At 30.5% G+C, this 60,948-nt stretch overlaps 7 protein-coding genes and 1 long non-coding RNA gene across 12 annotated transcripts in view; 5 read left to right on the top strand and 3 right to left on the bottom strand.

The window, feature by feature from the left end:
- The first annotated feature begins 1,709 nt into the window (after positions 1-1,709).
- Positions 1,710-3,952, top strand: LOC105771134 (12-oxophytodienoate reductase 2-like). The gene is made up of 5 exons (XM_012592537.2): positions 1,710-1,889; positions 2,140-2,280; positions 2,375-2,505; positions 2,866-3,042; positions 3,146-3,952. The coding sequence occupies exons 1-5, from the start codon at positions 1,822-1,824 to the stop codon at positions 3,742-3,744; spliced, it is 1,116 nt and encodes a 371-aa protein (XP_012447991.1). The 5' UTR covers positions 1,710-1,821; the 3' UTR covers positions 3,745-3,952.
- Positions 3,953-7,934: 3,982 nt separating this feature from the next.
- Positions 7,935-10,319, top strand: LOC105769044 (12-oxophytodienoate reductase 2-like). The gene is made up of 5 exons (XM_012589422.2): positions 7,935-8,258; positions 8,507-8,647; positions 8,742-8,872; positions 9,236-9,412; positions 9,513-10,319. The coding sequence occupies exons 1-5, from the start codon at positions 8,191-8,193 to the stop codon at positions 10,109-10,111; spliced, it is 1,116 nt and encodes a 371-aa protein (XP_012444876.1). The 5' UTR covers positions 7,935-8,190; the 3' UTR covers positions 10,112-10,319.
- A 3,618-nt stretch (positions 10,320-13,937) lies between these two features.
- Positions 13,938-16,275, top strand: LOC105769043 (putative 12-oxophytodienoate reductase 11). The gene is made up of 5 exons (XM_012589420.2): positions 13,938-14,234; positions 14,484-14,624; positions 14,731-14,861; positions 15,225-15,401; positions 15,504-16,275. Exons 1-5 carry the CDS (start codon positions 14,167-14,169, stop codon positions 16,100-16,102), a joined length of 1,116 nt encoding a protein of 371 aa, XP_012444874.1. The 5' UTR covers positions 13,938-14,166; the 3' UTR covers positions 16,103-16,275.
- Positions 16,276-17,067: 792 nt separating this feature from the next.
- Positions 17,068-18,270, bottom strand: LOC105769046 (chaperone protein dnaJ 8, chloroplastic). Its single transcript, XM_012589425.2, has 3 exons — positions 17,883-18,270; positions 17,700-17,768; positions 17,068-17,398 (listed from the first exon to the last, which is right to left on the bottom strand). The coding sequence occupies exons 1-3, from the start codon at positions 18,087-18,089 to the stop codon at positions 17,225-17,227; spliced, it is 450 nt and encodes a 149-aa protein (XP_012444879.1). The 5' UTR covers positions 18,090-18,270; the 3' UTR covers positions 17,068-17,224.
- Positions 18,271-35,551: 17,281 nt separating this feature from the next.
- Positions 35,552-37,080, bottom strand: LOC128041245 (uncharacterized). The gene is made up of 3 exons (XR_008195966.1): positions 37,019-37,080; positions 36,463-36,547; positions 35,552-35,752 (listed from the first exon to the last, which is right to left on the bottom strand). It is a non-coding gene; the product is annotated as an uncharacterized LOC128041245 (long non-coding RNA).
- A 1,539-nt stretch (positions 37,081-38,619) lies between these two features.
- Positions 38,620-39,397, top strand: LOC105769047 (uncharacterized). Its single transcript, XM_012589426.2, has 2 exons — positions 38,620-38,835; positions 38,952-39,397. The coding sequence occupies exons 1-2, from the start codon at positions 38,783-38,785 to the stop codon at positions 39,178-39,180; spliced, it is 282 nt and encodes a 93-aa protein (XP_012444880.1). The 5' UTR covers positions 38,620-38,782; the 3' UTR covers positions 39,181-39,397.
- A 1,004-nt stretch (positions 39,398-40,401) lies between these two features.
- On the bottom strand, positions 40,402-47,984 carry LOC105769731 (probable protein phosphatase 2C 21). Of its 4 annotated transcripts, XM_012590559.2 has the most exons (12): positions 47,836-47,908; positions 47,616-47,730; positions 47,016-47,135; positions 45,713-45,776; positions 44,155-44,263; positions 43,482-43,635; positions 42,345-42,470; positions 41,770-41,893; positions 41,617-41,693; positions 41,300-41,352; positions 40,834-40,888; positions 40,402-40,752 (listed from the first exon to the last, which is right to left on the bottom strand). In XM_012590559.2, exons 3-12 carry the CDS (start codon positions 47,130-47,132, stop codon positions 40,600-40,602), a joined length of 1,032 nt encoding a protein of 343 aa, XP_012446013.1. In that variant the 5' UTR covers positions 47,133-47,135; positions 47,616-47,730; positions 47,836-47,908; the 3' UTR covers positions 40,402-40,599. The 4 variants fall into 4 exon arrangements, 3 of the variants coding, with proteins under 3 accessions (XP_012446013.1, XP_012446012.1, XP_052487508.1); XM_012590558.2 differs by lacking the exon at positions 47,616-47,730 and having other exon boundaries at positions 47,836-47,984; XR_008196222.1 differs by lacking the exon at positions 47,616-47,730 and having other exon boundaries at positions 40,659-40,752; positions 41,207-41,352; positions 47,836-47,984.
- A 10,473-nt stretch (positions 47,985-58,457) lies between these two features.
- The window catches only part of LOC105769369 (shikimate O-hydroxycinnamoyltransferase), a 4,525-nt gene continuing 2,034 nt past the window's right edge, over positions 58,458-60,948 (top strand). Inside the window, exons 1-2 of one of the 2 annotated variants that reach the window (XM_012589963.2) lie at positions 58,458-58,611; positions 59,289-59,750. In XM_012589963.2, coding sequence (XP_012445417.1) covers positions 58,462-58,611; positions 59,289-59,750 — 612 coding nt within the window. In that variant the 5' untranslated portion in view covers positions 58,458-58,461. Of the gene's footprint in view, positions 58,612-58,635; positions 58,813-59,288; positions 59,751-60,948 lie in introns of those variants that run through there. The other variant, XM_012589965.2, reaches the window with a different exon arrangement.

Raw genomic sequence — 60,948 nt, 5'->3', positions numbered from 1 at the left:
CCTTGATTTTTTTCATGCTTTGCCACCTCAACCATTCATATGGGTCTATTTTCCCTTTTAGTCCTCCTTTATTTACTATTTAGACTATTTAATCACTTTAACTAATTTTGCACCTTTTTCAATTTAGTTCTTTTTAATTAATTGACTACCAAAACGTTAAAATTTCCTAAAGAAAATTTAATACTACCTTATTGACACTCTGTAAATATTTATAAAAATATTTACAGCTCGATTCATAACACTGAGGTCTCGATACCTCTTTTTCTAAATTAATTAATCTAATAAATCCTTATAACCACAAACTTAGTAATTCAAAAATATTTTAAAAACCTCATTTGGCGGTCTTGAACCACTGTTTCCGACATCATTGAAAATCAGGCTATTACACTAACAGTTATCTCAAGTCTTGTTGGTATCGATCTCCACCGATCAAGGTGCCTCCATTTCATGAACCATATATGGCTCTCCTTGAAGGGCGAGGACAAAACCCTGACACAAGGATAATACGTTCAATTGTTGATGGTTTGAGTCAACTAGCCCAAAGACGACACTTTGAAGACATGACTTATCCTAGAGAAATCGGTTACTCCATCAACACAAAAAATTCATAATAATCAAAATTAAAAAAGAAAACCCTTAAACCTACAAATACAAACTAATATGAACCCAAAGTATTTTTTTAGAAAAAAAATCATATAAACTTAAACTTTAAAATCAATTCAGTGCTACTTCAACTGATTCCATCATCAATTTAGTTTAAAAAATATTACAATTTAAATTTAAGTCGGAATTTAACCATATTTATATTAGTTTGGTAATGAAGTTGAATTGTATGTGATCATAAAAGCAAAGGTGGTCATTGGTGGCTAAGGGATAGGCGGACCACCTCATCAATTGCGTTAGGCTTGCCTATCATAGAATACATACAAAGGATTATTATCATGACGTAAAATTATTTAGTTTAACATTTCTTATGAGCCTCAAGTTATCTCAATTAGTCGACTGTTCATCTTTTCTATTGGATTATATTTTGTTGGTAAAATTATCACAAAACGCTTATATCATATATTTTAAATTACATTTTAGCCCTTGTACTAAAAACGGTGCAAATTAACTTACGGATGTAGCAAAACAACCCTCCATTAAAACTTAGTGTTTATATATAAGGTATAATAATAAATTTAACCATTGACCTTTACAAAGTTATTCAATTTGACCCTTACTCTTTTGTTGGAAGTAAATTAGAAACTTTTTAAACTAATAAGACCAATAGGTCAAAACGGCCTTAGTAACAAATTATAAAAGAATCAATTAAGCCCTTTTAAAATTTAAAATTATTCACAAAATTATAAAATTATAAATAAAATTTACAAAAATTTATAGATTTTTATTAAAAATAATAATACCGATCCAATAAATACGTAGGGGTCAAATTTTTTAAATCTACTATTTAATTTTTTAATTTTTAATTTTTATGATTTTTCAATCAGTTTTAAATTTTAAAAGGGCTTAACTAAATTTTTAAAATTTTGGTAGGGCTTTTTGACCCTTTAGCCTTATTAGTTTATTTTTTTTTAATTTACTTCCAATAATAGAGTCAGAATTAAATTGAATAAATATGTAAAGATTGAAGGTTAAATTTATTAGGTAACTTATATATAAACCCCTCCACCCTTTAGCCTTTCTTCCTGCTTTATTATATATACCCCTCCACCCATTATCCCATTCCATAACTCGGCAAATTTGCATAACCAAAACAAGTGTTTTAACTCCTCCTTACAAGCAGAATCAATTTATACCCATTTATTCAATTTAATTGAAATGGAAGATACCACCATTCAACCTCTTCTCACCCCCTACAAACTTGGCAAATTCAATCTTTCTCATAGGTAATTACCGCAACAAACCCATTTTTCTGATTTCTCAGTAACAGGAGTTTTGCATTCTTCCTAGCTTTTTGGTTCCCATTATATTGTTTGTATAATTTCTGATGCAAAATCTCAACCCTCATTTCCTATTGAATCAGCATATTTTTGTTTAGTTGAAAATCCCAATTCGCGTTACTTTTTTTTTCTGTAAAATATTAATGGCAATCGACCGACTAGCTTCATAATTTTACCTCTCTTTGTCTTGTTTCAGAATTGTATTGGCTCCATTGACTAGACAAAGATCTTACAATAACGTTCCTCAACCACATGCCATTCTATACTATTCCCAGAGAGCTTCCAAAGGAGGTCTTTTGCTGGCTGAGGCTACTGGAGTTTCTGATACAGCTCAAGGGTAATCAATCTCAAAAGGTTGAAATTTTGCTCTCTCTTTTTTCTAAACCTCAAATATCAATTTAATGACACACCCCTTCCCCAAATTAATGAAGGTATCCAGATGTACCTGGTATATGGACGAAAGAGCAAGTTGAGGCCTGGAAACCCATTGTTGATGCTGTTCATGCGAAAGGTGGAATTTTCTTTTGTCAGATTTGGCATGTTGGAAGGGTTTCAAATACAGGTTTCTTCTTCTCTTACAACACCTCCATTTAGTCTTCTCTGTCTGTGACCAAATTCAGTGACATTTACATGAAAATTCAAAAGTGAATGGATGATTAAAAAGTCAATGCACTAATGTCTGAATTCTTATCTCCGATACTTTATTGCTGCATGCTATGATGTAAGGGTTCTAGCCAAATTATATAAAAGGAAAACGTAGGTTTTGAATCCAGATAAATACTACTTTTTGATACCCAAAGTTTGTTTTGTAACTTTATTTCCAGATAGCATGGCCCCACGTGATTCTTTTCTGGTGAATTTTGATATTCATGTGATGGCATTGGGCACCATGTAATGGTTTATTATTTACAAATATTTACAGGTTTTCAGCCAAATGGACAACCTCCAATCTCCTGTACTGATAAGGCGTTGACACCACAACTGCGAGCTAGTGGAGTAGATGTTGCGGACTTCTCACCTCCGAGGCGATTACGGACTGATGAAATTCCCCAGATTGTCAATGATTTCAGAATTGCAGCAAGGAATGCTATTGAAGCTGGTATGTTCTTTTTCCTAGATTCTGAATAAAAAAACTTAAGAGGATGTCTCGGATTCGTTAAAATTATATAAAATGGGTGCTAATTTTGGTGGCTGATTTATAGGTTTTGATGGAGTTGAGATTCATGGAGCTCATGGCTTCCTCATAGAACAGTTTTTGAAAGATCAAGTGAATGATCGGACAGATCAATATGGGGGGTCAATAGAAAACAGAAGCCGGTTTGCCTTAGAGATAGTTGAAGCTGTTGCCAGTGAAATAGGAGCAGATAAAGTCGGAATAAGGCTATCTCCCTATACAGAATACATGGAGTCAGTGGACTCTGATCCACAAGCATTAGGCCTCTACATGGTTGAGGCCTTGAACAAATACGGAATTCTCTACTGCCATATGGTGGAGCCAAGTATTAAAATAGGGATGGAAGTGTGTGAATGTCCTCAAAGTCTTGTGCCAATGAGAAAGGCATTTAATGGCAGTTTCATCGCTGCTGGGGGCTATGGTAGAGATGATGGAAACGATGCTGTGGCTGAGAACCGAGCTGATCTTGTTGCTTACGGTCGATTGTTTTTGGCCAATCCGGATTTGCCAAGGAGATTTGAGCTTGGTGCCCCTCTTAATAAGTATGACAGGAGTAGTTTCTATACATCTGATCCAGTCATTGGTTACACTGATTACCCATTTCTTGAAGATAATGGCAATGCTTAAGTGAAGTTTGGATCTTCTCATTAAAATGTGAAAGCCCAAATAGAAATTACTTAAATCTATTTTCTTCAATTTGGACCGTAGCTGTTGACGACTAAGATGCTTCTGCATCGCATCTTGTACATGGTGAAGCACTGTAGCTTTTCTTCTCTCTAAATAAAACATTGTGGACCGTTATTATTCAATATTAAAATCTAATTTTGTTAGTAAACCTGTGTCAAGATTCCAAATTTGACCATATTTTCTCATTTTTTTCTTAAATAAAGGATAGTTTAGTGAACAAACTGATTAAATAGTCTTAACATCTAATTTAATGATTAACATTTTTTAAGAACGAACAACTTCTTTATTTTGTAGTTAAACTAAAGTTTTGGTAATTTTTTTATTCCACAATATTTTACGATACTTTTATAAGTTATTTTTTAATATTTTGCAGTGTTAGTATATAAAATATTTTTCCTTTCTAATTATGTCATAACATTTTTCTTCCATAATAACCTTATCTTACTAATTAAGATTACAGAGTTTAAAATTTTGATAACTCATCCACATTATTTCACAAGATTTCAACTCGTGGGAGGAACATTCTTGTTTAGACCTCCAGCACCATGAACCAAGGGAGGGAGCTTGGAGGGGAGCGGGACGGGTGGGTAATTTGGGTTAATATTTTTTAAATTATTATATGAGATGGAAATGATGTGTATTAAAAATGAATGTTACAAAAATAAGTCATTAACATAACGGTTAAAGTATTTAACAATTTTGGATTTAATTTTTTTAAATAAATTAAATGATTATTTTGTAACTTTTTGAAGTCGAATGATCTATACAAATGTTTTTAATAATCGAGTGAAAATTAATATGATTTACCTTTAATTTTATTGCTATTCCAAATTAATTAACATTGAGGTCTCGATACTTCTTTTTCAAATTAATTAATCTAATAAATCCTTATGACCACAAACTTTCTAATTCAAAAATCTTTTAAAAACCTCATTTTACTCGTAAATTTTAAATAATAAAATTTATGAGCTCATTTTTCGGATTTGGTGGTCTCGAACCACTGTTTCCTACATCACTGAAAATCGGGCTATTACACTAACAGTTATCTCAAGTCTTGTTGGTATCTATCTCCACCGATCAAGGCGCCTCCATTTCATGAACCATATATGGCTCTCATTGGAGGGTGAGGACAAAACCCTGACATACATTCAATTGTTGATGGTTTGAGTTAGAGGTGATCATGGCCGGGCGGCCCGGCTCAGCCCAACTGCCCGCCCGAAATATGGGAGGATTTGGGTAAAAATGTAGGCCCAAAATATGGGTTTGGGCAAAAAATAGGCTGGGCCTCAGGCAAAAATTTTTTGGCCCGAGACTAGCCTGGCCCAGCCTGAATATAATAAATATATATATTTTAAAAAAATTCTCATTTCCCCTCCCCACTTCCCATTTCCCTAAGCCCTTCCCTCTTTTTTATTTTTATTTTAAAATTTTTAATTTTTATATTTCAAATTTTAAAATTTAATTTTAATTATTAGTATTGTTAAATTTGTTGATATGATATTTTTTGGGCAAGGGTTCTACTCTAAAATAAAAATAAAAATTCTTTTTTTAACTCTTTATAATTTATAAAATTTTAAAATAGTAATGCTAAAATTACACTTTGCCCCTCAAATGATAAAAAAATTAATTTAATCTTTTAAAAATTATAAAAATATAGGCTATTAAAATAATAAAATCATTTTTTTCTATCATAAAAAAAAGGTTGGGCCGGGCTGGGCTCGGGCTTAGTATTTTTGGGCCGGGTCTAAAAAATTAGGCCCATATTTCGGCAGGAGTTGGGCCCGGGCCTAGGAAGCGAGCTACAATTTTTTATGGGCTCAGCTCGAATCCGGCCCAGCCCGGCCCATGATTATCTCTAGTTTGAGTCAACTACCCCAAAGACGACACTTTGAAGACATGACTTATCCTATAAAAATCGGTTCCTCCATCAACACAAAAAAATTCATAATAATCAAAACTAAAAAAAAAACCCTTAAACCTACAAACACAAACTAATATGAACCCAAAGTCTTTTTTTGGAAAAAAAATCATATAAACTTAAACTTTAAAATCAATTCAGTGTTATTTCAACCGATTCGTTCTAAAAATATTACAATTTAAATTTAAGTGGGATCATAAAAGCAAAGGTGGTCATTGGCGGCTAAGGGATGGACTATCTCATCAATGACGTTAGGCTTGCTTATCAATGAAATGACGTAGGGGTCAATTTTTTTTAAATCTTATATTTAATAATTTAATAACTTTTTTATTTTTTATGATTTTTCAATCATTTTTAAATTTTAAAAGAGTTTAACTAGGGCAAATAAATTAATTATAAACTTTAAAAAAATTAGATTACGGTTTAGTGTTTAGGGTTTTAAGGAAAAACAAATAAATTAGGGTTTAGAGTTACTTGAGTAAATTAATTATAAATTTTAAAAATTTAGATTGGGGTTTAGTATTTAGGGTTTTAACAAAAATCAAATAAAACTAGATGTTATTCAATATATATTTTAAACTATTCTAAAAAATAAACTAATAAAATTAAATTTTTAGTAAAAATTAAATTTATTAAAAGAATTTTTAATAATAAATTAAAAATAAAATATATAAAGAATTTTTGTATTTTAAATTTTAAAATAGAAAAGAGTTTTTTATGAAAAACAGAAAAATAGTTAAAAGTTTATATATATATATATATATTAAATTTATCTTTTGCTATAATTTTAAATTTATTATAAATTAAAAATATTAATATAATATAATATGCAAAAAAATACATGAAATTTAATATAATACAATCATATTAATAATAGAATATTTTAGGGATAATAATTCCTTAAGGTCTTAAGATGATGGGTAAATATTTTATTGATTGTTAGTGAATGATTTATAAATAGGTATTAATAACTTTATTTAGTAGAATTTAACATAAATTTTAATATTTTAATATTTAATATATTTTTAAACTATAGATGTTTAAAATCAAAATTAGAAAAAATATAATAATTGTAATTAATATTTAACTATATTTAAATAAAGTTAGACTTAATAAATAATTTATAAATAATTTATAAATTTTTTAAAATTTATAATTAATTTAATTAAGAAACCCTAAACCTTTATTTAATTAATTTTTCCTTAAAACCCTAAAATCTAAAAACTCAAAAACTCCAAAATCCTAACCCTAATTGTAAAAAATCCTAAACCCTAACAAACAGAAAAAGTGCTTCCTCAGGGAAGCGCTTTGTCCACGTGGACACAAAGCGCGCCCTCAAGGAAGCGTTTTCCTGCTTTATCCCCTGATAATGCGATGACGTGGACGCATTTTTGGGAGAAATGGTCCATTTTGGTATTTAATTTAGGACCTGACCCATTTCGGTAATTTTAAAAATAAAGGGGATTTTATTGGTTATTTGCCCTTTTCCTATTTTATTAAAAAAATTTGCTAAGGCTTTTGACCCTTTAACTTTATTAGTTTAAATTTTTTTTAATTTACTTCCAACAAAAGAGTCGGGATTAAATTAAATAAATATGTAAAGATTGAGGGTTAAATTTGTTATCATACCTTATATATAAACTTCAAATTTTAACGGAATGGTCGTTTTGCTACCTCATCTAACGTGCATGGGTTAATTTGTTTATTTTTTCAGTGGAGGGGAAAAAATGCAATTCACAATATAGTACAGGGGGTTTTGTGGGGATACAACGCAATCTACGGTTAAAAATTATTCCTTATACAAAATGTTATACATTGGCAAGTCACATTTAATTGCCTGGTTATTTTATGAGCTATGCAAGTTTTTTTATAGTAAAAATGGATAAAAATTTTTAACAAAAATATCAATTTGTTTTTTCATCTAACATAAAAAAAAATTCTATTTTTAGTAAAAAGAGTAGAACATAATCAGACTATTAATACAAAGGCATGTAATACTTTTATAGAGAATTTAGTAAATTATGAACATATTAATATGCTACTTTGTGTAAAAGTTATTTTCAAATATTATTTTTTGAAATTAATATGTTATTAATATTGTATCCGTGTCTTTTTTTTTTTTTAATATACAGTTTTTTTTTAATATTTATGCAATAAAACCGATGAAATTAAAAATAGATGATTACCACTGGTTTCATTTTGGTTTTAAAGGAAGCAGGGGCGAGGGAGTGTAGCGTTGGTCAACAGGGCTGCGCCTAAAGATGCAAAACCAAAAATGGCAAACTAGAACACACTGCTAACGTACTCTCCCTCGTCATCATCTACATTACCTTTCTTCCCGCTTTATTATATATGCCCCTCCACCCATTATCCCCTTCCTTATCTCGGCAAATTTGCATAACCAAAACAAGTGTTTTAACTCCTTACAAGCAGAATCAATTTATACCCATTTGTTCAATTTAATTGAAATGGAAGATACCACCATTCAACCTCTTCTCACCCCCTACAAACTTGGCAAATTCAATCTTTCTCATAGGTAATTACTGCAACAAACCCTTTTTTCTGATTTCTCAGTAACAGGAGTTTTGCATTCTTCCTAGCTTTTTGGTTCCCATTATATTGTTTGTATAATTTCTGATGCAAAATCTCAACCCTCATTTCCTATTGAATCAGCATAGTTTTGTTTAGCTGAAAATCCCACTTCGCATAACTTTTTTGCTGTAAAATACCAATGGCAATCGATCGACTAGCTTCATAATTTTACCTCTCTTTGTCTTGTTTCAGAATTGTATTGGCTCCATTGACTAGACAAAGATCTTACAATAATGTTCCTCAACCACATGCCATTCTATACTATTCCCAGAGAGCTTCCAAAGGAGGTCTTTTGCTGGCTGAGGCTACTGGAGTTTCTGATACAGCTCAAGGGTAATCAATCTCAAAAAGTTGAAATTTTGCTCTCTTTTTTTTCTAAACCTCAAATATCAATTTAATGACACACCCCTTCCCCAAATTAATGAAGGTATCCAGATGCACCTGGTATATGGACGAAAGAGCAAGTTGAGGCCTGGAAACCCATTGTTGATGCTGTTCATGCGAAAGGTGGAATTTTCTTTTGTCAGATTTGGCATGTTGGAAGGGTTTCAAATACAGGTTTCTTCTTCTTCTCTTACAACACCTCCATTTTGTCTTCTCTGTCTGTGACCAAATTCAGTGACATTTACATGAAAATTCAAAAGTGAATGGATGATTGAAAAATCAATGCACTAATGTCTGAATTCTTATCTCCGATACTTTATTGCTGCATGCTATGATGTAAGGGTTCTAGCCAAATTATATAAAAGGAAAACGTAGGTTTTGAATCCAGATAAATACTACTTTTTGATACCCAAAGTTTGTTTTGTAACTTTATTTCCAGATAGCATGGCCTCACGTGATTCTTTTCTGGTGAATTGTGATATTCATGTGATGGCATTGGGCACCATGTAACGGTTTATTATTTGCAAATGTTTACAGGTTTGCAGCCAAATGGACAAGCTCCAATCTCCTCTACTGATAAGGCGTTGACACCACAACTGCGAGCTAGTGAAGTAGATATTGCGGACTTCTCACCTCCGAGGCGATTACGGACTGATGAAATTCCCCAGATTGTCAATGATTTCAGAATTGCAGCAAGGAATGTTATGGAAGCTGGTATGTTCTTTTTCCTAGATTCTGAATAAAAAACCTTAGAGGATGTCTCGGATTCGCTAAAATTATAAAATGGGTGCTAATTTTGGTGGCTGATTTATAGGTTTTGATGGAGTTGAGATTCATGGAGCTCATGGCTACCTAATAGAACAGTTTTTGAAAGATCAAGTAAATGATCGAACAGATCAATATGGGGGATCATTAGAAAACCGGTGCCGGTTTGCCTTAGAGATAGTCGAAGCTGTTGCCAAAGAAATAGGAGCAGATAAAGTCGGAATAAGGCTATCTCCCTACACAGAATTCATGGAGTCGGTGGACTCTGATCCACAAGCATTAGGCCTCTACATGGTTGAGGCCTTGAACAAATACGGAATTCTCTACTGCCATATGGTGGAGCCAAGAATTAAAATAGGGATGGAGGTGTGTGAAAGTCCTCAAAGTCTTGTGCCAATGAGAAAGGCATTTAATGGCAGTTTCATCGCTGCTGGGGGCTATGGTAGAGATGATGGAAACGATGCTGTGGCTGAGAACCGAGCTGATCTTGTTGCTTACGGTCGATTGTTTTTGGCCAATCCGGATTTGCCAAGGAGATTTGAGCTTGGTGCCCCTCTTAATAAGTATGACAGGAGTAGTTTCTATACATCTGATCCAGTCATTGGTTACACTGATTACCCATTTCTTGAAGATAATGGCAATGCTTAAGTGAAGTTTGGATCTTCTCATTAAAATGTGAAAGCCCAAATAGAAATTACTTGAATCTATTTTCTTCAATTTGGACCGTAGCTGTTGACAACTAAGATGCTCCTGCATCGCATCTTGTACATGGTGAAGCACTGTAGCTTTTCTTCTCTCTAAATAAAACATTGTGGACCGTTATTATTCAATATTAAAATCTAATTTTGTTAGTAAACCTGTGTCAAGATTCCAAATTTGACCATATTTTCTCATTTTTTTCTTAAATAAAGGATAGTTTAGTGAACAAACTGATTAAATAGTCTTAACATCTAATTTAATGATTAACATTTTTTTTAAATCTATCCAACCACACATTAATACTTACGAATTATTGATTTGGAGAGTTGTAGCATTAATAAAATCATATAAGTTTAAATTATAACAAAGTTAATATTATGGTATAAAAATATTTTCAAAATATTTTTTAAACATAATGTTATTTAAATAGAAGATTTTATTTATAGAATTATAAAAAATAAAAAGTATTAACTCTGTTAAACAACAAATTATATTTTTAAATAGTAAATATTAACTCTATTCTAATTTGATTTTATTTGATTAATTTTAATTATACAACGTCTAAATTGATCCATATAATATTAGTAGGACTAATTTGATCAAGTCATTACAATAAAAGGACCTCTCAAGTACATTCACATAAATCAATCAATAGTTTAGTATATTTAGACCATGTAATTTTCACCAAGAAGAAAAATAATATTTTATTGTATTCAAATTGTAGTAATTTTGTTAAAGTATAATCACGGTTGCTTTCATCCATTTATGATTTGAGATCAATGTTATTTGGATCGGGGTAATATTTAGATAAAAACCTTTCTAACAATGACGAGATTTAAACAAGTTCAAATACCCGAGAAAAAAGTATAATTGCGTGACTTCCATTCACTTAATTATTTACTTGAGATATAACAAAAAAAAAAAACTTCAATTGCTCAAATTTCAAATTGTTTATAAAGAGATTTCTGAGAGAAGTATTGTCTTCTAAGTGTCATCCTTTGGGTAGCCAATCAATAATCGAAGGTGTCATCCTTATGTCAAGATTTTGTCATCGCCCTCCATGAAGAGTTATGTATGAGTTAGTAGAGATCACTACCTGACTACCTGCAAAACTCGAGATAGGTGTTAGTATCGGGTGTGTGAATAATTATGCCACTTGAGCAAGGTTTGCACATTAAGGCCTTGATTGGTAGTTCGAGTTACAACACATTCAGGCACTTCCATAGTTATTCACACGCTCAATACTAATAGTCATCTCAAGTCTTGCAAGTATTGATCTCCACCAATTGAGACGCCTCCTTTCATGAATCGTACATGGCTCTCCACGAAGGATAGTAACAAAACCCTGACATGAGGACAACATCTTCAATTGTTTATGGTCTAAGTTAATTGCCCAGAAGACAACACTTTGAAGACAAGACTTCTCTTAAAGGAGTCGATTCTCTGTGAATGAAAAAAAGTTCACAATAATTAAAATTAAAAAAATTCCTTAAACCTGCAAATACAAATTAATATAAACCCAAAACTTTAAAAAAAAATTATATAAACCCAAAATTTAAAATTAATTCAATATTAGTTGAAACGATTTTAAAAAATATTGAATCAATTTAAATTGAAGTAAAAAATTAATTAAAAGAGCAAGAAAAGAGATGGGGACAGTCACGGTGACACACCTTAATACACTTTGGGCAAATTGCATTGAATGATCAATAGTGTGGCAACGCAGTTCAATTATATGTGATCACAAAAGCAAGTATAATATATAAATATTATATATATATATATATATATATATACAAAAGCAAAATTCGAGTAAAACTGAAAAAATTCGGTTAACCGACCGAATTCGGTTAATCGGTCAGTTAACCGAATTTTTTCGGTCGGGGATCGGTTAATTATTTTTTAATTTTTCGATTAACGGTTAATTCGGTTCGAAACTGGTCGGTTAACCGATTTTTTTGGTTTAACTGAAAAAATTAATAAATAAAATTATAATATTTAAATAGGCCCACTATTCACCTAAACCCAATCCAAACCCAAGTATTCAACCCAACCCAACCCAATCATAAAAATTACAAATAATTTAATAAATAAAAATAAAATTCCAAAACTAAAACTAAAACTAAAGTCTAAAAGTCTAAAAATAATTTAATAATGTAGGGATTCAATTTGGGTAATTCGAGTAATTCGGATAATTTGGTTAATTCGGGTAATTCGGGTAATTTGGTTAATTCGGTTAATTTTTAACCAAAAATAAAAAAACATATAATTTTCGGTTAATTCAGTTAACCGACCGAATAAACCGGAAAAATTTCGGTTCGGTTAATTTTTTTAAAAAAATTTCAGTTCAGTTAACGGTTAAAAATTTTAAAAAATAATCTCATGGGCATACCATTTGAGGTTTTTTTTTTTTGTATTATTGGAGTAAAAAAGCCGCATCTTGTTGTCCTCAATTAGTTGACTATTCATATTTTCTGCCGGATTATATTTTGTTGGTAAATGTATCCAAAAACCCTATCAACTATATTTTAGATTGTATATTAGTTCATGTATTGAAAAATAGGAAAATTAATCTATATACGTTACATGATCGAGCAAAATAGTTCATCCGTTAAAATTTAGTGTTTATATATAAGGTATAATAACAAATTTAATCTTTTAAACATTTACAAATTTATTCAATTGACCTCTACCTTTTATTAGAAATAAATTAGAAAATTTTAAAATCAATAAAATCAAAGTGTAAAAATGCCTTAATAACAAATTTTTAAAAATCAATAAACCCTTTTAAAAGTTATATTTATTTAAACAATCATAAAAATTATAAATATATATAATATAAATTTTATTAAATAATAATATTGACCTAAAGGTTATTTTTAAAAATATATATTTTATTTAAAATTTGTATAATTTCTTTTAAAATTTATGATTTTTAATTTTTTTAAATTTGTTATTGAGGCCTTTTCATCCTTTAGCCTTAGTAGTTTAAAAAATTCTAATTTTACTTCCAATAAAAGGGTAAGAATCAAATTGAATAAACGTGTAAAGATTAAATGTTAAATTTATTATTATACCTTATATATAAACATCAACTTTTAATGGAGGGGTCGTTTTGCTCCCTCATCTAATGAACATGGATTAATTTGTCCATTTTTCAATAAATGGGCTAAAATGCAATCTAGAGTATAGTATAGGGGGTTTTATGGTGCTTTTACCTATTTTGTCCTCTTTACTAAAAAATGGATAAATTGGTCATTATATGTTTGATCAAAAAGTAAATTGGTTATTCTATTCATTTTTAGTGTTAAAATTTCGCCCTATACATTATAACCTGATACATTGGCAAGTTACATTTAATTGTCTGGTTATTTTGTGAACTATGAAAGTTTTTTTTTACAGTAAAAATCGATAAATTTATAACAAAAATACCAATTTGCTCTACAAATACAAATTTACCATTTTTTAGTAAAGAGAGTAAAATGCAATCTAACTATTAATACAGATGTCTCTATAACACTTTTACCGAGAATTTGGTAAATTATAAACATACTAAGATGCTATTTTGTGTAAAGGTCATTGCTTTCGGAATTGAATCAGATTGATTGATCGAGCTGGTTGATGAATTCCAAATAAAAGATTAGCTTAATTGTATTTTTTAAAATATTTATCCAATAAAAACGATGAAATTAAAAATAGATGATTACCATTACAACCGGTTTCATTTGAAAAGCATAGGTAAAGGTTTTAAAGGAAGTGTAGCGTTTGGTAAACAGGCGGCCGCCAAAAGATGCAAAACCCAGAAGGTAAATAACAACACACTGCTAACGTACTCTCCCTCGTCACCATCTAGTTTCCCTTTCTTCCTGCTTTATTATATATACCCCTCCTCCCATTATCCCACTCCATATCTCGGCAAATTTGCATAACCTAAACAAGTGTTTTAATTCCTTCTTAAAAGCAGAATCAATTTATACCCATTCAACCTCTTCAATTTAATTGAAATGGAAGATACCACCATTCAACCTCTTCTCGCCCCCTTCAAACTTGGCAAATTCAATCTTTCTCATAGGTAATTATTGCAACAAACCCCTTTTCTGATTTCTCAATAACAGCAGTTTTGCCTTCTTTCTAGCTTTTTGGTTCCCATTATATTGTTTGTATAATTTCTGATGCAAAATCTCAACCCTCATTTCCTAATGAGCCAGCATATTTTTGTTTAGTTGAAAATCCCACTTCGCGTAACTTTTTTTTTCTGTAAAATATTAAAGTTAATTGACTGACTAGCTTCATAATTTTACCTCTCTTTGTCTTGTTTCAGAATTGTATTGGCTCCATTGACTAGACAAAGATCTTACAATAATGTTCCTCAACCACATGCCATTCTATACTATTCCCAGAGAGCTTCCAAAGGAGGTCTTTTGCTGGCTGAGGGTACTGGAGTTTCTGATACAGCTCAAGGGTAATCAATCTCAAAAAGTTGAAATTTTGCGCTCTCTCTCTCTCTCTTTTTATAAACCCCAAAAATTAACTTGACCCCCCCCCCCCAAAAAAAAATAACAATGAAGGTATCAATATACACCTGGTATATGGACGAAAGAGCAAGTTGAGGCCTGGAAACCCATTGTTGATGCTGTTCATGCGAAAGGTGGAATTTTCTTTTGTCAGATTGCGCATGTTGGAAGGGTTTCAAATACAGGTTTCTTCTTCTTCTCGCACAACACCTCCATTTAGTCTTCTCTTTCTGTGACCAAATTCAGTGACATTTACATGAAAATTCAATAGTGAATGGATGATTGAAAAATCAATGCCCTAATGTCTGAATTCTTATCTCCGATACTTTATTGCTGCATGCTATGATGTAAGGGTTCTAGCCAAATTATATAAAAGGAAAACGTAGGTTTTGAATCCAGACAAATACTACTTTTTGATACCCAAAGTTTGTTTTGTAACTTTATTTCCAGATAGCATGGCCCCACGTGATTCTTTTCTGGTGAATTTTGATATTCATGTGATGGCATTGGGCACCATGTAATGGTTTATTATTTGCAAATGTTTACAGGTTTTCAGCCAAATGGACAACCTCCAATCTCCTGTACTGATAAGGCGTTGACACCACAACTGCAAGCTAGTGGAGTAGATGTTGCGGACTTCTCACCTCCGAGGCGATTACGGACTGATGAAATTCCCCAGATTGTCAATGATTTCAGAATTGCAGCAAGGAATGCTATGGAAGCTGGTATGTTCTTTTTCCTAGATTCTGAATAAAGAAACTTAGAGGATGTCTCGGATTCGTTAAAATTATATGAAATGGGTGCTAATTTTGGTGGCTGATTTATAGGTTTTGATGGAGTTGAGATTCATGGAGCTCATGGCTTCCTAATAGAACAGTTTTTGAAAGATCAAGTGAATGATCGGACAGATCAATATGGGGGGTCATTAGAAAACCGATGCCGGTTTGCCTTAGAGATAGTTGAAGCTGTTGCCAGTGAAATAGGAGCAGATAAAGTGGGAATAAGGCTATCTCCCTATACAGAATTCATGGAGTCAGTGGACTCTGATCCACAAGCATTAGGCCTCTACATGGTTGAGGCCTTGAACAAATACGGAATTCTCTACTGCCATATGGTGGAGCCAAGAATTAAAATAGGGATGGAAGTGTGTGAAAGTCCTCAAAGTCTTGTGCCAATGAGAAAGGCATTTAATGGCAGTTTCATCGCTGCTGGGGGCTATGGTAGAGATGATGGAAACGATGCTGTGGCTGAGAACCGAGCTGATCTTGTTGCTTACGGTCGATTGTTTTTGGCCAATCCGGATTTGCCAAGGAGATTTGAGCTTGGTGCCCCTCTTAATAAGTATGACAGGAGTAGTTTCTATACATCTGATCCAGTCATTGGTTACACTGATTACCCATTTCTTGGAGATAATGGCGATGCTTAAGTTTTTACTTGTTTAAGAAGTTTGGATCTTCAAATTGTGGCCCATTAAAATGTGAAAGCCCAAATCCAAATTATACTTAAATCCATTTTCGTCAATTTGGGCCGTGGCTTGTTAACAACTAAGATGCTCCTTTTACATGCTTCAATAAAACATTGTTAACCGTTAATACTGAATATTAAAATCTAAATCTGAGTCAAGAGTCCAAATTTGACCATATTTTTCATTTCATCTTCAATAAAGGATTGTCAATTAAATAGTCTTATCATCTCATTTAATGATTATTAACATTTTCAGTTTTAAGAACCAACAACTTTTTTTATTTTGTAGTTAAACTAATGTTTTCGATATAATTTTTTTATTCCAAGTACTCTTTTTATTTGCACTCTTAAATCTTACTAAATAATCAAAATTTTGATAAATCATCCGCATTTTTTACATGATATCCGAAAACATATAGCAGTCTTGCGGATAAAATTAAAAATATTCTTCAAACAAATATTAATATTATAAACGGATCACTCACGAGACCTTAAACCGTACACTAATGAAGGTGAAAAAGTCTTGTTGATGTTCAGGTTCCTTTAATAAAGTCAGTCTCTGCCAATGAACCAAAACAAAAGTAATGGCAATGGGCCATTGTGTCTGGCTTGTCATCTTCGCTTTTAATCTTATCCAAAGGATTCCCAATTTCAATTTCTCTTTTACAAATTCTCTCGCGAGTTATCCCAAATGTTAGATCGCAAGTTCAGATGGCAAATTGTGCGATCAAAACCCAAATTCTACGAAATAATTTGGGTTGGGGGGCTTAGAATTATTACTATGAAAAATAAGGATAAAGCTAATCATTCATCCAAAATAAAAAAAAAATTATGAACCATCAAAGTTGTTTTGTCCTTGTTTTAAAATATATAGAGAGACAAGATTTGGAGCACAAAGTACCAACAGAAGATAAAAAGAGGCGGAGATGATAAAATCGAATTTATTTATTTAACTTGTGACGCTTGTTTTCATGAGAAATTGATACAATTAGAGTTGTTTTTATATACACAGAAGGGGGGCACAGCCACCGGTAGTATTTGGATTTCCACAAAGAAAAAAGAGAGGTAATGTACAGTTGAAGGATCAAATGTAGGGATTGATATGGGAAGAATAGTCACGAATACCAGCTCCTTCCCATCCCATCCATTCTTCCCACAAATCCCAATCTGAATCATCCATTCCTCTCATTGGCTCATCTATCTCTTCCTCATACACTTCTGCTGCCTTTGTTTCTCCTCTCAATCTACTCATCAATATCTGCATACCCATATTCCTCAAAATATTAGCAACAATAATAGATTAAGTGCATATATTTTGAAGCGGTAAGAACAAGGATTCCAATTATTTGTTGTGTGTGTTTCCAACAGGCTAACCCCAAACACCAAAGAGATGTATCTCGTCTCACCCGAACTGGAATCATTATATTTCATGATTCATTGCCTACCCCTAATTTTTGAAGTTTCTTTTCTGAATAGGGAAAGAAAATAAAACTAAAATCTCAGAGATCCCCTTAAATAAAGGAAATTTACTATCTAGTAGTAAGAGAAATAAAACATACATCATAAGCTTCATTGATCGTTTGAAACTGAACCCCACAATTGCTTCCTCTGCAAACGTCCGGATGATACTGAAATCAACAAAAATTAAAACCCATCAATCAACCAACTCCCACGATCAAACCATTTTTTAAAAAAAATATTCCATCTAAAAAGGGAATAAAAAAGAGGGAAAAAAAGGGTACCTGAAGGGCAAGTTGCCTGAAGGCCTTTTTGACTTCAGATTCAGAGGCGCCGGGTTGGATCCTGAGAGTTTTATAAGGATCCATCACCGACGGAGCAGAAGAACAATAAACTCTAACTCTGTTGGCCATCTTCTTCTTTCCCTTTTCCTTAACTTGCATCCACGAGGAACAACCCTTCCCACCAATCATCCCAATAGCACTCGCCATTGCCGGACAAACAAAAGATCAACTCTTAAACTCAAATGCCCCTTACCAAAACAGAATCCGAGGCTCCAATCTTCAGATTGAATCCAAAAGCTATATAAAAACAATGGGCGGATAAGGAAAGCTGGTATTGATTGATAATAATTGAGACGGGGGAATAGAATAGAATAATAATAGTTAACATATGGAAGGAGCGTTTAAATAAGGGAGAAGATTATTTATAGAAGAGGAGAGAGAGAGAGAAGGGGAAAGGTCCTTATCCAAATCCAAAGGGCCGGGCTTTGAGGGGGTGACGTGTAGCAAATGGGTGGTGCCTGGGGTTGCCCAAGCCCCGAAGAGAGAGACGGTCAGAACAAACTTATCTTATTTCTTTTATTGATTGCTCGCTTCGTCAGCATCCCATACGTTTTATTATTGTCTATAACTAATATTTCAAGGTTGACTCATAATTTTATCAATTTCGATAAATAATTTTAATTCAACTTCATCCAATCTAAATTTATTAGGGTCATATAGACCCTAATTTCATTCATTCATGAACAAATAATATGTCAATGTGTAATCAAACAGAAATAGTCAATGTCTACATACAAGTTATATTAGTTATAACATAAGAAAAAAGTCGTAAATATAATAGTATTGTATTAGTTAGGAGCCTAGCAGCCCAAGTTGACTGTATGGTAAAAAAAAACCTTATATAGTTTATGCCATTGACATTTATATAAGAAAGAAAATGCTGGTCATATTTTCATGAATTATAAATCTTTTTATTTGAAAATGATGAAGCTATAAGATTCTTGACTAAATTCTCTTAATAATATAATAATATTTAAAAATTAGAACTAAAATTATAAAATGGTTTAAATTATCCATAATATATCATAGAAAAAACTTTACATTTTATCTTGTCCACCATATATTAGTTAAAACCAAGTGAATAACTTTATTACTTTTATATTCATTTTATAATTCATATTTAAAATTTGTTATTGTTCATTTAAATCTTGTTTATAAATAGTAAACATTTAATTTTAATTATTAAATCAATTATATTTATATTAAATATTTAACGCATTTAATATTAAAAATAAAATTCAGTTAAAAGATGGAAACAGTCTAATTTTACACCTGATTTTTCTTTTTAATATTATTAGAAAAATGTAAAAAAAAAGTAAAGTGATTAACAGCAAAATCTGTATCGTCTAATGAATTTTGAACCAATTCATTTTGAATGGCGTAAAGCTTTTTTTTTTAAAAAAAAGTGAACCGAGGTGGGTGGATGTTTTCCTTTAGACAATGGATATAAAACGATTATGATAATGGCTTGTTCTGCTACGTTCCGCTCCAATATATAAAATTATCATTTTATTCTTATATATATAACTATTAAAAGTGTAAAATAGATAAAAATTTCATATATTTTAAATATTTTTTGAAAAAATGTGTTTAAATATTTAATTGATTTAAAAAATATATTAAAAATACATAATAAAATTTAAATTGAATTGAAAGGAGTTAGAATGAAAATTAATATATTCAATATATATGGAAGTGACTGACAATATTTTTTTGAAAGGAGTGGATAAGAAGAATTATGTTTTAACACGTGGCATGCATGTGCTCATTCAGGATTTAAATCTAAATGATGGTATCCACTGCTTACACATTGCCACGTGGGATTACTCGTTTTGTTTTTGTTGGCCGTCTCGTTTAGTTTATATTTATTGGTTTTTCTCCCTGGCTGTCATTCTGCACGTTAAAATTATGTACTTGAAATCGGTTGACATGATTTATATTTAAACTGAATCGTTGCAAAACATGTTATTAGTGTACATTTAGAAATTAAAAAATATATAAAATAATTAATGATGTAATTATTGAGAAATTATTTGTTTTACAATAAAGTAAAAAGGTTTCACATTTGAATATAAAAAAAAAATTTAATTGTCCCTGAATCCTTATTAACAATGTATTGTGTTTTAGATGTTATTAGAGGTTATGGATTGGGTGAGATGCTGTGCCTGTTCAACCTCAAGATGGATCTACCCATCGGGTTGGATATATTGAAATGTTAAAAGTTATTTTAACATTTTATTTAATGGGAATACTAATTTAGAGAAAGTCATTGAACCATCTTTTGAGCAAATATCATCATTAAATTAATAAAAAAATCGTTATATTCATTTTGATATTGATGAAAATTTGGTACAAATAACATATTTTTAGCCAAACCTAAACCCGCCAATGACCCAACATAGAACAAAACTGTAAAAATAGAACCTCAATCTATCAGTGTTAACTTTGTTAATATGTTTTTAATTAGATAATTTTCTATTTCAGTGTTTTAGTTGTGGACTTTGTTAATGCACGTTTATTGCTTAAAATATTCTTAATAGTTGTGGACTCGAGCCTCAAGGTTTGATATATTGTTTTTTTTAAGGTATGTTTGGTTCACTATAATTGAATAGAACTGTAATGGAATAAAACTGTAATCAGTAATTCAATTGTTTGGTTGAATGGAATAGAATAGAACTATAATAGTATTGTTGTATTTGGTTGAATGTAATGATGTTGTAATAGCATAAGGAAAAAAATTAAAATGACTAGAATACCCTTAGCGAATTTTTTGTAGATAGATGATTATTGTTATTGTTATTAAATTTTAATAAGATTATTATTAAAATAATTTAATAAAATAATAAATAATTTAACCATATTTTAACATAATTATTATTAAATATAATTTAATAAAATTCTTAATATAATTATTATATGAATTAAAAATCATAATATATAATACTATAAAAATAATATATAATATACTTTATTATTTTTAAACGCAATACATATTGAATGTGCTAAAATATCATGAGTGAAACAAATAATTTAATTATTCTACAATAAAAATAAAATATTAGAAGTAATAAATAACTTGAGAATTATATTTCACATCCAAACATATATTCATATATTAACAAAAGTTACATGATTTCATTAGTTTATATGTCATAATCCATATGTTATAAAATTTTACAACATCAAAAAGTTACAACATTGTAATGACATTCTATCATGTCATTATACCATCGAAATATTACAAACAAAAAAAGTTACCAGAATATCATCAACACAACCATGATTTTTAATGGTCAGCATCAATGCACGATAGCGCTCATCCTCAGTTAAACCTTCTACTTCACATAATGTTGGATATAATGTTAGAGCTCTTTCTTGAATGGTCATTTCTGACTTTTGTTGAATTAGCACTTCGGAGGCAATACTCCTACTAATTTCAACTCCAACGGTTTGTATGTTTTCTGCCAATAAAGTGGCAGCATCATGAAATTAAGTACAAGAAATATGATCACTTACATCAGAAATCTTTTTTTCTTCTTCTTTGAAAATGTGGAATCACCTTGATTTCTAGCTGGTTGCGGTTGTGCAGCTGAAAGATCCATGTCATCCAAAGAAACATCAGCTTCGCATCCATAGAAATCGTTTCTTTCTTCATGAGTATTTGTAATAGCTACATCCTCAACATCTATTTCTTCAATAATATCAGCGGCTGTTTGAACATCTTTCCCAGTGGCTCGATCTTTTGCGTAAATGGCAGTAAGTTGGTCATAATAAGGGAAACTACGATGTTTGAATTGACCGGTTTCTTTATGACTCTATAAAAATGAGGAACTCATATTAGATATAAGTTTGGTCAAAATAAGATAATAAAGACTTGAAATAATTCTTACATTTATATATGAGTTAACCGCATCTTTAACAACAACAAGCTGCCTATGTAACACCCCCTAACCCGAACCGTCGCCGGAATAGGATTACGAGGCATTACCGAACATATCAGACAACTTACGAATAATTCATACATAAATTAACATTCGTAATATAATTTAATAACAAAATCCATATAATGGACTCTCAAAGCCCAAAACATATATATAAAAAAACGGAACTTGTTCGAATATTCCAATTTTTTTTAAAAAATTCGACAGCATTTCTGCTTATTTTTACGTAAAACCCTCTGCAAATAAAACCATATCACTTCCAAACATAACCAATTCAACCAATTCATTTCACATTCTCATTTTCTATTCTAAATACCTTCTAATCAAACTCAATCAACTTAATATCAATTTAAATTTATCAATGTACTAATTAAATTGAAATTGATAAACTTCTTTCATTAAAATTCTTAGACTTATAATACTAACATTTTTAACTATTTATATTCAAAACATAATAACATTTATACACATCCTATGTACATGCCACATTACCAAAAGAAAATATACATCACCAAAATTTGTGAAGTCGGCCTGGTTTGGATCTTTGGTTCAAGATTTGACTTCTACAACTGCATGACGGAAACAATCAGTATCTTGAGTATTTCATACTCAGTGGTATTACTATAAATTAAACTATTTAATAATAATAATAATTTCAAACATTGACCATAATCATTATAAATCACTTAAACTAAATATACATATTTATATATTACTTCACAAATCTTAAATTCATATATATATATATATATATATATATATATATATATATATTTTTTTTACATACTAATTCAATTCATAAATTAACTCATACATTATTTCTCGTATTTTTCAATAGTGTCAAATCAACCAATCTCATTTTCAAAATTTCATTTCAATTATTTACCCTATTAACAAGGCTCGGACTCTGACAGATACGCGGATTCCACCCAAACACACCAGAATATCCAACCTAAACACACCTGGAATAATATAAATCCTGCATAACACATCAGTATATCATATCCTCCCAAACGCACTAATAAGGCATTAAATGCCTCTTCGGATAAACCGAAGCATATAATAACATAATCATCTTCTCAGCCGAACTACAAATCTCCGCGTCACATCACAAATCCTGTGGCATGCCATTTGTATCCAATCTAGTCCGATAAGTTAATAGGGTATTATTTTACTTTTCCAATTTCGAATTCATTTCCACAACAATTTCAAATACTCAAACAATTCAAAACATCTATTATTTCAATTCACATATAATTCAATATTCACACATATCTTACTTAATTTCAAATGTTATTACTTACCTTACTTTAAATGTCCCATGAATACAATTTCAATATAGCATTTATTAAATAGATTAAGTTATAGTAATACAAACCCGGAATACGCGTTTACTCCTCAACGATTTTTTCTTTTCCTTTAGATGTCGATGCCTCGTTTGCATTGTTAGCTACGAAAATAATTATTATTTTCACTATTAATTACAGCATAAAAATAATAATTAAATTTTATTCAATTCCTACTTATTCCCAATTTAATTCTAACTAAGTTTACTAACTTTTCTAACTCAATTCATACTTCTTTTCTACTTAATTTCTTGCCATATTTAACTCAACTATTCAATATTCATAACTAAACCCTAATTTAAGACTTTTTATAACTTTATCCCAACTATGTAAAACTTATAACTTAGTTTAGAATTCAATCCTTTTATCTATTCTAACTAGAAATTCTATCAACTAAACCCTAATTTAACAACTTGTTCAAAATGAAAATGTTCAAAACCTATGAACTTCCATAACCTCCACTTAATTTCAACAAAACTTTGTTTTAAAGCTTCTAAAACATCAAAATTAAGAGAAAATGGCTAAATTTAGCTTACCAATTAAACTTGAAGCTTTAAAATCTCAAATTTCTCCCTTTCTTTTCTTTCCCTTTTTCTTCCCCTGTTTTCGTCTCTTTCTCCGTTTCTTTTCTGTTCTTCTTTTTTTTCTTTTCTTTTGTTTTACTTACTTACTTTATTTCTTTTATTTTAACTAATAATATTAATAATATATTATTATAAAAAATTCTTTTACTTATTATTTAAGCATATATTTATTTTATTAAAAGTGTACCTATATAATTATTACTATTACACTTGTCTTTAATCTTTACCATACATTTGTCATCTATTTGGTTTATTTAATATATAATAATATAATCAATATAATTAATATATTATAATATATTATATAATAAAATAATATATATAAAACATAAAAATCTAAGCTTTTTATCACTTATGCTGCCTCATTTCTTATTAATGGCTTAATTGCCATTTTAATCATTTTATTTTCTATTAATCTATAATTTAACTTTTATCCCTAATTTAATTTAGTCCTTTTCCTAATTTCTCTTAGTTAAATTAAATTCACCCAATTAATACCTAATTAAGCACTCAACTAAACTCATAATTACTTCAAATAAATAAATAAATAATTTTATTTTTTTATGACTCAGTTTACTAAGACGGAGGCCCGATAATATACTTTTCCGATGCTTGTAAATTTTGGGTCATTACAGCCTATGCTCATCCCAACCAAAACCGCTATTGTTTTTTCCACTAAGCATGTCATAAACGATTGACCAATCCCTTCTCAATGTCCTAATTCTCGATTCAAGATTAGGTTTAGCCTTCAACATGGCATTGGGTAAAACTTTTTCTAACATTTTTTCCAACTCATTTAAATAACCAGCTTTGAATCTCGCATCAACATTGAAGGTTCCAACATTGTGCAAGTCGACCATGCAGACAACCAACACAACATCTTCTTCTGGAACTTATTTCCTTTTGGTCCCTTGAGAATTTTCGGAATAAATACTTGATTGTGAAAACCTGACATAACTATCTTAAGAAAAAAAACAAATTAAAATTAAGTTCAATATTATGAATCAAAATGTCAACACTTTATAAAATTATAACACATGATGAACCAAAAGAAAATAAATTATAATTCAACAAGTCTAGTACAAGACAAAAAACCATTCAAACACCACCAATGTTTCATAAACTAGATACATGAAATAACACAAACAAATTAACGTTTACTATTTTTACCCTACACTAACTAATTTCTAGATGCTTGACATTCATCGAACATTTGGTTAGCTAGTTCCATCCTCCAAGTATCTCATGCATCCGATGGATGAATATTTACGATATTCGGTTCATCGTCATCTATCACATTACTAGGTAATTCTTCTCCCAACTCCGCTTCAATAGGATCAAGACTCATATAGGTTCGAATAAAATTATGGAACAAACAACGTGCAATAATGATTCTATATATTGTGCACCCTCATAGGATAGAATGATAGACTCCTAAGTATTCTCATCTAAGTTTTAATAACCCAAAGCATCTTTCAATAACATTACGTGTTGAATCATGTTTCATATTGAAAAATTCTTCCAGAGTACTAGGCTGGTAACATTGATGCCACTCATTCAAATGATATCTTTGTCCTTTAAAAGGTGCAAGAAATCCCTCAGAATTTGTATATCCAGCATCAACTAGATAATAACAACCTATAAAAAACTATTTGTCATGGTTAATTTCCCAAAAAAGTATGATCTTAAAGATTAATTCAAAGTCCTTTAATTTTGCATTTTACCATGAGGAACTTTTAGTCCATGTCTCTTACTAATGGCATCTTGAAGAACCCATCCATCAACAACAGAACCTTCCCAACTAGGAAGAACATAAACAAAATGCATATCAGGTGTACAAAAACCTAACATATTTGTTGCTATGTCACCTTTCGCGTTCGAAATCTAGGTTTATCAACTGTTGGAACCCTAATCTTGATGTGGATTCCTTCTAAAGCACCTAAGTAATTATACATCACATGTATAAAACCTTGAGTTATGATACTATATTTAAATCTAAATCAACTAAATTATGTACAAGCTATATATAGAACTCACTCTAATACCTTGAACCATTTCCACCTTGGGTCTGTAGAATTAGCTGTAATTAGCTTTGCCTTTTTAAATAAAACATCTTGTAAGCGTATGACAACATTTAAAATATTGTGAAATGATCTGCTAACAGTTTCCCCGGACCTATTAAAGTGATGCTTGATAACTTGATTTTTAAAGTGATGAGAAATGATATGTAAAAACATTGTCACTTGCTCATCAACAAGCATGTTCCTTGACGACTTCAATTCCCATAAAGTTTGTAACATCTCACATAGTTTAAAAAAGGTAATTTTATTCATTCTAACTTGTTCAATGCAGGTCTCGTCACTAGCATATACAAGTCTTTTCACATAATCTCGTTTTGCATAAAAATCTAAAATATAGGATCTAATCCTTGGTCTATAAGTATGTAGGCTATGGATGGCACCCAATGTAACTAAGAACCAACTCGCAACTGTACACATTTGCAACCATATTGTCAATGCAAGACTAATTCTTTTACGCCTCACACTTTATACTATTAAAGGCAGACGAGTCATTACTGTAAGATATTAAGTGTTACATATCTTCAAATCATAGTAAAAGGGTCACATTTCTCCAATACTAATTTTAATAACAGTAAAAAAAAATTAAAGAATTTAATTGCCAAAAAACTTACAGTGATTCAGTGAATACAGGACGCTCAACTGTGGGTGGAGGAAGCAATCAAACTATCTTTGCACGTAAAAAACTAGAAATTCATTTCTTATCAATCACCCAAAAAAAGAAAAAAAAAGAAAGAAAAGAAAAGAATGTGTTTTTGTGGATTTGATTAATTAATGACTGACGTTTAATAATTATTTAAAAAAAAACCTATTTAATACATCCACATCCAAATAACATAGTTTCAGTTCTACATAAATATACATATATTATATGAAAATTTTTAAAATATTTGATCTTTAATTTACCTTCTAAAAGTTTGTATTCATCCTCACATTGTAATTAACTAATGTTTTATTTGAATTAATAATTGTGAATAGAAAATGTATATTATTTTGTTTGAATAGTTAAAATTAGTAAAAGGGAAAAATAATATGAATTTAATAATTTTAATGAGAAAAGAAAATAAGGACTTAATTTCTTTTATTTTGTATTAACTCAATTCGATTATAGGTATATAGTGTGTTAAATATTTTAAAAATTATGTATTTTAAAATATTCAATTATTATTTGTATTTAAATAAAATCTAAAACTCCATATACATTACATTCTTACCATAACATGGTTTGTTTGTAGCATTTTACTTTCTTTTTTTTTGTTTCGTTTGTTGAGAGAATTTTTGTAGTGTTAATTATAATTTTAATCAAACAATATAAGTAATATAAAACATTGTTTGAAGACCAAAATTAAATATAACATAAATTAAAGATATCGAAAATAAAAATAGTTTAAAAATATATTAAAAGATTAAAATAGTTTTAAATGAAACATATCAAAAATAAAAACATATCGAAAATTAAATATAACCAAATGTTCTTGTTTAAAGTAAAAAGATCAAATCCGAATTGTAAATGTAGTTTAACATGTATATATTGTCTTGTTGCTACCTTAGCACACCCTTGAGTGATATTTTTCCCCTTCTTGTTGCTACCTTCAACCACTTCTTTAGCTAAAATACAAACCATTCCATTATTTCAAGAGGATACACATTTAACACATAATGGTTCCAACTAAAAAATCCAAATAAAAATAAACTTAACAAAAAACCAAAGGCAAAATGAATGGAAAACATGAAACCAATAAAACTAAAAATAACACATAATATTACATAAGGTTGAACAATTAAAGCATACTCATCTAGCATTTGACTAAACTAGAATGAGAAAAAGGCTTGCATAGATGACTAGACTAGAATGAGAAACACAATGTTACAAGTTCCATCAAGTAGTTAAATACTCATTTAATTTCCCTCAATTTTATGAGCAACCAAACAAGGAAGAATGAGAAACACAATGTTACAAGTTCTATCAAGTAGTTAAATACCCATTTTCCCTCAATTTTATGAGCAACCAAACAAGGAAGGATGAGAAACACAATATTACAAGTTCAAAGCCACAATAATTCAATAAATCATAATAAGATACAACATGCACTACTTACAACTGAACATGGCATTGAGAAATAGTGAAAAAAAAAGTTGTCAGAAGAGAAACATGAACACTATCAGCTTCTGAAGAAATCAAATAGATGAAACTTGGAAAATGAGAATAGAAATGGATAAAGAACTAATCATTCTAAGAAAATGTCCTTAGCAACCATGTAAATGCCAGAAAAAATCTGCAACTTTTGAATCAATCAAAATAGATAAAAACCAGTGGAAAAATGAGGGTAATGAACGATTGCCTGCAACTCAATACAAAAATCTTACAATGGACTGGTGATCAAGTTATAATGCCTTTGTCCAATCAACTATCAACATTATAAACGATACCTTAATTTAAATTACATAAAACAAAGGAAGATAGGTACAAAATATGATCATGCTTTCATTAGTTTTTAAGGAGAATTACTATACAACCTTAGAAAATAGAAACTCAATTATCTGTTGCCTTTAAAATGTATGGACAGACTAATAACAAAGAAAACTAGTAGAAAGTTACAACTACAAACTTAAATATTAAATATTATAGATTTATTGTGCCAATTCGGTACTAAAAAATTAAAATTTTGAAATTATAAATGAACGAAGCATACTAGATCAAATTAGATTTAAATTAAATATAATATCATTGGCTCACTGTGGTAAGCAATCACCAATGATTTGAGCACACATATATGCATAATATATATTTGAAGTCAATATGGTAAGATGGTCCATTTTCATGCAAATGTTATCAATACAAATAAGCAATGAGAAAAAAAAAAAAACCAGCCCACATTAGCTGCAATATCAGAGTCAGATCATACAAACAATTGGCTATAAAATGATTAAGATGGACTAAGATTCATGCTTGTGCTAAGCAAGAATTGCAAAAGAACAAAGCCTGAGTAAGTTTTCAAATGTAGAGATGCTAGTTAAAAGAAATCCAAATAATAAAGCAGAAAGCTATAAATATAATGAGTAACTTACTCTTCTTCACTAGAAGAATCAACAGATTCCATTGATGGTGTCTTTCTGGCCTGTATGACAAAGCAAATGAAGATTCAAGTGAGTATGGTTTTCCTCTGTCAACAGAAACTGTAAAAATAAACAAAGCATCTCATTGCATTTCCGCATGAAACCAAAGCACATATACACCTACTAGCAAAATAAGGTACAACATTCAATATGCACATATGCTTTACCGAGGAGCACAGTAATAGTTTGTAGAAATAGGCTTGCTCTGTTATATAGTCCAAATAATGATTTAATTAGTTGACTAACTTTGAAAGAATTTTTTTGCTTACTTGCGGTTAGACTTGTCTATGGGCCGGGCGGCCCGGCCCAGCCCGACGGCCCGCCCGAAATATGGGAGAGTTTGGGTAAAAATATAGGCCCGAAATATGGGCTTGGGCAAAAATTTAGGCCCGTTTAAAAATGGGCAGGCTTGAGGCAAGATTTTTGTTCGGTAAGGCTCTGCTCGACCGAAAAATATTAAATATATATTTTTATTTTTAAAATATAATAGTTTTTATTTTAAGTTTATTTACTTTCATTTCCTTGACTAGTGTTACAAAATAATAATAATAAAACATCAAGTTTGTTTTACTAATCAAATGTTAGATTTTGTTACAACAATTAATACAATTAATACAATTAATAATTTGATAAATTTACTAATCAAATTTTAGATTTTATTACAACAATTAATACAATTAACAATTAATAATTTGATAATTTTACTAACAATTAGTTTTAATTTTATTAAAAAATAATTTTAATTTTAATTAAAAGCGGCCGGGCCGGCTCGGCCCCATATTTTTTCTCCGGCAGGCTCAGGCAAAATCTCGAGCCCATATTTGGGCGGGCGGGCCCGCCTAGTAAACGGGCTGAAAATTTTTTTGTGGGCCCGGCTCGGCCCGGCCCATGGACAGGTCTACTTGCGGTAAACAACTTCATAAGAATTCAATTTACATCAATTTAATTAATTAAGCTCGGAAAGAAATGAACTGTAAGGTTTCAAATGTAGTTCAATTTTCTTTTTAAATTTCTTAACAGGCAATCAATGACAATAAAGCTCAAAGTCTACACGTTTCATGAGATAGGTACTGACTCAGAAAGAATCAAATTATACCATATTTAGGTTAAAATTTTTATCTTTTCTAGGACTAAGAAAGAAAAATTAAATAACGTTGTTTTAAAGAAAAAGGTTAGAGGTGAGAGAGAGAGCGAGCCAGCGGCGCCAGAAAAGGTACTGACTCAATTTAATTTGCCAGGGGTCGTTTACTACTCAGACAAGCCAACACCGCTTTTTCCTTTCAGCTTCTTAAGCCAAGGATTAGCCTACTACCGTAACGTCTTACGGTTCAACCTCCTTACGGAGTGTTTCAACTTCAGACTAGGTCTGAAATTTCACCTCCCTCTCACACGCTGAGCCAACAAGGGCCCACTCAGCCCCTTCCCAAGCTGACTAGTTGTTCGATTCTCTCTCGTCCCAAGCTATCTTAATGCCCCCACTCGGCACGCAACTTAGGTAATAAAAACAAGACAGACAGGAAAATGAAAGGAACAATAGAAGGAAAAATGTTTACCTGACCTTGGATGAAGAGGAGGAACGTCGGAGTCGAAGGAAGCAAGAAATGGCTACCGTTTGAGTGTTTTTGATGTGAGAATTTGGTGAGGGTAAAATAGGGTTCATATGGCAACCAATTGGTAAACGGTGAAGAGGGAAGGGAATAGAAATCAACAAATATCTCTGCTTAAGCCCGAAATAGAATACACCAGTAATTAGGGGTGTGCATTCAGTTAACCGACCTGAAATAGCTATAACCGACTTAACCGACCTTCCAAAATTTTTAACCGTTAACCGAATCGAAATTTTTTCGGTTAATTAGGTCGGTTAACCGAATTAACCGAAAATTGTATGGTTTTTATTTTTGGTTAAAAATGAACCGAATTAACCGAATTACCCAAATTACCCGAATTGAATCACTACATAATTAAAACTATTACATAAGTCTTTGAATCACTATATAATCAAAAGCATTGCATAATTCTTGAAATTAACACATAGTTGAAATGTAAGTCTTTAATATTCTCCATTTATATCCATTTCTCTTCAAAAAATCTCCATTTGCATTAAACCTTAAAAAAAAACATGTGTAATTGGGTAGATACTTAAGAGTTAGACTTTAGTTTTATTTTTATTGGGTTGGTAATTGGGTAGACTTTAGTTTTAGTTTTATTGGGTTGGGTAATTGGGTAGACTTTAGTTTTAGTTTTATTGGGTTGGGTTGGATAATTTTATTTATTAATTTTTTTGGTTAACCGACCGGTTTCGAACCGAATTAACCGTTAACCGAAAAATCATAAAAAAATTAACCGACCCCCGACTGAAAAAATTCGGTTAACCAACCGATTAATCGAATTCGGTCGGTTAACTAATTTTTTTCAATTTTACCCGAATTATGCACACCCCTACCAGTAATAGGGTATTACCTTGAACCAAACATCTGTTTAAGTGGGCCTGCAAAATAGGCTTGTAATAGGCAGGTAATGGTAATGACATAGCCATTACCTTCAACCAAACATCCCTGAATGTTTGTTTTAGTGGTTGAATTTTAAATTTTCAATATATTAACTATGATTTAAGAATAACAATATTTAATTACATTTGGAATGTTTAAGTGAAGTTCATGTAGTTATTACTATTTATTTATATTTATAAAAAAATTAAGTCATATTTTTTAAGGGTTGAATCGAGGATATAATCTATTCAATTAATTAAGCTTAAAATTAATGATTTGATTGTAAAAATATTTGAATTAATAACTCTCAATCAACCTGTAAAAAAAAAAAAGCTCAATCAAATTTGGCCTCTCAATAAACCGAGATTCCAATCAACGGAATGGAATAAATGGGGGGAAATGTTTTGGTCAAATTAAAAAAAAAAAAACTAAACAAAAAAAAATCCGTAAAAAATCTGGTGCAATGCATCTATCATAAAAACCATATATGGTTATGATTTTATATGCTGTGAAAATGACTGAGAGCTTTGTTCGGACCACTTCTATAAAATGTTCATTCAAAAAAAAAAAAGCCGTATAAAATAGGGTCAGGAGAAAGACTGATGATATGACTTGTAGATTAAACTTCATCCATTTAAAAAATCCATCAAAATTGAACAATTCCCTGCCATGGGCTGACTCTACAACCGATATCTTGGAAATGAAAAATAATAATATCTGAAATAGATGGAGATTTATTTGTTTGATCAATGAGCCAAAAACAGTCTTCTTCAGTGGTTGGGTTTTATATCTTAAATTCAAAAATAATATCCCATTATGTGTTTGTAATGATACCACTTTTTCTAATATCAACACCATCAAGAATTTTTCAAAATTATTCAAGCAACTTCATTTCCCTTACATATGCATGAGACCCTAATCATGTCGAAACCATTATTGCTGACCTGAAGTTTGACTCTTCACTCCAAATACCATATCTTCCCTTTAAAATTAAATAAATAAACAATTTGTCAAAATTATTTTAACATTTGAAATTATATAGAAACTACGTTTTAACATTTTTCAAAGTTCAGTTGTTGAGACGTCTTACAAAAATCATTATCTACTCTTTAATAGAAGAAAGGACAAAGCTTAATATAAGATTTGATTTTTAACTGAAATTTAAGCATATGAATTTAATAATTTTTATGTTCAATTTGGTATATGAATTTAACACTTTTCTTAATTTGATAATTGAGTTTTTGGGTTTAATTTGACCTCAACTTGTTCAACATTATACAACTTACCTAAATCACTAATTCCTCATTTGATTACCAGTGTTATAACATGACAAAAAAAAAACTTATTTTACATATGTATTATAATAATTACACATAAAATAAAGAATAGTTAGTACAACTTTAAACTTAAACTTAGAAAAGATAAGTAAAATTGTTTGCAATTAAATTAACATACTTATATACTAAATCCTACGTAAAAATAATACTTTAACTAAACAGTATTAATTTTTTACAATGGAACCCCAAAAAAAAAACTAATGTGTGACGGGCATGTTAATATGTGATAAATTATTACATTCATTAGTTTTATTTATTGTGCTAAATAATGTTCTTTAGGATTCTGATAGCCTTAATTTTTAATGGTAAGAATAATACAAGAGATATCACTTGCTCAAAATATGATATTATTTTTCACAAAACCCTTAATTTTATAAAAATATTACCAGAAACTCTTTGTAAATTTGTACGGATACACAATTTTTAATTCGTGTCGTGTTAGTTTCTGTGCATAAATTTATATGATATTACCTGTTAAAAGTTTTAATTTATTTTTAGGTCATTTTAAGGTATTTTAAATGATTTCTTAACAAAAATTTAAAGAGGCATTATGAGTGTGATTAAATCTCAAAGTGTATTAAATGCATATTTTAGATTATGCTAACTCATAGTTTGAGATGAGTTTATGGTTAAAATGGTAAGTTGAAAATATTGACGTGTAAAATGTTTTAGGTTTAAGTTTCAGCAAAATGTTAAAATATGATGCTAGTCATTATATTTTAAAACTTAAAATTTAAGTTATTATTATTGATAATTTCTGTTAAAATTTGTCAATTTAATATATTTATTTTCTGTCAATCTTGTGATAAATTACGTTAGAACAACTTAATCAACATGTCAATTTGATAAATATTGACAAAAAGTAATTATGATTAAACTAAGATTTTAAATGAACAAAATTTGAGATTTAACTAACTTTTCAAGTACACGAGTTAGATCTCAAATTTTGTTCAAGTATAGAGACTGACAAACATATTTTAATCTATATAAAATATGAGAATACAAAAAATATTATAATAATATTTATTGCTTTATTAAAAGTAATTTTTAATAAAATTTCAATTAAATTAAGACTCGATTAATGTGTAACATTAACCCAATCATGCACTTGGAAAGAATAGTTGGAATGACAATAATAGTGACCCAATTTGATGATTAGTGTAATAAGTGGGCCTATGGTCCGAAGTTAAAAGTCCCCTTAAAAGTTAGAGCTTAATGGAATAAATTTATCCTATGTCTGAAAATGGCCCAAATTCCACAAATGGCACCCATAGTTAGGGGTGAGTATCGATCGAGTCAAATCGTTTTGAGTTAAGTCAAGTCGAGTTAATGAATTCTATTATTTATATTCAATGTTACGTTTATATGGGGCAATTATTTAACTAATAAACAAAGTATAAGATTATTTAATTACATAAACAATACAATTTGCTTAATAATATAAAGAACAATTTTAGGCCTGCAAAGTAACTATACATAGCGCTACAAGATGATCATTGTGGTCATAATTCAAGTTACACCACAGGCATAGTTATATTTACCGTGATTGTGGGACTAAACAATAAGCCAAAGAGAAAGTGAGGGCGTGGGGGAAGGAATCCCAAAGTGAAAAATAAAAATTTTTAGGTTAATTTTGAGTAAAGGAAAAAAGGGAAAGTGGAGGGATTTGAAGTATACAGGCAAAGTAAGTGTAATACCCCGAAAATCTTTTAATAGTGATTACAATTGAACTGAATTTTTTAATTAAAAAAATAGTGAGATTAAATTCCTGTAAATAAAAATAGGGACTAAAATCTAAATGTGCAAGGTGTTGGAGACTTACAACATATTTTAATCTTCAAATTTTTGCTTTATAATTTTGACACGAACAAATAACCAACCCAACATCAATATTAAAAACCAGTGAAGTAAAATGTAGAAACCGAATAAAGGCCAAAAAAAACTTTTGGATCAATAGCATGGATTGTACAAAATTTTCTTATTACTTTTTGAACCAATCATAAATCTTTCAATCTCAGCTATTGTAACACCCCTTACCCGAGGCCGTCGCCGGAATCGAGTACGAGATGTTATCCAATTTAACTTACCAATTCAGAGCATAAAAAAAATTGCTTTTAAAATTAAATTCACTGTTCACAACAAAACTGTCTACCTGCATAACTTTCACTAATTTAATTATAGCTCAAGTTACAGAACTCAAAATTTAAATCCGTAAATTTTCCCTGAAACTAGACTCATATTCCTACTTACCATAAAATTTTCAGAATTTTTGACTTAGCCAATTAGTACAGTTTATTCATTAAAGTATCCCCTGTTTCACAGCTCGACAGATCTGACCTCTCAGCACTAAAAATCAATTATCTCTTTGTACAGAATACATATAAGATTATCGTTTGTTTCTTTTGAAAATAGACTCACTAAGAAATCTACACATATAAATTATGACCCATAATTCTTTCTGTACAATTTATAATGATTTTTTAAAGTCAGAACAGGGGACTTCAAAAACCATTCTGACCCTATCTCACTAAAATTCAAATATTTCAAAATACAGAATTCCTTTGCCTACACCGTTTCTTTCATATAAAAATAGACTTGATAAGCTTTAATTCCATATATAATTCACTCTCTAATTCCATTTCTACTATTTATGGTGATTTTTCACATTCACGTCACTGCTGCTGTCAAAGAAACTGCTTCTTTGAATTAGTTACCATTTTAACATACATAACACCAAAATATATTCTTTAATAGCTACTTCAATAGCTAATATTAGCCATATCATTTGAACATGCTCAAAATGATTAAGACCCTATACATGCCATAGTTTAAACATTTTGAAAATTACATAATACCGAGATGATTATGATAGTGTGATACGAGCTCCGACGATCCCCAATTCGATCAAGTTCAAATCACTATAAAACAAAGGAAAAGAAAGAAAGGTGTAAGCTATAAATAGCTTAGTAAGTTACATGTAAACAATAATTACTCATTTAATAATTAACACTTTTAACATATAACTAATCAAAACATTTCTTAGCAATTTCAATCACTAACACATGCACAATCTTACCAATTCACTTGCATATACATTTTCACACTTAACATTTATCACATATGCTCAATTCTTTCAATTATACCTGCATACACACTTCATTTCATATTCACTTTAACCCATCATTAATCCCGTTGAACACTCGGAATATACACAGACGTAGAGATTTAGCACATAAGTGCAACACGATATGTAGCCGGTTACCACTGTTATGTAGCCGGTTACCACTGAAATGTAGCCGGTTACCATCAAACGTAGCAAGCTACCACCGATCAATAACACTGGAAATGTCCACGGCCTGCTCACACAAGTCGTCAGTGTCGCAACACATGCTAGATCACCCAGCACCGGGACTCACTGTAACATGTAACATCGACCTCTAGTGACATGTCACTTGTATCCACTTCTATTCCTAAGTTCAACCGGGAATTTACACTTAACACTTTATTTTCAACACTTTAACACTTGAATAATTCATGAACAATTTTCCTTCTACATTCAATATTGATTCACATATCAAATAAATTCACAGTTTATAAAATATATTACTATTATTTACACATAACTTACCTCGGATGCAAAACGACTATTTTTGTAATTTAGTCGATAACTTTCTCTTTTCCCCGATCACTTGCACTATTTCTTCTTTCTTGATCTATATTAACACAATTTAATACATTTTATCAACATTTCATTCAAATACAATTCATACACAACATTTTGACAAATTTACATTTTTCCCCAAAACTTTTCAAAAATTCCACTTTTGTCCCTAAGCTCGTAAAAATAAAATTCACTAAATTCTTAAATTTCAAACTTCACTAAATCATATTTCATGCTCATAACAGCCCTCAATTTCACAAAATCACAACTTTATGCACACTTTACCATCTTTCACAATTTAGCCCTTTTTCAACATTTTCATTGAAATTCATCTAGTAAAACTTGTAGTTAACACTTCAAACATTCATTATCTAACATCACTAATCAATTTACAATTATATCATGAATGGGTCAATTTTTAAACTTCAATTTCATTTAAATTAAATGGTAGAAACATGAAATTCAAGCATCAATAAGCATAAAAATACGAAAATAATTAAAAACGGGGCAAGAAATCACTTACAATTGAGCTTAGGAAGAATAAGAACCCTAGCTATGGTGACATGAATTTTTTTGGCAGCAAACGTCTGATTTTGAAGAAGATGGACACTTATTTTCACTTTATTTTGTCTTTTATTCAATTTGGACAAAAATGCCCTTGACCCATTACTTAGATATTTTTCTAGAAATACCCTTTTGTGTCCATAACACTAATTTATGGTCTAATTGCCACATAAACACTTCCAATTTCATGCAATAATTCAATTAAGTCATTTAATCACTAATTAGACACACTTTGCATTTTCTCGATTTAGTCCTAAAATTCAATTAGGCACTAAATCATTAAAATTTTCTATCCATATTTTCACACAATATTTCAATCAATCATTAATTAATAAAAATTTATAAAATTAAATTATTTCACTTCGGATTTGTGGTTACGAAACCACTATTCCGATTAGGCCCTATTTCGGGCTATCACAGCTATTATATTCATCTCACAAATTGTTATCTAAATTATACTCTTTTTTTTTGAAATTATAAATTTTGTTGTGACAAGTGATACCTAAGCTACCCTTTTCCTCGCAAGTCGGTATCCTATTGCTCTAGCTGTTAAATTTAATTTTAAAAAACTTAACCTACAAATTGATACCTTAACTATGTCCAATTACTTTTTTTGGTCACATCATAAATTACTTTTCCCCCCAAAGTTGTTACCTTTTATCAATTCAATTGTTAGCTAATTAAGGTTTTCAGAACTGGACCGATAGTTGAACCAGTTAGGCCACTAATTTTCGGTTTGAATGGTTCATCTAATTTGATCAATTAAATTATTAAAAATTTATAAAATAAAAATAATAACATTTAACAATAGAGAAAATCGATTAAACCAAATTTTTAGCATGATTAAACCGAAAAATATTGGTTCGCAAGTCAATTGATTCAACCCTTATTTCGAATTGGTACCTAGGTTGATTCCTCGTTCAATCGGTTCGACAAGCCAATCTAATCTAGTTTTGAAAAAAAACAAGTTTTGATTGATGAAAGAATTTTTCTGATCCCTCGAGCAAACAAGCACTGAAGTTAAAAAATAAAATTAATCATTAACATCTTGACCTTTGAAGTGTGAATTTCGAGTATCGTTGACATTCCATATATTATAAAAGAAGAAAAATGTAAAATGAAAAAAAAATAAAAGAGAAATAAAGTAAAATTATTTTAAAATTTTATATGATGTGACGGTATAATTGGCTAGAACTTTTTTAATAAATATAGCATTTTGGTATAAAATGAGTAAGAAAAATAGTTTAGGTAACACTTTTGAAAATAAAAAGTTAGATATAGTTTAGATAGTATTTTATGGGTTAAGTTTTTTATTTTTAAAATAGACTTAACCATTTAACTAATGGAGGTACCGACTTGAAAATAGAAAAGTAGCTTAGATACCCTTGAATATCAAAATGGAAAAATGATATTACTTATGTACCAACTTGTGGATTTAACCTTAAATAATATAAAATTTTACGTTGACATCAATAAACAATAATGAGAAGAGAGAAAAAAGGTAAGGTAAGATGTATCCTAATCCTAATAGAGAAAAAGGCAAAACATGACGAATAGTGAAAAGGTCCCCAACAGAAATGTTCATCGAAAAGAGAGAAATGGATAAAATGTTGAATTGCCCATCCCTCATTCCCCTCTATATAATCCCATTTCATTGCATTTTATGATTTGCCCATTACTTCCCCGCTATTTGGGTCTTTGGTGATAAGATACTAATATCCACATGGCAGCAACGTTTACTAGAGGATCACCTTCAATCAATTCCTTATTTTTCAAGTATGTCGTTTCATTTTAATGCATATTAATCACATGCATCCTTGTATCCAGAAAAAAAATGATTTACTCTTTTCTAGCCTCGATAATTAGTGTATGTGTTTATGTTGAGAATGCAGGCCGATAATGAGGAAATACTGCACAAAGGGCACGGATGCGGTTCGAGAGCCGATGAAAGTGGAGGCGGAGGAAGTGAAGAAGAGGAGTAGCATGGAAGGGAGTTGCTGCTGGGTTCCTCATGACCGAACTGGAATTTATTACCCCAAGGGCCAAGAAAAGGTCATGGCTGATGTTCCTGCACCTGCTGCCAAAGATACTGCTGCCGTTCATTGGTTTTCCTATGATTAGAGAATTATAACTTAAAATTAATATTAAATAGAATTTAAAATGTAATGTTTTAATAGTCTGAAGCTTATATGTTAATCTAAGTAAACTTGTTGAAGTTTAATTTTTATGGTGGTTCTTAGTTTTCTAGTTTGATTTAATTCAGTGAATTCTTATATACTTGATTTTGGTTGTACTTGTAATTTCATCAGAAATTCCAATATTGCACAAATTTCTTTGAGCTTTAAGAGCATGCAAAACTCATTTTATATATTTCTATTAAACAACAATGATATATCACTGGGAACATAGTAAAATAAAAGGAGAGGGCTTTACATTTTATTTTAATTATTATTATTTATTCACCGTGGCTGATGTTTTTAGTCGAGAACAAGCACATCTCTAGTATTCCAGAGTTTTTCTTTACTCCCTAGTCCCTACACTTCTCTTTTCCTAAATAAACCTTAGAATTCAATTTTCAATTTCATTCTTGGGTTTTGACCCTAATTTTGCAAATGGATAAAAAAGTTGCACATGCATAGTTTTTTTTCTTTATAAAACATATTATCGATGTGTTTTACGAATATTTGGAGCAAATATCTCATTTTTAATTAAAGCTTTAAAAATCTTTTAGAAAAAAAAATACTTGATTAGATAAAATAAAGAAAAGAAAAGAAAAGAAATTTCGAACCTCAACATGTTAGAAAAAAAACGAGTTCTTTTTTCACATAAAATAACATATAGTTTTTCAAACATTATGTAAAAAAAAAAATCGAACATTGTGCATAGCACTTTTATTCAATGATAGTCGAATCGATAGTCGAATCGTTACTTAAAGTGACCACCTTCCATACATAAGCATTTCCTAAGTCAGTGTCTTTGATTTTTTATTTATTTTTTAAAACTTCCCATTTTATTTCATTCAGAATTTTCTCTTATACAATGTTTAAGTTATTTATAATTTTCAACATTTAAAATAGAGGATTCTTCTCGCTTAACTAAATTTGGATTCGGTCTTTAAATTGTAACAACAATAATAATATCAATCAAACCAAATTAAAACTCAACGATGATGATGATGATGATAATAATATCGGATCCTTGTTAGACCTCACAAGATATAGGCACGCTTGAACCTATTAGGTTGGTAGTGTCACGGGAAACCACTTAAATTTCAAAGAAAAAAACATAACAATTAACACCATATTTACAAAATGAAAAACCCGACATAGCGGAGTCGCGAAATGAAAAACCTTGGATCATTTACAACTCATAAACCGCAAATCACTTACATAATAAGAAAGTGGAATATTCATTACGCGTTTGCTTACAGCTTTGAAGAAAATGGGTTAATATAATTTGGTGTGAAGGAGAAGAGACTAATGCTTCTTAAGGTCCAAAATCCAAATGTACGTTTTACCTGGTTTGTGGGTGTTCGATCTTTCAATGCTGGGTGCTGCTCAAAGAAGTACCTGAACCAACAGGTTTTTTGAACTGAACAAGGATCATTGTCATGTTGTCGCATCCCTCCCCACCAGCTGTTGGAGCCAAGCACCTGTCGAATACTCTTTCACAGATTGCTGAAAGTTTAGTTTCCTGCACCATGGGAAGAGATCTGTAGTTAATTAATGGAATCTTTATATTGATAGGTTTATAATGTTTTGTGAAGGAACTTACAGAATTCAACTGCTCTCGTACATAATCCACTAGTTGTTGACTTGACATACAGTCCCTAATCAACAAAACACAACGATGCTATCTTCAAATTAATGAAAACAAACATCCTCAGCAATGGCCATCTTACAAGCTCCCAATTCCCAAGGGAATCTATAAATGGTACACTACGTTCTCTTTATCTTTTTAGCAAATTAATATATACACATGTCAATGCATAATACATACATAAACAAATATGAGCAAAGCATATACATGTTATGTATATATTTCCTATGACAGATTGCTTGATATTTAATCTTTGAGAATGATTAGCAAGTAGGCATGTGTGCATCCAGAATGTGTCACAGGCCTGGAACCATCTACTGCAAATTACCTAAGTGTTCTGAATGGTATCCAGGTAGGACTGAAGGTTGATTTCAGAGCAGGAGGGTAAAAGGAATGCAAGTTCTTACAATAGGAGACTCACCAAATCCCATCACAAGCTAAAACAAGAAACTCATCGTCATCGCAGATCTCAACCTATTTTAAAGAGGGTAAAACCAGATTATAAGCATGTGGATAAATATGGATACTAACTGGGAACGATGTATCTTTTGCTTAAATGGCAGCAAAAGTTTTATACATGCGTCTGATTTTTTAAAAAAATACAAAAAGAAGTTTTTAATTTTGCTTAAAGAATACTACAAAAGTTAGTCGCTTTACTAAATCAATTGACCATCATCAAATTTTACTGAAAGAGCTAGTATATAACACAAATATTAAAGGCTAAAGCAATTCACTTACAGTGTTGATGTCTGGATTAGCTGTTACAATTTGCCTTTCAGCAGGTAAAGTTTTGTTCTGTTTGAACTCCGCATCTCCTGCAAGTGAAAGACAATCATAAACCAACAAGCAAATAAATATTAGATCCATTGTCCCCTTGGATCTAGAAGGTACCAATAGCCCTGGCCAAGTTTAAACTTCCATTGACACGTCCGACTTGAATAAAACCACCAGCTTTCAGAATCCTATCTTTCTCCAGTTCAAGGTCTGGCTTGTGATCTTTAGACAAATTATATGCCTGTAAAAAGTGACATCTATGAAAGAAAGCATGCAGCAGCTAAGCTATGCCGTATTAAAGAGGAACCATATTGTGTATCCAAAGGAGAGAGGTAAAAGAAAAAAGGAATCTGAATGTGGAGCATTGATAAATGCTTTCCATGCTAGTTCAGCAATAAATATAGTGACTATTACACTTAGAGCAAATGTTTTTCACTCTAATATCATCAATAAAATTGAAAATGGTAAAAGCATGTGCTACTTTCTACAACCATTTCCATGCAGTTAAAAGGGCAAGAACAATAGTCCCTTAAAAGTGCTAGAATATTAACTTACGACAAAAGCACTACTTGTCATTCAACTTGTACATCCTTTCATCTCACAACTTTGAGAGGCCTTAAGGAAAGGCTCTGTGGAAACAAACAAAATTCTGAAATTCTGTTTTCAGGGTTCTGCAGAAAAGAAAATTGTACCTGCCCCTTTCTAGATATTACACAACGGGAATCACCAGCATTAGCAACAACTAGTTGCTTGTTTCGAATTATTGCAACACAGGCTGTGCATCCAGAAGTAGGTCCATGAAAATCAGAGTGAGAACCCTAGTTTGCAACCAACAGAAAAGTCAACATCGGAATCTCACAAGTAAAATAGACATATTTGACCAATCAAACAAAAGCTTCTTACTTAGTGGTATTGCATTGAAAGAATTAAATGAATCATAGTAAAGTCTCAAGCACAAATAATACTTCAAGTAACCACAGTAAATGACAGTCCTAGGTAACCTGCAGAAAATTCTTAAACATACAACCAGAGTGTACTTATCGGAACGCTAGTTTCCTTCATGTTTTCCAATTTTCTTCTACAGAATCATAGGGCAAAATAAGAAGAAATCCAACCCCTTTTAACATAAGAAGGGTCCACACGCCCCTTTTATATTATTTCCAATCCAGTTTGTATCGAATTCCTTGTAATAAATCTTAAAACCTCAAGCAAAGATCTTCCTTCTCCTTAATTATATCCACTCTCCGTTGTTTAGGCTTCTCAAAGGCTCATAGAACTCAAAAAAGTTTCTAATAACTTTCCTCTTCCTTTGTTAACAACCCTCTCTTGATCAAGGCCTAAAAACAATATAGTGAACTTAACTAATCATGTTCAATATATCCTACCTCAATTAAAATTAGCATACTTCATAGAGTTGGTTCAATTAAGTCATTTCCCTAAAAAAGTATTGATTGGTAAAATTAAAAACGTCTAAGTTCACTAAAAATAGTATAAAAAGTGTTTGTATAAAGTTCACAAGACACGAAGCTTCTGTTATTGGTATTCCCATAAAAATTTTCCAGTTTACCAAATAAGCAAATAACAAAACTAATTTATAAAGAGTTTATTATGCAAGAATACTCCTAAAACCAAAATCTAGAGCATATTACTATAGAACAGGTAATGGGTTAGTTGAAAACTTGGACTCCTTTGCATGAATGAGCACAGCAACTTAAGAAAAACTTAAGGTCTTGCAGCTTAGATCTTACTGAAACATTGTCTAGTAACATACAAAATGAAATTGCTTCATACACCTAAGACAAAAATTTAGTTTTCTATCACAAAAATACCTCCTCAGGAGGCCAATCATCAAAATGGTCATTGGCTTCATCACCCTTAGGAGACCATACAAACCCTTCAACAAAACCAGAAACTTTGTCCATTTTATCTCCCAGGACTGCTAATTCTCTCCACCCTCTTTGTCCACACATCATCTCATCCATTCTGTATGATAAAAAAAATAGCAGTTGAATGCATGTATAGCAGAAGAAACAATTAACAAGAAGCAGCCTTACTATATCATATTTTATCCGGTAAAATGAAGTTGATCATACTCTTAAATTTCAAGTTCATGAGTGAAAAAAGCAAAAGATGCTAGAGAACAATGACCTAAACGGTCAAAAATGCAGTGGCACTAGCATATGCCAGAATGGAGCTATAAATAAACTATCCATTAAAAACAGTAACATTTATGTAAATAACAAAATGCAATTTCATCAGTGTCATAAGGGATTCATTAGATGAAAAGGAAAAACTTTAAACAACCATGTATGGCATTAACAAATTTTGAGTGGCAATGATCATGGAGCTCCAAGCACATGGTCCATTGCCTGATTCCTAGGAAACTTAGAACATATTACTTACATGTCAAAGGCAATTTTTCAGCTGCCTTGTGGTTGAGCTATGACATATCTTCCGTATATTGCTACCAAAAGAATACACAAATAAATCCAGTAAAGGAACCTGAGAAAAGCTTTCTGTACTGAAGTCCCAATATCTCCAGCTGAATACGCCTCATGCTTGAGCACCTGCTGATGAAGATGCTTGGCACAAAACTTAGCCACTGCTTTGCCTACAGATAAATGGACCCACATATAATATGCTTAAATGACTAGGTACAAAGAATTTAATCAGATCAACAACTAATTTTATGTATAAAAGCTGTGAAAATCATGAAAGCATCAATAAGAAAAAAGGGAACAAGAGCAAACGTAACAATTCTGTTGTGAGCAGCTCAACCTTTTTGTTTAAAGCATTCCACAGAAACCAATATTTACCTACACAACTTATATGAACTAAAAACTTTCTCTATAAGTTTACAAACATGAAATGTTACAAATACTATTAACTATGCAGAACATAATCTCAGTTTACCAAAAGCTGCCTGAGAAAGGAAGGTACCCTCCATCCCGGAAACTCTCCAAGATGCATCAATATTTCAAAGCATTCAAATCCAATTTTAGCAGAGAAATCAAGAAGAAACTTTGCAGCCAGACATAAGCATGCATTGCATAGAAACTCAAGAATGAGTTGAGTGTCTAGGCCCTTAACTCTATCAATTACAAAGAAGCATCTTAAGAACCCAACTGTGGTGGAAGCTGAACTTTTTGCCAACTAAGGCATGGCCTGTACATGCAGGTCTTACCCATCCAGTAATGTGATTAACCAGCTCCAATCCCTTTCTCATTTTCTAATAGAAAATATCATCATAATACAAGAAAAGCAAGCCCAAAATGCAGCTTGCTCTCTACTGGTAATCAAAGGGTGATGGTATATTCAGAATCATTAACGAGGTCATTGGAGTGTCAGTGCAAGTCAAATTTTAAAAGGATTATTGGGCTCAACTGGACACTACAAATGGCCTTCAAATAAAAGAAAATAGCTCCACCAATTAAGGCACCGTATACTATATGGGACTGAACTGTCAACTCAACATTATCTTCAGATATTATTTTGTACCGAAAGAGTGCTAAAAACAGAAACAAGAAAAGAAAAAACAAGATTTGATGAGGTACATCCTTAGATCCAAGTTTTTAGCTTTCTCTTTGTCTCCTTTTTATGAATTGAAAACATAAAAGTTGTTAGAATAACCGTTTCTAAACAAACAAGGTTGCACCTTTCGCCTACAGTTAAGGAAAAGTTATATAATAATATTTGCACAAAACCAAAAAGAAAAGGACACACGCATACAAACAGAGAAAGCTAATGCCTCCAATGATATGTATTAAACACACTCAGGTGTCAACAGGTCGGTCTCTTGTAATATCATAAAACCTCAGTATTTAAAGACATAATTTTGCTCTAGTAGCTTTACCAGTGCAAGACCAACACACATACTGGTCAGTTAAGATTTGCCAAAGGAATAACTAAAATTATATTCGGAAGAAGGAATACAAACAGCACCAGCAAAGGGAAGAAAAACTTCACTGAAATCTAAACTTTGTGAACTTTTTAAAGAAAAAATAAAGTGATGTGATAAAAATTAAAGGAACAAACAAAAAAAAGGGAGCTCAATCCTTACCTCCATGACCATCATAAACACCAAAAAATGATGTTGAGTCGTCCAGATCCAGATATGCTGCATGCTGCAAAAACCATAAAAACAAATTCATGGCATCATTAAAGGCAAATTGAGTTATCAAGAGGTACAAAAATGGCCTGTAGTTAAAATGGAAATAATCATCAATTATTATAGCAGACATGCTTTTAACAAGGACCTGTATCCCTCAAACATCATAGATATAACAGGTTTCCAACATAGTTGGAAATGCATCAAGCAATTACTTCCAAAAAAAAGCATGTGTGCACGCATAAGAAGCAAAAATTATCTCTTGAGATAAATACGTTAGGTTTCAGCACAGCTCAAATTAAAAGGACATGTTTTTGTATCCTATGTTTCCTAGACTCTTCATTTTCCTATGTTATCAGGACTAAATGGAAAATTTTAGAAAAGTGTAACCTGGGATAAATATTTCTAAAGTCCAAACTGACACTCTTCTGTCCTATGTTACCTAGACTCTTCATTTTCCAAATATGCATGTTTGACACTTGTGTTTGGCACATATTTAGACATGGATATCGAAGTGTGATCTTCCAAACATGTGAAAAAGCTTAGAAAAAAATAGAGCATGCCAGTTTTGGACATATACCCATATCAAACACTCATCCTCGAGGTTGGGTACCATAGGTGCTAACCCCCACGCACCAACCAGCACCAAGTACGCATGCACCGGCACACACACACAAAAAAAAAAAGAAAAAAATCCCTTGTGCCATAGATATCAGACTAATATTACCAGCTAAGTCTCATGTCTATCTTTAGCATGTATATCATGTAATTTGATTCCTTAGCATCAATATGAAATAACTTTAAGAAATTACATGTCAATTTATTGTCATGATTCACAACATTCCAATCAATGTGAAATAACTTTAAGAAAGTAGCAGATTAACTTTTGAAATCTTTATAATCTGATTTGATATTCAAAAAAATAGAATCAGTAAAAGACTAAGGAACTTTCTCACTGCCTTGTGATGATGCGATCTTAACACTCAGCTTAAAAGTTATATGATTCTTAATACCATGTCAAGAAGCATGTAATAGGTGTAAGATAAGCAGTTATTAGTATTTATTCAATACACTAGACATAGGATATTGGCCAAGACTAGATATTATTTAATGCCTTGTTAAGAGACGTATACTAGATATATGAAAAGCAGATATTACGATTTGTCGTTAACAGAAGGCAAGTCCGATGGCTTTAGTTAATGATTCAAAGATAGTATATTAAGTCAAACAATGAGAAGGTAGAGAGAGAACTTACAGCATCTTCCATAGATGCACGCCATCCTTGCATGGATGACAATCCAAATTGAAGCTTGTCATTTTCACCATCTTCTGATAACTTCTCAGTTTTTGGGGTGCTGAGATATACCCCCATTTCCTGAATAAACCAATAAAAACTATCAGGTCACATATTCTATATTAAATTTCTACTTCCATACATTGAAACAAATGACACAAGCACATGCATATGCTTGCACAAAGAAATCAATTGTTTCTGCCTTACATATCTTTAAACATTAAAGTATGTAGAATATATGCACAATTCCTCGCCACTCCGCACAAAAGCTTGTAGATATAATATATGCGAATATTGTGTGGTATGAACATATGGCAAGCTTAATTCTTTAACATTTGCGCACGGCCTAACTCCATTAACTAACAAAATGGTAATACATTTCAATAGATTAACACAAAACCGCATGTCAAAACACAGTTAATAAATGTTAAAAGAGATCGAATCAAACTAGGACAACAATATCACTATCCTTTTTCTAGTTCAAAAGATTTATTAATAATCAAAATCGTTTGGAGCAAACATGTCCGAATCAAAAATCAACATCAAGGCGGCTATAACAACCTAATTTCTCCCGTTTTGATGATGCAGAAAGTCGAGCCTAGAGGAACAAAAAGTTCCCGTCAATCAACATGCATTTCTTTTCATTTTCTTTGGTTTTTCCAGGTACCAAACAGATCTAACAAAGTAAAATAAATAAAATGAATTGAAATTGAGAAACGCGTCTAATGGAGATCGAATTGAAATTTGTATTTATGATAATCGATGCGAAAATGAAACTCACTTGTTGGCAATTAGAGAGTCCGTACGGGTTTTCAGAGAGAGAGATGAGAATGGATCTGTTACTGTTAGAGACACTGTTACTGTTTTATTTTCTTTCATCTGTTCTCTGATAATCATTTTTCGAGCCAAATGAACCGGGGCTACGACACGTGCTGCGTTAACTTCGGGCACTTTTGTTTGGATAAACTATACAAATTGTCACTCAACAATGCATATATTTTTATTTTGGTATCTCAACTTTTAAAATTTTTAATATATCCATTAATGCTTGTATTCATTCTTGTTTTGGTCCTCTTTAAATTAATAATGAAAATAATAAGGTGGCCTTTTTTCTAACTGATATATAACACTTTTAGTCCTTAATACATATATATTTTATCAATATAATCCTAATTTTAAATAATTTAATAAATTTAACACTTCACATTTACAAATTCTTCAAATTCTTTTAAAAAGTTTGAAGAAAGAAAAGAAAGAATCAACTTACTTTTTCAGGTTTTAAAGAACACACAACAATTTAATATTAAGAGTAGAAAAAACCCTGAAATAAATAATAAAATAAAATCATGGAACAAGAAGAGAAGAATTTAAGGGAATTAAAGAGATTAAAAAAAAACTGACCTTTGTTTTGTGTCAGACTTGGGGTTTCTTTCTCTTTACTTTTAGCTTTTGATTTTTCCTTCTGTATTTGCTTATAGTTGGGTTAATTTGAAAGAATGATTGTTCTCGAGTAGGAAAGCTAATTGTCAACAACAATATCTCTACTTTTTTTCATTATACTGTTCAGAACAGAGTCGCGCTACAGTTTTAGAAAGACCGAGTGTTAAAGCGGAAACGTTTATCACCTTCTTGCAGTTTTTGTTGTTGTAGCATTTGGATATTACATATACCCCTTGCTTGAGAACACTCATTAATAATGAAGTTTGTAAAAGATTGGATGATTGGTATTTACATAGTAAAATCATCTGATTTTTATGTTGTTTTACCTGTGATTTAATCAATGATGTAAAAAGGCAATCATGAAATATGAGTATGTTAACAGAGGAGATAATAATTTGGATGGATAGTGTCAGTCACCAAGTGAAAAGAAAATACGACTTATAATGACTCAAATTGAGTTTCTTAATAGGATCATTGAGGTTGAAACAAACTTGAATTAGATAAGAAGTTGTGACTAGCAAAATAACTTAGACTACAATCCCAACAAGTAGCTATTTGGTTTCAAAATTGCCATGCTCGATCAAAGAAGCAGTAGGAATTTGTAAACCTTTATTTTAAAAGCAAAAAGTTTTTGTTAGGATAAAATTAATAGAATTTGTAAATGTGAAGAGTTAAATTATTGAATTATTTAGAATTATGATCAAATTGATAGAATAAATAAGTATTAAGAATTAAATGTATTATTATGTCAATTAGAAAAAGATCATTCCATTATTTTTGTTATTAACTTAATGGTAAATGACCAAAATAAAGAATGTGATCATAGTTGGACATTTTTATATAAATTTTATAATAATATTTACTTAAAACTAAGAATACATTAGTATTAGTAATTAAATTTCCACTTTTCTTTTCTTTTTCTATTTTAGAAAATTATTGCGACTCAACTTTCTTCAAACCAATACTTGGTCTTGCCGAAGGTAGCACCAATCTTTGGGTTGATTATCGGCTGCAACCTTTTCAACAAATGTTTTTTTAATCTTTAGGTTTTAGTTTCAACCCACTAATTTACTTTCTTTTAAAAGTTGATTCTTGTTCATCATGTTTTCTCTTAAACTAATGATGATTTTAATTTTCATTTATTCCTTTTGTCTTTTAGTTGTATTTTTGGTACATCTGAAATTTGTTAAGGTAAAAGCATTATTAAATTTATCAGAAATTGTTCTTAACAAACCTCATCAGAAGAGTGTTTACAAAATTAAACTCTAAGATTATGAGAAAGATAGATCATTAGATACTTGAATTTTGTGCATCATTGATGCAGTGGATGACCTGGGACTTTTGACAATGATTTCTTAATTGATTGGTATCATCGGGTTGGTCTTCGGATAGGGAGGCTAAGATGCAAATATATCTGATCTGATCAAGTTGGTGTATTTTTGGATTGTTTCCGACTCTTTTTAATGTTTCGATATTGTCAATTTCCCTCCTTTATTTGGGCTTTTTTTGTAAACAATGGCATTGGTGCATCAGCTTATAGTTTTTTTTATGTATTCTATGTATTATGTGTCATGTTTATGTATTCATTGTTTATGATTCTTTTTAGTGATAAGTATTATTTGCTTAAATAAAAAAAATATTTTAGTTTTGTTTTTGTACCAAATAATAATATAAAAAGAAGGATATATATATATATATATATGGTTGCTCCTCATCTCAAATGGTCGAGCTTAATTTTTCTTTTATTGAAAATACAATGTATCTTATTATCACATTTAATAATAAATGATAAAAGAAGTTAATTTTAAAATTAAATCCTAGGTACCTTTTAAGCCTTGGTTTTATTTTTTAAAAGAAAGCTGAAGCTTAGCCGGAAAAAGAAAGCTGAAGCTTAGCCGGTCAAGTCATTTTATCTTTAAAATAAAAATGAGAAAATTATTTTCATACTGATATTCTTACGTATACAATTAATTTAAATAAACTTTTTTTATTATTTTAGTTAAAATATCATGTTCAAAGAATCCTTATATAGAGTGATATATTGATTACATGTTATACGGATATGTAAAGAATTATTTGGAAATAGAATTGAACAAATTAAGTTAATTGGTTTTGGAGTTTATTTTTAAGAACAAAAAGTTGCTTTATTAATGATTAAATATATAATCGTGCCATTAATCATATCAAAATTCATTTGATTAATTCAATCTCATTCAGTATATGTTATTTTTAACTTGATATTTAAATTTTTAAATAAAATTATTAAAATTAAATGTAAAAATATTGTATTATATAAATTACATAATATATTCAAATAAAATAAGAATCCACTCATATTTTAAACAAATATAATTTTTTAGAGTTGGAGGAATAGCTCTAACCCACCTGGCTCATCCATTCCTTCCATCTCCCACACACCAATTGGTTTTGGAGTTTTAATTTAGTCACGAGACCCTTGTTTATGTTTCCATTTCAGTTTAAGCCCAATTCTGGTTTTGAGCCTCACTACAAATTTCAAATCCAAATACTCTTTACTCTCAAAACCTTATACAAAAGTACACTTCATAAATAGAAATATCTGAGTGCTGGGCTAGCTATTAGTAATTATTACAATGCTTGCATTCCAACCTACTCCAAATCTATCTTACTAGTAATTTGAATATTCATACAATGATTGTGTTTGTATTCTATTAACCATGTTGTGCTTGAAATTCTCGATTTTTAAATAATTCTTAATTTTATGTTATGTATTATTGTAATAATGACACAATTTGGTAAACTCTAATTTCAATAATTTGCTGGTTGATTTGGAAGGATTGTAATCTCTTTATTTTTTTTAATAGTCATAGTTGTGTTCAAGCCATTCTAGATACAGGTTATTATTGGGAGAGGAGTTATGCTGAGCTAGCACTGAAGTTGGTTCAACCCAGTCCTATGCGTACGCTGTTGCATTGGTCTCGACCGGAGAGAGGATGGATAAAACTTAACACTGATGATGTAGTTTCAATGTAACAGCCCAATTTCGACCCTAATGGGACGTAGTGGTTTCAGGACCACAAATCTAAGTCTGAAAAATATTTTAATATTATTTTCTGTGTTTATTATGTGTGAATTTACATGTGTGAAAGTTTCATGAATTTATTTTATTGTTTGGGTGCTTAATTTGAGAATAGGGCTTAATCGCGTAATAAAAAAAATTAATGGTTAATTATGAAAGAGCCTAATTGTTGTTGTCTTTATAATTTGGAGGTTCTATGATGCAATTAGCCCACTATATAAGTAGTGGATGGTAATGGTCAAGAATGACCTTATATTATATGTTATATATGCATATTAGTAAAGGTTAACTTAGTAAAATAATAATGTTAGTATAATGATAATAAAATAAAACACAAAATAAAAAGAAACATGCTAATGTTCATAAAATAGCCTAAACTTCAAAAGAAAAGAAAGAAAAGAGGAAAGCTAGATTCGGCACTTGTATTCCTTGATTTAGGTATGTATTTTGTTGGGTTTTTGATAATTTTTACGTTTTTGAGATCGTTGCTTCGTGTTCTTCAAAACGCATGTCTTAATTTTGTGAATTGTGGATAATTTTAAAATGTTCCATTGATGAATGCTTGAGTTTTATGATGCTAGTAGGTGAAATATGAAAGATATTTGTTAGATTAACATGTATTGTTTTGAATTTTTGGTGAAATTGAGTAATTAGGGTTAATTTGTGAAAATAAATTTTTCAAGGGGATAAAATGCTAAACAAATGAAAAATACAAACTTGTATGGACACTAGGAATATTCGGCCATTAGGAGTGTAGTTAAATTTTGTGTATCTTGTGTTTTGAACAAAAAGGATTAAATTGTAAAAAGTGTGAAATGTTAGGGGCAAAATTATAATTTTCCCATTCATGTTTTTTTAGGTTAAATTGAATAGAATGATGTTTAAATAAGCTTAATTTGAATATGTTTAGATCAAGAATTAAAGAAATCGGATTTGGATCGGGGAAAGACAAAAGTGGTCGAGTAGCCGATTTAACAATCGACGATATCCGAGGTAAGTTTATAAGCAAATAGCGTTGTAAATTTTAGATAAATATTAATTATATATGCTGAAATGAAATATGCAAAATACATATATATATATATATGTGGTAGCCGAATGTGTATATGTTTGAGAAGTAGGGATATATGTGAATGTGATTTGTTGATATTTAGCATTGAGTGTGCGAGTATGAAATAGCTACGGCTAAATGATTAGCACTAAGTGTACGAATTAAATGATGAGGTTGAATAATGAGCACTAAGTGTGCGAAACTAAATAATGATGTTAAATAACGGGCACTAAGTGTGCGAAATTAAGATCAATTTGGTATAAGTATGTAATATTTAATTAATATATGCTATCAAAGTTAGTTGGTTATGTCAATTGGGATACAAAAGTATATGATGTAAATGAAAGTATGTGTGTGTGAAAAGCCTATATATATTCGGCCACAGGGTAAGTGTATGTGAAGTCAAAATTATGTTTTATATGCAGTTATATATGAATGAGTACATTCGGTAAAGAATGAGTATATGATTTGAAAATGAAGAATAATAACTATGTTATTATTTACAGGTATATTCGGCCAAGTTGAAATTTGTTCATAGTTACATAATTGATATTTAAATTTTGCAAGCTCGAATATGTACATATGAATATGTTTGCATTATTCGGTTTTGTTATTGTATTATTAACGTCATTAAATTGTTTAATTGCTTATGACTTACTAAGCCATGATAGCTTACTGTGTATATGTGTTTTCCTTGGTTTTATAGATTTTGGAAGTTAATTACGGGCTCGGGGATTGTCAGCGAAATCAATCACACTATCGTTCGTTTATCGGTATCTATAAAATTTAAACTTTTGAACATATGGCATGTATAGGCTAGTACTTGTTTTGGTTAAATTTTGAAATTGTAAATATAAAGCCATGCGAAAATGGCTAGAAATGATGTTTATGTTTTTTTTGTATGTTCGGTCATGGTATATGTTCATGTTGGAAAAATTTATGCTTCATGATATATATATTTGTGGTAGGAATTGCAAATGTGGATTGTTATTATTCGATTCAAGTCCAATTCGGTGTCTATATGCTGTCCAATTTGGGTGTAAAAATGCTGTCCAATTTGGTATATATATGCTGCCCAATTTGGTGTCTATATGCTATCCAATTTTAGTGTAAAAATGCTGTCCAATTTGGTATATATATTTGGGTATATATATGCTGCCCAATTTGGTGTCTATATGCTGTCCAATTTTGGTGTAAAAATGCTGTCCAATTTGGTGTATAAAAGCTGTCCAAACATGGTAGATTACCTATGTTGTAATATGTAGTATAGTTAGTAAATTGAAATGAAATAAATGTGTACGAATAGATGTTTTGATATATGCTTGGTTTATGATATATATATAACCAAATATGTTTGAAATGTTTTAAGAATTTGAATGATATCAAATTTTGATTAGGTAAATGATAATAATATGGTTGAATTTTGAAACATGGTTGGTATATGTAATTTGATTAATGATGCATGTTTGATTTTAATTGGTTATGTGCTTATATATATTTATATATATATGAGATGACTTATCGAGCGAGTGGATGAATGCTATTTGAATTTGATCAAAAAAAATATAATGAAATTTCGTGATTGAGTTAGTCTAATTTATGAATAAATTATAAAATAAAAGATAGTTCTGAGTTGGGTTTTGATCGATAATGCCTCGTAACTCTAATCCGGCGATGGACACGGGTTCGGGGTGTTGCATTCAACCACTAGTTCTACTGCATCTATTGGAGGTGTACTTAGAGACTCGAATGTTAATTACCCGTGTGGATTTTCAATGATGTTTGGTAAGGAGTTTGTTTTTTAAAGTAAAGGCAAAAGTGGTTCTGGAAGGCCTTCCTATTGCTTGGGAAAAGGGATTTAGACATGTCGAGGCTGAATGTGATAATGCTCTACTAGTGGACTTACTTCTCTCTGGTGCGGGAGATAGTAGCAATTTGGTCAAATTACGTTTCTGCATCAACTCCTAAGAAGAAAGTGGAAAGTAAGAATACACCCTATATCAAGGACTCATAACAGAGTTGCTGACCAGATGGCTAAATGCATTGTAACAGGAAGTTCAAGTCTATAGATATTTGAAGATCCCCCTACTATGGTTCAAAGCTTATTGATAGTTGATCGTGTTGTGTCGATGCCGGGCTAAGCTTTAATTTATTATTGTTTTCGCTTTATGCTGTACTTTTTTACTGAAAAAAGATAATGAGTATTGTAAAAATACTTTTATTTCACTATGTTGGAAAAAAAATGGATTTTTTGGAAGCTTTGAGGCATATTCTCGATTAGTAAAAGTAGATATTTGAATCATAAAATTATAGTTTTATATTCTACTCCATGAGACCTTTACAATAGAATATCATATGCTCAAAATGGTTAAGTGATGAATGAGAAATTGATGCTCAAAGTAACCCACTTGTGAATTATGTTAAAGAAAATGAAAAGCTTAGTCCCACATTGGTTCGATATTAAGTGTAAAATATGTTTATACATGTGAATCAACTTCATTATTATTAGATGATTGAACTAATATTTTTTCTTACATGCAAGGAGTGTAAGTACAAACTTGTTGGGGTAGGGGTACACCTAACATGAGCAATGTAAAATGTCTGGACTTGTAAATATTTTTTCCTCCTCAGCTTATTTTTTTTCATTTGAATTTTATTTAAAACCAAATAATTTTGTTGATAGACGAATGTCGTGCTACTGTTGTGCTCATCTTATTGTTGTATCCTGGGAGAGAGTCTACCAACATTTCTTCGGTACCAAATGAGTGGCCGAATCTGTCTTAAGGAAACTATGAAAACAAGCATCAACTACCAGTATATTTTTCCTGCTTACCTACTAGTATAATATTTTGATCCAGTCTTTATTTTTGTTTTTTTTCTAATTATATATATATATATATATGCATATTTATATCATTCTCATTCGATCTTATGATTTAAATAAATATTTTATATTACTATTTATTTTACTGTGCCACACACTATATTAATCGATAAAAGTTTATTTTCATTGCAAAGATTTATAAATTTATGCTCAATTTAGATATATTTTAATTAAAAAATTCAATATAATATTTTTAAATACTGTCCTTTAAAAATATTGGTATTGAGTGGACAATATTTCAAAAAGCAATCAAACTTGGTTTGTCCAGATGAATGAACATTGTAGGATAATGATTCTTAATTTATAGTATGACCACCGGATGAGGTTGCAGACATTAGCGTCTCACCAACCCTCCAATGTCTGGTAGGGTAACCGCACCGCAAAGCAAACGCAACGTCGACCTCCTTCCACCAGAATCATACTCACTCAAAACGAAGGCAAACAAAGCAAATCTACGAAGAGCGTAGGACCCACCACGTTTATGATTCAACTATATCAACTGAAAAAATAAATAACATAGTGTGTAAATAGATAAGAGTTGGTGAATCGCATTAGGGATTTGGAAGGAAATAGAGCACCAATTCGACCGTCGTGTCACCATCTCACCAACTTCTTCTTTTCTTACTTTTAAAAGCATTTTCATTTTTTAAAAAAATATTGTAATTATATTCTAAGCTTCATTTCTCATCTAATGATTCTCATATTTTTTTGTTAATATAATATATTGTAATCTTGCGGATCAGGTGGAAAGGTTACATATACCAACATCTACCACATTAATCAGCGGGATTAAAGCCAATATCGGTTTAACAATCGATTAGTGTTTATCCTAAACTATTTGTTAAGATAAAATTAATATGGTGACTTGACACATAAAAAAAGAGAGCAAAGTTATGTTTATTTAAAAATTAATAATAAATAATAAAATTAATGTCAAAATTAAAATCCACCACTATATATATATAATCGTCTAAGAACTAAAATAACTTGTCTATAAAATTGAAATATTTAACTTTAAAATTTAAAGAAATATTGTTGACAGACACGAGGAAAAGAAAGGCTAATACATAAGATGGAAAGAGTTATTTATTTATAATTATATCAATTTAATTCCGAATTTATTAAATTACTTTCTTATATATAATTTTTAATAAATTTTATGTGTTGACTTGATGGTTAAGGTGTTTATCGCCCCAAGTATGGCTTGGGCTTTGTTTTACTCTTACAATTCATTAAAAATTGTATTTCTATGAGGATGTTTTTATCTTTTTTTTAAACAACTCAATAAAAATTTAATCATGATTTGAACCCAATATATCATACATAACAAACATTTAATTTTATCACTTTAACTAAGCTTTTATATGAAATTTAAAAATATATTTGTTACATAATTTTTTGAGTTAAAAATATGCAATAAGTCCTTGTATTTATCACAAATTTAAATTTAGCCCCGTACTTATACTTCTAGGAATTTTGTCTATTTATTTTTCAAATTTCAAAATCCAACTTTAATTGTTAATATTGTTAAATTTGCTAAAAAGTCCTTTAACAATGTAACTAAAAATGATATTTGTAATGAACCTAAATTTAACAAAATAGTTTTAACAATATTAACAGTTAAATTTAAATTTAAAATTTGAAAAATAAATAACTAAAATTTTAAAATAAAATAAAATAACTAAATTTCAATTTTATGCAAAATACAAGAAGTCATGAAATATTTCAACCAATTGTTTTGATAAATGTAGAATGCTTAATGTTAAAGTAATTTATCTTTTAAAAATGGTTAACTGTTTTAACAAATTTAGTTTGGTTTGAAAATAAGGAATTTGGTTGGAAAATCATAAAGTTGATTTATTTCTTTATAAGCATTTATATATATTAATAGGAGTTCATTATATCCATATAAAATTATTTATATATTTATTTTTACATTATTAATATTTTAACTGTTAAAAAATAGGAAATTATATTAAAATGTCCATCTCATTTGATTTCATATTGGGCACAAAAATTGGATTAGTCTCAATCCCTTTGAAACAGGAAGACTAGGAGAGTTGACCCAGTTTTTGGTTAAAGGCCGAACTTGGTTGGTTGTTTTTTTCCCTTGTTTCCCCGGTGAAATTGAATTGAAGGACTTTCCATTTTCCAAGTAAGGCGCAAAGAAAAGTATTATGCAAATTGCAACCAATACTTTGGTTTGTGTATATTATTCATCTTTTAAACTCCCTGTTTTAATATTTAGATTAAAAAATTCTTATTTTGATAACTTTTCTTTTTAATTTTCAAAAACTCACTCAACTAATCATACATTTCACAAAAATTACATTTAAGTTTTACCTGCGTGTTGTCTAAAAATAAAAAGTAATCTAACCCTACCTTTCTTTTAAGGTAATAAATTAAGTTTTGAAGTGACGTATTAACCTAAACCTTTCTTTTAAAATGAAATATTTTATTTTTCTTCAACTATAATTTTTGATCTTTATAAGGTATAAATTAGACCGATAATGAGTGGTGTTTAAAAATAGGTTTAAAATTTTGTTCAAGTTTGACTCAGATTTAAAATGCTATATCTAAGCTCGTTCGCTTACTCATATTAAAATTTTTTAATTATTTTTATACAAAATTTTTAAATATATATATCAAATACTCTAAAATATTAAAATAAATATTTTCAATAAATCAAAAATATATTAAAAATCTTTATAAAATAATTACAACTTAGTAAACAAATGTCTCTAAAATAAAAAATAAAAATATATAATATTGAAATAATAACAAAACAAGATTGAAACTACAATAAAACAACTAATTTGAATCGGGTCTAGACAATTGTTATCGGAGACCCGAATCATTTAAAATATGAGCCTTGTTTAGATAAGAAAAGTAGTCAAAATCCAAAGAAGTAAGCTAGGTGGCGAATTGTGAGTGGTCAATTTAAGTAGGCGGGAGTAGGTGAGTGACAAATGAAATGCCGCTCTTGTTCGCTTTGCCTTTTTCCACGCTTATATTATTCCAAGTTCTCCTCCAATCTTCTCCTCAGTGCTCACCACCTTTTTCACCAACTCCTCTCCCGTTTTTTTGTTCTTCTTCTTCCTTTGCATTTACTTCTGATTTGCAGGTTCGTTTTTTCCGATTCCCTTGAGTAATCAAGCTTTTTGTTTTTTTTTGTTTTACTTTCTGGGTTTTCCACCCTGTTTCATTGCTTGCTTATATTCTATATGTATATATTCTTCAATCGCCATGGTTATTGAGTTGGAATTGTGAATGCACTGAAACACTTCTTTTTCTCTTACAAAAAAAAACTCAGAGACCAGAGAAGGTATCAAATCCTACCGAGGAAAGGCGATTATTATCTGTTGATTTCAATTTCAAAATATCTATTTTTCTTAGACTCTGTGTGTGTGTGGTACATGGAACTAAGTATATGGTTTCGTTTTTTCGGGAGAAAGATGATAGGTGTTGTTAATGTTATTAGTTTAATATTCAATAATACATTGAATCAGGTGAAAACTCTAATTCTTATTCAAAGCCACGTAATAAGGACTAACGAATAAATTATTTTTGTTGAATACGGAACTATCTATCTTTTTACAATTCAGTCCCCGGTCCCTGATCAGATTATGAATCTCTCATGTTTTAGTAGATTTGAGATTGTCACGCTTTTGTTTATTCAGAAAAAGACAATAAGTCCGAGCGGCCTGTTTGTCCCTTTTAATGTATATTAATCTATCTGCTTTTGTGTTTTGATGCAACATTGAATTTGAAACTGAAACTTAGTTGGCATTCATTTTGTAGGCCAAAAGCAAACCAATCCTTTTCCCCCCAGTGGATCCCACTAGCACTACAACCATGATTGTGAACGTGAAAGAATCAACAATGGTACGGCCGGCGGGGGAGACTCCCCGGCGGAGCCTCTGGAACGCCAACGTGGACTTGGTGGTACCAAGGTTCCACACCCCTAGCGTTTACTTCTACAGGCCGAACGGAGCGGCCAATTTCTTCGATCCGCAGGTGATGAAGGAGGCGTTGAGCAAGGCCCTGGTGCCGTTTTACCCCATGGCGGGGCGGCTGAAGAGGGACGAGGATGGAAGGATCGAGATTGATTGCAATGGCGAAGGGGTGCTCTTTGTTGAGGCTGAAACTAATTCTGTTATTGACGATTTTGGTGATTTTGCACCCACCTTGGAGCTCAGGCAGCTCATCCCAACCGTTGATTATTCCGGTGGCATCTCCACGTATCCACTCTTGGTTTTGCAGGTAATGATTTTCACCTGATCCCTTATTTATTTATTTTTATTGAGTGGAGCCATATCTTCTGGTCTGATTATAGCTATAGCGTTTTCCTAAACCATTGTTTACAGGCTTAAAGTTTATATAAAAATTGAAACAACAAAGTTGAATCTTTAAAATTTATTATGTAATGAGTTTAAATCTGATTAAATTTTTATTTATTATATGTAAAATTATAAAAGAAAAAAATACTTTATTAATAATATAATTTATTTTATATAAAAATATTTTAATAATTTCTCAATTAAATTGGTGTTTTTGACATCAATTCAATCAAAAATATAAATATAAATATTTAAAATGATAAAAAAAATATCAGGAAAGGAGAACAATATGTTATAAATATTTATTGTAAATTTACCTAGGATTTATATTTCACTAACCTTCTATAGATTTACATAAAATGGGATGGGATGGGATGGGATTGTGTATGAAATACAAACCACTTTATTTATCCCAAAGAATTTATTATTTTGGTTTGGCTAATGATTTCTTTCCTTGTTTTTGCTTCTTCTTCTTTTTTTCTCCCCCGTTTTATTTAAAAGAAGAATGCAACAGGCTTTGTTCAAAAAAAAAAAAAAAAAAGGAATGCAAAAGGCAAAATAGCAAAAGTGTAAACTAAACGGAACCTAAAACCAGTGTCAATTTATTCAAGGGGCGGAAAAATGCAATCAGTGACTTGTTTTTTCTTAAGCATGACTTATAAACACCAATTAGGAGGACCATAAAAGTTTTACGAAATGCAAGATTAAAAAAAGAGTATGTATCACCAATCAGTACCCCTAGAATTCCTTTTATAAGTTGCTATGTTGGGGGTTACCTATTAAACAAGATAGCTATATTGGTGGGCGAGTCCCAACTGCCTACTTGGTTGATAGGCTAAAAGTTTAGTGGAATGAAAGTCATGTTCAGAGAAGGAAATAAATTGTTGTAGTTGGTGGGCAGCATCCAACCATCCCACTGTGTTTATGCATTTAGTTTTGGCCTTTTGGTGTGAGAGAGCATGGAATATCTTGTATAACGTAAGTTTACATAATAATCTTTCCTAAGTCTGAGTTTTAATATGTTAGCTATGTACCTTGTATACATGGACCATTATTTTTCATAGCATAACTTTCTTAAGTTGTTGAATAATTATTGTTGGCTGCCCTGTATAAGAATTCGG

This window comes from Gossypium raimondii, chromosome 5 (genome assembly GCF_025698545.1).
Source record: "Gossypium raimondii isolate GPD5lz chromosome 5, ASM2569854v1, whole genome shotgun sequence".
NCBI lineage: Eukaryota > Viridiplantae > Streptophyta > Magnoliopsida > Malvales > Malvaceae > Gossypium > Gossypium raimondii.
The sequence above is the reverse complement of the archived record's forward strand: the minus strand, read 5'-3'. Positions and strand labels throughout refer to the sequence as shown.

Coding starts and splice junctions, on each gene's coding strand:
- LOC105771134 (XM_012592537.2), top strand. CDS start 1,822: ATGGAAGATACCACCATTCAACCTCTTCTCACCCCCTACAAACTTGGC. Junction 1,890..2,139: donor AAATTCAATCTTTCTCATAG/GTAATTACCGCA, acceptor GTCTTGTTTCAG/AATTGTATTGGCTCCATTGA. Junction 3,043..3,145: donor AAGGAATGCTATTGAAGCTG/GTATGTTCTTTT, acceptor GCTGATTTATAG/GTTTTGATGGAGTTGAGATT.
- LOC105769044 (XM_012589422.2), top strand. CDS start 8,191: ATGGAAGATACCACCATTCAACCTCTTCTCACCCCCTACAAACTTGGC. Junction 8,648..8,741: donor GTTTCTGATACAGCTCAAGG/GTAATCAATCTC, acceptor AAATTAATGAAG/GTATCCAGATGCACCTGGTA. Junction 8,873..9,235: donor TGGAAGGGTTTCAAATACAG/GTTTCTTCTTCT, acceptor AAATGTTTACAG/GTTTGCAGCCAAATGGACAA.
- LOC105769043 (XM_012589420.2), top strand. CDS start 14,167: ATGGAAGATACCACCATTCAACCTCTTCTCGCCCCCTTCAAACTTGGC. Junction 14,625..14,730: donor GTTTCTGATACAGCTCAAGG/GTAATCAATCTC, acceptor ATAACAATGAAG/GTATCAATATACACCTGGTA. Junction 15,402..15,503: donor AAGGAATGCTATGGAAGCTG/GTATGTTCTTTT, acceptor GCTGATTTATAG/GTTTTGATGGAGTTGAGATT.
- LOC105769046 (XM_012589425.2), bottom strand. CDS start 18,089: ATGGCGAGTGCTATTGGGATGATTGGTGGGAAGGGTTGTTCCTCGTGG. Junction 17,769..17,882: donor TCAGGCAACTTGCCCTTCAG/GTACCCTTTTTT, acceptor TGTTGATTTCAG/TATCATCCGGACGTTTGCAG. Junction 17,399..17,699: donor CGATCAATGAAGCTTATGAT/GTATGTTTTATT, acceptor ATGGGTATGCAG/ATATTGATGAGTAGATTGAG.
- LOC105769047 (XM_012589426.2), top strand. CDS start 38,783: ATGGCAGCAACGTTTACTAGAGGATCACCTTCAATCAATTCCTTATTT. Junction 38,836..38,951: donor ATCAATTCCTTATTTTTCAA/GTATGTCGTTTC, acceptor TTGAGAATGCAG/GCCGATAATGAGGAAATACT.
- LOC105769731 (XM_012590558.2), bottom strand. CDS start 47,132: ATGGGGGTATATCTCAGCACCCCAAAAACTGAGAAGTTATCAGAAGAT. Junction 45,777..47,015: donor GTGCATCTATGGAAGATGCT/GTAAGTTCTCTC, acceptor TGGTTTTTGCAG/CATGCAGCATATCTGGATCT. Junction 44,264..45,712: donor TGTTTATGATGGTCATGGAG/GTAAGGATTGAG, acceptor ATTTATCTGTAG/GCAAAGCAGTGGCTAAGTTT.